Here is a 72,089-nt window from a genome sequence, read left to right on the forward strand (position 1 = left end):
CCAGACTGTGCACTTGACTTACTCATTAATATGTTACCTTATACTGCACAGGACTATGGTATATTTTCTACAAAGCATTTGTGTTATTAATTATCATGCATGCACTAGCGGTATTTACTACAGTATATATATTTACCAAGGGGCCTAGACTATGCACTCTCTAATGGTTAGCCAAGCCTCTGTGGCAACTGGCCACACCCCTAAACATGGGCCCCTACCAATGCATTTCCCTGGTTGGCCCTTCATGCTCCAGTCCGACACTGACTTGAACTGTTTGTAAAATTGAACTAGGAGTCCACAAAGGAACTTTATTATTTACTGGTTATTGGTGATACAATAAGTGTACTGGTGTATTAAAAAAAATATATATCTTTTGCACCAGTTTAGCATCCCAATGAGTTATGCACATGTGCCCCAGGGGTCCAGGGTAGCCCACACCACACACCTTTTACCCATTCTTTTTAATACCCTACAGAGTCCCGCTGCGCAGCAGTAGTGCTACAGAAATCACTGGGAAAATGGTCCCCCACCTTTTTCCCGATGTTTTGTGCATGCGCATTTGGAAAATCCTTGGAAAAATGGCTACTGCACCATTTTTCTGGAGATTTGTTAAGGTGCTAAAGACTCAGGGACAACGCTAGGGTCCCCTAGGGACCCTAGTGCTCAGAGCTCTACAGCGCTGCTGACTAGAGAGGAGGGGGCCCAGACGCAACCTGCACATGGGCCTTCTCCTCTCTAGATACGCTCCTGACAAAAATATAACATTTATACAGTAGTAGCTGGAATTTCTCATGTAGCAGGGTTCTCAACTCCAGTCTCAAGGGTTTTCAAAGGTAATTATCTGGATTTTCCGGAAATATCTCATTATGGTGTGACTGGATATATCTATGACTATTATTGAGCAAATTGCAAATATCCTATTTATGTTTTAGACTTATCAGATCAATATAAAAAAAAGATTTTCAGTCATTTACTGTTATTCACACATTATAGCATATAATGTAATAACCTTACTGTAAGCTTTCTATGGTTCATTGATCAAGGCAGGAATTTACTTTAAAAACATTCCATTCATTTCTTTTGAAAACAAGAAAGTTTAATTGCAGACTGTCTCATTAGCCATCTTTTTCGACAGCAAATCCATAGATTTGCATAGTTAGCATTCATATAATTTTCATGATATTTATAATGTAGACGTTTTCTATGTCCAGATGACTTTAAAGGGCAACGGTACTCAAAATTTATTTTTCTTAAATTGTGAAGTTAGATAACGACTCAAACTTGAAATAGGACTTGTGCTTAAAATCTGGACCATAGGAGAGACGAGCTCATTGTGCTATTGTCCAGGGTGCAGGCCATTGCCATCTGGCTAGCCAGGAGCCTGTAAAAGCACCCCTGCTTCAGTGCTGCTCCATGAACCTTGTAGTGTGTAGAGCTGACTGGCAGTATCCCTGCCCCCTCGTGTGACATCAGATGTTTGGGTTGGGGCCAGCACAGGATGGCAGTGTGCCCTGATATAGCACTGCTTGAAATCATCTGTTGAAAACTCTGAAACACACCAAGGGCAACATTTATTAGGCATCATGTCGTCCATCATTTAGAAAATCGATGGAGAATGTTGAATATTGACGGAACGGTTCTACAGAAAGTCCAACCAAAAAATGACCTTCTTAGCAGAACTTGCTGTCAGTCCACATCAGTTTCTAAATCCCTATCCCACCATGATCCCACCACGTGTACAAGGCTTGTTTCATAATGCAAATTTGCGAAGCAATTTTTTAAAATGTCATGGGGCTCCAGTCCTCAACCCTGGAGAGTGGGTGTGGGGTAAATAATTTTGTGTTAAACATGGATCTATTATTTGTCCTTACTGCAGCACTATATGTTTAAATAAATATGGTAAAAGAAAAGTATGATCATTTGTGTAACCTGGAAATAATAAATAAGCATGGTAAAATGTCCTGATTAGAATATGCTACCTACTAATGCAACTACAACTTACTGTAATTTCTACTATGTTTTACAACTGCATGTACAGACTCAGGGCCTAATTCAGCATGGATCGCTATTGCTAATAGAAGGGCTTTTCTTTGCAAACTCAGTTACAAAGAATCGTACAGGTAATTGATGCCCAGTCTTGCACATCCATTGCAATCCATATACAAAATCGGGAACATCAAAGGGGTAAATTCAATCTGCATCAAGCCAGAGCATCCAGAAATCTGCACATATTGTTGCATGCAAGTGCTCGCAGATGACGTCAGAGACCCGTCTGCCAAATAGCCATGCCACGCCTGTGTTCTTGTCACCACTCCCACAAAATGCCATGTTACCACCCCTAAATGCTGACTTCCTGTTAATCAATGTGCAAACGCATAGATTTAAAATTGCAAACACACTGATCACAATGCGGCTCTGATGCACGCGCATTGCATATGCATCATATGCGCAATCCACCGGTAATGGGCCAAATTGTGAAATCTCTAAATTGTGATCTATGCTGTATTTGACCCTCAGTCACACACAAACATGCAAGTGGACGATTATTGTAATGATGCATCGTTATCCCAAAATCGTTAAAAAAATTGTCTAGTGTGTATGGGGCTTAAGATGCATTTTTTGGTAAAAAGACACAAAAAAGATGCCTGGTTGCATGTAGTGATGAGCGGGTTCGGTTTCTCGGAAACCGAACCCCCCCGAACTTCACCCTTTTTACACGGGTCCGAGCCATACTCGGATTCTCCCGTGTGGCTCGGTTAACCCGAGCGCGCCCGAACGTCATCATCCCGCTGTCGGATACTCGCGAGATTCGGATTCTATATAAGCAGCCGCGCGTCGCCGCCATTTTCACTTGTGCATTGGAAATGTTAGGGAGAGGATGTGGCTGGCGTCCTCTCCGTTTATGTTGATGCATTGCAAATATTTTGTGCTTGCTTATTACTTAATTGTGGGGACTGGGGAGCAACTGTATTATATAACAGGAGTACAGTGCAGAGTTTTGCTGACAGTGACCACCAGTAATACGTTGTCTGCCTGAAAAACACTCCATATCTGTGCTCAGTGTGCTGCTTTATTGTGGGGTCTGGGGACCACCAATATAATATTATATAGGAGGAGTACAGTGCAGAGTTTTGCTGACCAGTGACCACCAGTATATAATATATAGCATTACGGTACAGTAGGCCACTGCTGTACCTACCTCTGTGTCGGCATTAAGTATACTATCCAACTAGATTCTATACCTGTGGTGCATTTCAGTTGTGCAGTTTGCTGACACAGTGACCACCAGTATATATAGCAGTACGGTACGGAAGGCCACTGCTGTACCTACCTCTGTGTCGTCATTAAGTATACTATCCATCTACATTCTATACCTGTGGTGCATTTTTGTTTTGCAGTTTGCTGACACAGTGACCACCAGTATACTACATATAGCAGTACGGTACGGAAGGCCACTGCTGTACCTACCTCTGTGTGGTCATTAAGTATACTATCCATCTACATTCTATACCTGTGGTGCATTTTAGTTTTGCAGTTTGCTGACACAGTGACCACCAGTATACTATATATAGCAGTACGGTACAGAAGGCCACTGCTGTACCTACGTCTGTGTCGTCATTAAGTATACTATCCATCTACATTCTATACCTGTGGTGCATTTTAGTTTTGCAGTTTGCTGACAGTGACCACCAGTATATATAGCAGTACGGTACGGAAGGCCACTACTCTACCTACCTCTGTGTCGTCAAGTATACTATCCATCCATACCTGTGGTGCATTTCAGTTGTGCGCAGTATATATAGTAGTAGGCCATTGCTATTGATACTGGCATATAATTCCACACATTAAAAAATGGAGAACAAAAATGTGTAGGTTAAAACAGGGAAAGATCAAGATCCACTTCCACCTCGTGCTGAAGCTGCTGCCACTAGTCATGGCCGAGATGATGAAATGCCATCAACGTCGTCTGCCAAGGCCGATGCCCAATGTAATAGTAGAGAGCATGTAAAATCCAAAAAACAAAAGATCAGTAAAATTACCTAAAAATCAAAATTGAAAGCATCTAATGAGAAGCGTACACTTGCCAATATGCCATTTACGACACGGAGTGGCTAGGAACGGCTGAGGCCCTGGCCTATGTTCATGGCTAGTGGTTCAGATTCACATGAGGATGGAAGCACTCATCCTCTCGCTAGAAAAATGAAAAGCTGGCAAAAGCACAGCAAAGAACTGTGCGTTCTTCTAAATCACAAATCCCCAAGGAGAGTCCAATTGTGTCGGTTGCGATGCCTGACCTTCCCAACACTGGACGGGAAGAGCTTGCGCCTTCCACCATTTGCACGCCCCCTGCAAGTGCTGGAAGGAGCACTCGCAGTCCAGTTCCTGATAGTCAAATTGAAGATGTCACTGTTGAAGTACACCAGAATGAGGATATGGGTGTTGCTGGCGCTGGGGAGGAAATTGACAAGGAGGATTCTGATGGTGAGGTGGTTTGTTTAAGTCAGGCACCCGGGGAGACACCTGTTGTCCGTGGGACAAATATGGCCATTGACATGCCTGGTCAAAATACAGAAAAAATCAGCTCTTCGGTGTGGAATTATTTCAACACAAATGCGGACAACAGGTGTCAAGCCGTGTGTTGCCTTTGTCAACTGTAATAAGTAGGGGTAAGGACGTTAACCACCTCGGAACATCCTCCCTTATACGTCACCTGCAGCGCATTCATCATAAGTCAGTGACAAGTTCAAAAACTTTGGGTGACAGCGGAAGCAGTCCACTGACCACTAAATCCCTTCCTCTTGTAACCAAGCTCCTGCAAACCACACCACCAACTCCCTCAGTGTCAATTTCCTCCTTACCCAGGAAAGCCAATAGTCCTGCAGACCATGTCACTGTCAAGTCTGACGAGTCCTCTCCTGCCTGGGATTCCTCCGATGCATCCTTGAGTGTAACGCCTACTGCTGCTGGCGCTGCTGTTGTAGCTGCTGGGAGTCAATCGTCATCCCAGAGGGGAAGTCGGAAGACCACTTGTACTACTTTCAGTAAGCAATTGACTGTCCAACAGTCCTTTGCGAGGAAGATGAAATATCACAGCAGTCATCCTGCTGCAAAGCAGATATCTCAGGCCTTGGCAGCCTGGGCGGTGAGAAACGTGGTTTCGGTATCCACCGTTAATTCTGAGGCAACTAAAGACTTGATTGAGGTACTGTGTCCCCGGTACCAAATACCATCTAGGTTCCATTTCTCTAGGCAGGCGATACCGAAAATGTACACAGACCTCAGAAAAAGAGTCACCAGTGTCCTAAAAAATGCAGTTGTACCCAATGTCCACTTAACCACGGACATGTGGACAAGTGGAGCAGGGCAGACTCAGGACTATATGACTGTGACAGCCCACTGGGTAGATGTATTGCCTCCCGCAGCAAGAACAGCAGCGGTGGCACCAGTAGCAGCATCTCACAAATGCCAACTCGTTCCTAGGCAGGCTACGCTTTGTATCACCGCTTTCCAGAAGAGGCACACAGCTGACAACCTCTTACGGAAACTGAGGAAGATCATCGCAGAATGGCTTACCCCAATTGGACTCTCCTGGGGATTTGTGACATCGGACAACGCCAGCAATATTGTGCGTGCATTACATCTGGGCAAATTCCAGCACGTCCCATGTTTTGCACATACATTGAATTTAATGGTGCAGAATTATTTAAAAAACAACAGGGGCGTGCAAGAGATGCTGTCGGTGGCCCGAAGAATTGTGGGCCACTTTCGGCATTCAGCCACCGCGTACAGAAGACTGGAGCACCACCAAACAGTCCTGAACCTGCCATGCCATCATCTGAAGCAAGAGGTGGTAACGAGGTGGAATTCAACCCTCTATATGCTTCAGAGGATGGAGGAGCAGCAAAAGGCCATTCAAGCCTATACATCTGCCCACGATATAGGAAAAGGAGGGGGAATGCACCTGACTCAAGCGCAGTGGAGAATGATTTCAACGTTGTCCAAGGTTCTGCAACCCCTTGAACTTGCCACACGTGAAGTCAGTTCAGACACTGCCAGCCTGAGTCAGGTCATTCCCCTCATCAGGCTTTTGCAGAAGAAGCTGGAGACATTGAAGGAGGAGCTAAAACAGAGCGATTCCGCTAGGCATGTGGGACTTGTGGATGGAGCCCTTAATTCGATTAACCAGGATTCACGGGTGGTAAATCTGTTGAAATCAGAGCACTACATTTTGGCCACCGTGCTCGATCCTAGATTTAAAACCTACGTTGGATCTCTCTTTCCGGCAGACACAAGTCTGCAGAGGTTCAAAGACCTGCTGGTGAGAAAATTGTCAAGTCAAGTGGAACGTCACCCGTCAACATCTCCTCCTACACATTCTCCCGCAACAGGAGGTGCGAGGAAAAGGCTAAGAATTCCGAGCCCACCCGCTGGCGGTGATGCAGGGCAGTCTGGAGCGAGTGCTGACATCTGGTCCGGACTGAAGGACCTGCCAACGATTACTGACATGTCGTCTACTGTCACTGCATATGATTCTTTCACCATTGAAAGAATGGTGATGGATTATATGAGTGACCGCATCCAAGTAGGCACGTCAGACAGTCCGTACGTATACTGGCAGGAAAAAGAGGCGATTTGGAGGCCCTTGCACAAACTGGCTTTATTCTACCTAAGTTGCCCTCCCTCCAGTGTGTACTCCGAAAGAGTGTTTAGTGCAGCCACTCACCTTGTCAGCAATCGGCGTACGAGGTTACTTCCAGAAAATGTGGAGAAGATGATGTTCATCAAAATGAATTATAATCAATTCCTCCGTGGAGACATTCACCAGCAATTGCCTCCAGAAAGTACACAGGGATCTGAGATGGTGGATTCCAGTGAGGACGAATTAATAATCTGTGAGGAGGGGGATGTACACAGTGAAAGGGGTGAGGAATCGGAGGATGATGATGAGGAGGACATCTTGCCTCTGTAGAGCCAGTTTGTGGAAGGAGAGATTGATTGCTTCTTTTTGGTGGGGGCCCAAACCAACCATTCATTTCAGTCACAGTCGTGTGGCAGACCCTGTCGCTGAAATGATGGGTTCGTTAAAGTGTGCATGTCCTGTTTATACAACATAAGGGTGGGTGGGAGGGCCCTAGGACAATTCCATCTTGCACCTCTTTTTTCTTTCATTTTTCTTTGCATCATGTGCTGTTTGGGGACAATTTTTTTAAAGTGCCATCCTGTCTGACACTGCAGTGCCACTCCTAGATGGGCCAGGTGTTTGTGTGGGACACTTGTGTCGCTTATCTTAGTCACACAGCGACCTTGGTGCGCCTCTTTTTTTCTTTGCATCATGTGCTGTTTGGGGACTATTTTTTTTGAAGTGCCATCCTGCCTGACACTGCAGTGCCACTCCTAGATGGGCCAGGTGTTTGTGTCGGCCACTTGTGTCGCTTAGCTTAGCCATCCAGCGACCTCGGTGCAAATTTTAGGACTAAAAATAATATTGTGAGGTGTGAGGTGTTCAGAATAGACTGGAAATGAGTGGAAATTATGGTTATTGAGGTTAATAATACTATGGGATCAAAATGACTCCCAAATTCTATGATTTAAGCTGTTTTTTAGGGTTTTTTGAAAAAAACACCTGAATCCAAAACACACCCGAATCCGACAAAAAAATTTCGGTGAGGTTTTGCTAAAACGCGTCCGAATCCAAAACACGGCCGCCGAACCGAATCCAAAACCAAAACCCAAAACCCAAAAAATGTCCGGTGCACATCACTAGTTGCATGGGACTAGTACCAAATGTCCCATGACACATGACATATTGAAGCTAGTTGTATGAGGACACATCTAATGTGATTCCATTAATATGCTGATTCTGTTACCTCAAATTACAGCCTGGAAAAAAACATTAGGGTCTCCTTTTAAAAATTAGCTTGTATTTAACCGTAACCCTCCCCCTCCACAGCTAACCCCCGGGTGTTGCCTAAGCCTAGCTCCCCCTCCCTGCACCCTACACCTAACGTCTCCCTCCCCCGCAGCCTAACCTTAACCCACCGCTGGTGGTGCCTAACCTTAACCCTCCCTCCCTGTATACTAACCCAAACCCCCCTGCACCCTAACTTTAAGTAACCCGGGGGTCGTTTAAACCAACCCCCCATCCCCAGCGTAATACTTACCAGCCCACTGTATAGACGATTGGGATTCCGATGGTAGGGATTCTGACATTGGTGTCCTGTCCCATTTTGGGATTCCGGCATTGGCATTCCATTATGTGTTGGGATTCTGGAACCCGTATCTCGTACACTGGAATCCAGACCATCGGGATTGTAAGTGCATCACCATGGCTGAATCTGTCAGACCTCTGTCTTCATTATATTGTTCCTACATTTTGTACATTACTAACATGATAGCTATTTAACTTAAGCAAATTCAATCTAATATTTTCTTTTATATTCTGCTGTTTTAGGAATATGTGACTTACAAATTTGTGTACACATAACCTTGATTTGAATTCAATATGAAAAATTAATTTTATTTCAATGCTGCCTCATTTCCCAGCAAATTTCTAGCCTTTACGCCCTTTAAAACGTATTCTTCTGATGGATAATTTTTAATTATGAAAAGTATTAAACATTAATATCGGTGGCGTCTTTTGTTTGCGCTGTCAGGAGAGGAGAACTCTGTCTGCCGGCACCTGTGCAATGGATCTGGCAGTATTGGTGTGGTGCCCCACTGTCATAATATAGTGTTTATATGCCATTGTTGTAAACAGATTGTATATTTATGTCACCCACTGCCCACTGGCAAAAGAAATTATTAAACCAAGAAACCTGGGTGGGACACCAAAATGCAGTTACAGTCTATGTGGCTGATGGACTATATGTTGTATAAAGGATAGGCGAATCGGACCCGCATGTGGGGGACATTGGCATGTGCTGTCTCCCTTGCGCAGGAATGCGGCAGTTGGGCCCCGTGGGAGGATACAGGGACTTGTGTAAGAGGGGTGATATATAGGGCGAGGACAAAAGAAACGGGCAGAAGAGGCCGGGAGAAGGTGCTGTGCGGAGGCGAGTTAGCGCTACAAGGCTCCAATGCTAAAAGGCAGCAATCGCTCCCCTTCTCTAGCCCCGGAGCTTACCTGACTTTGAGATGTCCAGCGGCAGCAGTAGCGTGTTCTCCACTTTGGCCGCCATGGGCGGCTAGTCTGTGCTGGCCAAGCGAAGGATGGAAGACCTCAGCGACAGTGGTGAGTGGCTGTATCGAGGCGGCTGGCGGTGACGCAGGCGTTTGGAGGAGGAGGAGAGGAGCGGCCTGCTGTGAGTGACACCCGGGAAGGCGGAGCCAGCTGTAGAATAAAGATATACAGAATCACTCATGAACTGTAGAGAGAAAGAGGTGGAAAGGTACCTTTAATATTATTCACACTACATCACTACGCAGGCACATCATCCAAATAGTAACAGCTGCCTAAATAGTAATAAGTGCACTTATTAAATAGACTGAGGAATAATAAAAGAAACATTGCAGTGATACTCCGTTTTAATACCCTACGCTCATACAGTAGCCTAAGGCAATTATCGACACAGTCGGAAAACATTGTTGAGGGAAGAGAGTGAGCTACATAAAGAGCCTTTGTTTCCCCCGTCAGGATATTAACCCCCTGTTAACCCCACTATTTGGACAAAGAGTGAGAGTCAGTGGATGCGTCCCCAGGACAGGATGATAGACTCCAGCCGTCACATTAGTAAGGATGCTCATGTTCATACAGCGGGGGAAGAGAAGTATAACTGACCCTGCAGTGAAGTAACTGTTGACACCTCCCTTAATACCATCCTAGACAATTGGAGTAATAGGGTGGTTGGTGCATCTCAAGTCTGGAAGAGGGACTAGTACCTGGTCACTCTCGATCTGTGATATGTCTACAGGGGAATCCAACCTGTATTTAAGTGACCATTGTCGATGAACATTATTATAGACAGATTTAGTGCAACGACAGGAGCAAGCCCAATTGCGATACAGGGTGAGAATAGACTTGGGGAAATACCGTGGTGTTCTAACCCTATTAAGTTGAAGTACGTGTCAGCAAGCAATCTCAGCTTGTTCAGATTGTCACTAACTGTATATGTATATGTTAATTGATAACTAGTAAGTCTAGCCGGAGAAAGCTAACGATTCCTTGTTTGCAGGGCGGAATCGACAGCCTGGAGCAGATTAATAAATATAGTATTTAAGTGTATGGTAAACAAGTTGTAATATTGAAATTGTATCGTATTGTAATGGTTTATGTACACTAGGGACTAACGAACTCGCAAGAGATCCCTTCTTGTATTAATCTATTAATAAATCAAAAGTACTTTCAAACGACTAAGACAAAGGACGGTTGTTTCTTCAAAGTTATCCGACCAGCATCTCGGCGAAGATCCACGTAAACCCGATACTTACCTGGGTATCACTGTTCTGGCATCACGAACAGGATACGCAGAAGAGTCAGGGATATACCCTCGTTGAATAAGGCAAGATGTCTCAAGGGGACGATCAGGCCCAGGCAGGTTTAGGAGAAATACCTGACCGTGGAGGACCCGCTATGCCCGCATCGGCACCTATCACGATGCCGTACTATTTTGGTGCCCCGTGGCTCCTCACTTATTCGGGAGATGATCCCTCCACGAGATCCAAGGAATTTAGGGACTTTAAAGATCAGATCGAGGCCATGTTCCGGTTGTATCCATTAAACGAATCTCAGAAGATTGAGATAATCATAGGGCAGTTGAAGGGTCTGGCGCGACGGGAAGTGAAGACCTGGCCCGCCAGACAAAGGAAAACTGCCAAGGAAATATTAGAGAAATTGGCTAGTATATACGATGCCAAGACCCTATCAGAACTAAAGACACGTTTCTATGCCAGAAAGCAGCAGCCCCGAGAGGGTTTATGTGAATTCGCTGTTGAATTACAAGAGGCGCTGCAAGCCGTTAAAACATGCAAACCCACTGAAATTATACAGGAAGATGACACCCTCATAAATCAATTTATAGACGGAATTTATAGCGACCATACGAAAGGCCAGCTTAAGATGTTGCGACGTCAAGAACCGACTTGCAGCTTCCAGGAGTTCAAGGAGCTGGCAATAAAGATTTTTGGGGATACGCCTACGCCAGGGCTATCCGCCGTAGCCTTGGAGGCAGTTGCACAAGGGAACCAGTCAACAGCTTCAGCCGATACTCAGAACGTAATGAGAAAGCAAATAGCCGAACTAACCCAAAGGATGACCGAACTGTGTCGGGAACTTAAAACTTTGAAGGAAACATCTAAGTCGCCCGGACAAGGTTGGCCAGGGGAAAGAAGGCCTTGTTATGTCAATAGAAGAGATACGTCGTCCTGGACCTCTCGCCGTCTATCAATGGATCGGTTCGATGACCAAGGCAGGCTGATATGCAGACGCTGTCAGGAGAGTGGACATATAGAACGCAATTGTCAGCAACGGGAGCCTTTAAACCCCAATATCCCGAGGCCAGGGACCACCCCTCGAGAGAACTCGCCCCAATAGGTCCCGCACCTCAAGAATGGTGGCCTCAGTATGTGGGTCCCTGCCCAACGATAGAAATTAAGATCAATGGGGTAGCCATGCCAGCACTTTTGGACACAGGGTCTCAGGTTACCACTATTCAATGGACTGAATTTGCACGCCACTGGAGAGAAGAAGACATGACTACACCACCGCCAGCATGGTTGAACTTATTAACCAGCAATGGTCAAGGTATAGAGTGCTGTGGATATTGGGAAGTGGAAGTGGAAATTGGTCGAGCTCACCTACCAAGACAGGGCTGTCTCTTTACCACGGTGGATGATAGAAACTTCCCACCGGTCATCATTGGAATGAATATTCTAAGGAGTTGCTATGAAGAATTAGTTACGATATTGAAAAAGGAGTCAGTCACCCGTACCTGCTCAGCGAAGCAAATGTTACAACAGGCCATTCAATTCCTCCAGTGCCAACAACGGTTCGCAAACCCTAACAGAGAAATTGACACTGTCAGGGTAGCTGAGAAGCAAACTATAATGTTACCTCCAAACTCGGAAAACATCGTTTGGGGCAAGACCAGAATAGGACCCTGAGGACGAAACTACGAAGCTATGATTGAAAGGAGTCAAGGAGGCTAAACAGAATACTTTACGGTGGCTAGAAGCTTGGTGACAGTAAATCGAGGCCGGGTACCTATACGGATATTGAATCCTCATAATCATCCCATTAGATTATATAGGTACCAACCTATTGCACAGATCTTTGAAGTTACCTTCCAAGATATAGTTGGCATGGACGGCCTGGGAGCCATTGTAGCACAACAAAACCAAGCGACGAACAACCATTCTGGACAAGAGGAAGATGGCTCCTGGTGGAGTGGAATAACCATTGGTGATCAAAACACCCCGGAAGAGGAAAGAGCGGGAGCCCTAGTATGGAAGAATGAGAAAACCTTCAGTAAAAGTCTATCAGACTTCGGATACGTGGAGGGAATTCAACATCATATTCCAACGGGGGCGGCCGCTCCTGTCCGGGAACGTCATCGTCCTATTCCTCCCGCGTTATATCAGCCAGTGAAGAAGATGATAGAGGAAATGAAGTCGACGGGAGTAATTAGAGAAAGCCACAGTCCTTGGGCCGCACCTCTCATTTTAGTCAAGAAAAAGGACGGAAGTTTGCGTTTCTGTGTAGACTACAGGAAGTTGAATTCAATCACACACAGAGATGCCTATCCCCTACCACGCATAGAGGAATCCTTGGCTGCTTTGAGGTCCGCTGCTTATTTTTCCACCCTGGACCTAACTAGCGGGTATTGGCAAGTCTCTGTAGCCCCTGAAGACAGAGAAAAGACTGCCTTTACCACCCCAATGGGATTATTCGAATTCGACAGGATGCCATTTGGACTATGTAACGCTCCAGCCACCTTCCAGCGTGTAATGGAACACTGTTTGGGATATCGAAATTTCGACATGCTCCTGCTTTATCTAGATGATATCATAGTCTTCTCTAAAAGTTACCAAGATCATTTACGACATCTGGAAGAAGTTTTCGGTCGACTTGCCAATTATGGGTTTAAACTGAAGCCATCTAAATGCTATTTACTCAGGTCCAAGGTACAGTACTTAGGCCATATTGTCAGCGCCAAGGGGGTGGAGCCTGACCCTGAAAAAGTAAAAGCGGTGAGAGACTGGCCTATCCCTACAACGATCCGAGATGTAAGACGCTTTTTGGGATTCGTAGGATATTATAGAAGGTTTCTAGCCAATTTTGCGAAAATTGCTGCTCCACTACATGAATTGTTGAGAAACAGCTTAGGCAAGGAAACAAGGAAGAATACCATCATCAAGTGGACGAGTCGTCAGGACGAGGCATTCAAGAGACTGAAGACGTTACTTACAGAAGCTCCACTTCTAGCTTATCCCAACTATGAGCTTCCTTTTAATGTGTACACCGATGCTAGCACTCAAGGATTGGGCGCGGTCCTAGCACAAGACCAAGAAGGAAAAGAATGAGTAATTGCTTACACAAGAAGGGGTCTAAGGAAAACAGAAAGGAACGATGAAAATTACAGTGCCTTCAAGTTGGAATTACTAGCACTGATTTGGGCCGTAACAGAAAAATTCAAAGATTATCTGGCTGCAACTCCTTGCGTTATCTATATGGATAATAATCCCTAGCACACGTACAGATGGCTCGGTTAGGGGCATTAGAGCAGAGATGGATGGCCCGGCTGGAAAACTTCCAATATCGTATTAAATTCAGGAGCGGACGGTCTAATGTTAATGCTGATGTCCTATCTCGACTGCCTGAAAGCCTGGAAGAAGAGGTAGAAGATCAATGGGAAGTAGTAGAAATCCCTATGTTCGGACCTGGACCAATTAAACAACGGACTGCTGTGATTAACAAAGCAGAAGTCATCCTTTCCGCAGTAACTGATGATATTTTAAGTCAGCACGATATAGACTGGAAAATGATTCAATACGAAAGTCCCGTGCTCCGGCGGCTCAAACAAATAATCTCTACGGGAGAGGGCAGGACCAAACGACAAGGGCTGGATCCCGAATTTATCCAGTTATTACGGCATAGGGACCGAGTTAGTTATACCCAGGGAATTATGGTCCGAAGTACTATAGACCGAGAACCCACTATGCTGTGAATCAGATTATAGTACCACAACAACGGAAAGATCTAATATTACAAGCCTATCACGACCGTTATGGACATTTTGGAGTAAAAAAAACGGAAACGGCCATAAGAAAGAAATTCTTTTGGGTCGGTTTGCGGTTGGATGTAGAGAAATGGATAGAAGAGTGTCATAGCTGTGTTGTAAAAAGAAACATTCAGCCGGGACAGAAAGCACCGTTGCATCCCATCACTAGGGAGGACTATTACAACAGAAATACACTTGCTGAACCGTTACAAGTCGGAGATAGAGTCTGGAAAAAGAACACTCAGCGTAGGAACAAATTGGATAGTAGATGGGAACTTATACCCTATGTAGTGATCAATCTTCCCACTCCGGACACCGTTGTTTATGAAATCAAGAAGGAAGGAGAGACTGAAGGAAGAACGATAATGGTACATCAAAATCAGCTCAAACTCTGCGTATTCAAACCAATGACAGAAGTTCTACAAGAGGAGACCACTCCCACCATAAAAGGTTGGGAAAATGCAAGCCATTATCCTTTACGGGATCCAGTTGAATTATTACTGTTCATAGGCCCTCATTCCGAGTTGTTCGCTCATTCTTTTTCATCGCATCGCAGCAATTTTCCTCAAACTGCGCATGCGCAATGTTCGCACTGCGACTGCGCCAAGTAAATTTGCTAAGAAGCTTGGTATTTTACTCACGGCATTACAAGGTTTTTTCTTCGTTCTGGTGATCGTTGTGTGATTGACAGGAAGTGGGTGTTTCTAGGCGGAAACTGGCCTTTTTATGGGAGTGTGTGAAAAAACGTTGCCGTTTCTGGGAAAAACGCGGGAGTGGCTGGAGAAACGGGGGAGTGTCTGGGCGAACGCTGGGTGTGTTTGTGACGTCAAACCAGGAACGAAACTGACTGAACTGATCGCAGTGGCAGAGTAAGTGTCGAGCTACTCAGAAACTGCTTAGAAATTTCTATTCGCAATTTTGAGAATCTTTCGTTCGCAATTTTGCTAAGCTAAGATTCACTCCCAGTAGGCGGCGGCTTAGCGTGTGCAATGCTGCTAAAAGCAGCTAGCGAGCGAACAACTCGGAATGAGGGCCATAGGTGGGTCAGTTCCACCCAGCATTGGAGATGTGGATACTCTACAGCCAACAAGTACCCCTGTAACTGAGGGCATCGTAGAACCCAACTTGGTTCAAGAATTTGAGGGTGAAGTCGATGCGGAAATAAGCTCGAGAAGGCCAGTTAGAAGCACTAAGGGAGTCAAACCCCTCCGTTTTAGACAACTGTAAGCCTCATCTTGACAGAAAATGAGACATGTGAGTTATCGATTAAATGATCCTGGTAAAATGCATATGAGATATGATATCAGACTGATTTATCCCATCAGTATATGCAGTAATTGATGGGACTGTATAAAGAAAAGTTGTAAGCTATTTTGTGACTGGTCTGTGAATATGTAAGATGCATGAGGACATGCATCGTTCAAGTGGGGTTGAATGTGGTGCCCCACTGTCATAATATAGTGTTTATATGCCATTGTTGTAAACAGATTGTATATTTATGTCACCCACTGCCCACTGGCAAAAGAAATTGTTAAACCAAGAAACCTGGGTGGGACACCAAAATGCAGTTACAGTCTATGTGGCTGATGGACTATATGTTGTATAAAGGATAGGCGAATCGGACCCGCATGTGGGGGACATTGGCATGTGCTGTCTCCCTTGCGCAGGAATGCGGCAGTTGGGCCCCGTGGGAGGATACGGGGACTTGTGTAAGAGGGGTGATATATAGGGCGAGGACAAAAGAAACGGGCAGAAGAGGCCGGGAGAAGGTGCTGTGCGGAGGCGAGTTAGCGCTACAAGGCTCCAATGCTAAAAGGCAGCAATCGGTCCCCTTCTCTAGCCCCGGAGCTTACCTGACTTTGAGACGTCCAGCGGCAGCGGTAGCGTGTTCTCCACTTCGGCCGCCATGGGCGGCTAGTCTGTGCTGGCCAAGCGAAGGACGGAAGACCTCAGCGACAGTGGTGAGTGGCTGTATCGAGGCGGCTGGCGGTGACGCAGGCGTTTGGAGGAGGAGGAGAGGAGCGGCCTGCTGTGAGTGACACCCGGGAAGGCGGAGCCAGCTGTAGAATAAAGATATACAGAATCACTCATGAACTGTAGAGAGAAAGAGGTGGAAAGGTACCTTTAATATTATTCACACTACATCACTACGCAGGCACATCATCCAAATAGTAACAGCTGCCTAAATAGTAATAAGTGCACTTATTAAATAGACTGAGGAATAATAAAAGAAACGTTGCAGTGATACTCCGTTTTAATACCCTACGCTCATACAGTAGCCTAAGGCAATTATCGACACAGTCGGAAAACATTGTTGAGGGAAGAGAGTGAGCTACATAAAGAGTCTTTGTTTCCCCCGTCAGGATATTAACCCCCTGTTAACCCCACTATTTGGACAAAGAGTGAGAGTCAGTGGATGCGTCCCCAGGACAGGATGATAGACTCCAGCCGTCACATTAGTAAGGATGCTCATGTTCATACCAGGGACGTGCAGTCAGGGGAGGCAGGGGAGGCAGTGCCTCCCCTGCCATTAATAATTAAAATAATATAAAGAAGATACTTATGACACAGCTACTGTGTCATAAGTATCTGCTTTAACGTTTATATTATTTTAACTATTTTTGTTGTTTATAAAACTGTTTAAAAAGTATTTTGGAGGCATCGCTTTCGGTGCCTCCCGCTGTCACTGAGAAAGTGCCGGATGCGGGGGGCGGGGCCATGGCATTGGGCAGTAATAGCCCATTGAAAACTGCACATGAAGCGGCACCTCTAGAAGTGCCTCTTAGACAGGGGTGTGCTTTCAGCTCATATGAAAGCACACCCCTGTGACTAGAGCAGATGTGATTGGGCAGTGCTGGACTGCCCGTTCTGCTCATCAGATGCTCGGCGGCAGGGCGGATTGGCCTGGGAAGATGCCGGACACCGCAAACGTCAGCTTACACTTGCGTTGGTCAAGCGTGACCTCCCCCCTGCCATCCCGTGCTGGAGTACATCAGAGGCGGCGGTTGCAGCGGCATTAGCCGTATCAAGAAGAGTAGGGCTGCAGCCGCGGGCCTGACCCTCCCGGGCCGCCCACCGCCGACTGTCACGGCCACTCTCTTTCCCCGGAGACTTCCGCTGCAGTGCTGCCTTGTAGGGTGGTGTGCGCTCAGCTCCTCTGCTGCTGAGCGCACCCACGTTATATTTACGCGAACTGCAGCACACTAGCACAGAAGCCTGCACCGCCAGCTTTGCCTGCGCCCCCCATGCAGTGTCTCTTCTAGGACTCGGCCAGCCCCAGCTGTCTCCCAGACGGATGAGGATGGAGAAGCTGACAAGAGGATTCGTTGGACGGTGGCCAGGAGCGGGGACAGGTGAGGAGACCATAAACGTGTAAAAAGGTGGACTCGCCTGCTGTAATGTGTAAAATAGGGGGGACTCGCCTGCTGTAATGTGTAAAATAGGGGGGACTCGCCTGCTGTAATGTGTAAAATGGGGGGGACTCACCTGCTGTAATGTGTAAAATAGGGGGGACTCGCCTGCTGTAATGTGTAAAATAGGGGGGACTCGCCTGCTGTAATGTGTAAAATGGGGGACTCGCCTGCTGTAATGTGTAAAATGGGGGACTCGCCTGCTGTAATGTGTAAAATAGGGGGGACTCGCCTGCTGTAATGTGTAAAATAGGGGGGACTCGCCTGCTGTAATGTGTAAAATAGGGGGGACTCGCCTGCTGTAATGTGTAAAATAGGGGGGACTCGCCTGCTGTAATGTGTAAAATGGGGGACTCGCCTGCTGTAATGTGTAAAATGGGGGACTCGCCTGCTGTAATGTGTAAAATAGGGGGGACTCGCCTGCTGTAATGTGTAAAATGGGGGACTCGCCTGCTGTAATGTGTAAAATGGGGGACTCGCCTGCTGTAATGTGTAAAATAGGGGGGACTCGCCTGCTGTAATGTGTAAAAAGGTGGACTCGCCTGCTGTAATGTGTAAAATGGGGGACTCGCCTGCTGTAATGTGTAAAATAGGGGGGACTCGCCTGCTGTAATGTGTAAAATAGGGGGGACTCGCCTGCTGTAATGTGTAAAAAGGTGGACTCGCCTGCTGTAATGTGTAAAATAGGGGGGACTCGCCTGCTGTAATGTGTAAAAAGGTGGACTCGCCTGCTGTAATGTGTAAAATAGGGGGGACTCGCCTGCTGTAATGTGTAAAAAGGTGGACTCGCCTGCTGTAATGTGTAAAAAGGTGGACTCGCCTGCTGTAATGTGTAAAATAGGGGGGACTCGCCTGCTGTAATGTGTAAAAAGGTGGACTCGCCTGCTGTAATGTGTAAAAAGGTGGACTCGCCTGCTGTAATGTGTAAAATAGGGGGACTCGCCTGCTGTAATGTGTAAAAAGGTGGGCTCGCCTGCTGTAATGTGTAAAATAGGGGGATTCGCCTGCTGTAATGTGTAAAAAGGTGGGCTCGCCTGCTGTAATGTGTAAAAAGGTGGACTCGCCTGCTGTAATGTGTAAAATAGGGGGATTCGCCTGCTGTAATGTGTAAAAAGGTGGGCTCGCCTGCTGTAATGTGTAAAAAGGTGGGCTCGCCTGCTGTAATGTGTAAAATAGGGGGATTCGCCTGCTGTAATGTGTAAAAAGGTGGGCTCGCCTGCTGTAATGTGTAAAAAGGTGGGCTCGCCTGCTGTAATGTGTAAAAAGGTGGGCTCGCCTGCTGTAATGTGTAAAAAGGTGGACTCGCCTGCTGTAATGTGTAAAAAGGTGGACTCGCCTGCTGTAATGTGTAAAATGGGGGACTCGCCTGCTGTAATGTGTAAAATAGGGGGGACTCGCCTGCTGTAATGTGTAAAATAGGGGGATTCGCCTGCTGTAATGTGTAAAAAGGTATGCTCGCCTGCTGTAATGTGTAAAAAGGTGGACTCGCCTGCTGTAATGTGTAAAATGGGGGACTCGCCTTCTGTAATGCTGTTTCTAGCACATAGCGCTAAAATGTCTAGTTACGGCACCGCTCAGGAAAATGTCTGTGGGCTGCAGCCAGTGCAGCCTTTACTACAGACATTGACCGGCCCCAGTGATGAGGCAGGCATGTAGGCATTTTGGGCCAGATGTACTAAGTCATGAACAGTGATAAAGTGGAGAGTGGTAAAGTACCAGCCAATCAGCCCCTAACTGCCATGTTACAGTATGTGTTTCAAAAATGAGAGTTAGGTGCTGATTTGTTGGTAGTTTGTATCTGTCCATTTTATCACTTTTCAAGACTTTGTACATCTGGCCCTGAAGACGTAAAGCTAGTGCGGAGATGTGGAGCCACCCTCCCCTTCCTTCCCAACCCGATCGCAGGCTGTGTTCATCCCCAAATCTGAGAGTCCCAGGACCACGCAGGGAAGAGACGGGTGTGAGCAACCGGAGGAGCGGAACCCATCGCGTCAACTCTGGCTGTCCGAGTTTCCGTCAGTCCTGTGTGAGCATGCTGTCAGTATGGATGGAGCAACAATGGCTGGGACCCAGGAACTGCAAAGAGAAGGTGAAATCATTGTTCAACTTATAACTTATGCTCGCCGAGTCCCTTCTACTGCCATCCTGCCCATTTCTTCCCACCACTACTCTCATCCTGCCCCCCTTCTATAACTCCCTGCCTGACCCCTACTCTGCACTACTGTTACTTCAATCCTGTCCCCAACTTTCCACTACTTCTTCCATCCTACCCTCTGCTCCTTACCACTACTATTCTGTCTGGCCCCTGCTCCCCACTACTTATTCCATCCTACCCTCTGCTCCTTACCACTACTATTCTGTCTGGCCCCTGCTCCCCACTACTTCTTCCATCCTACCCTCTGCTCCTTACCACTACTGTTCTGTCTGGCCCCTGCTCCCCACTACTTTTTCCATCCTACCCTCTGCTCCTTACCACTACTATTCTGTCTGGCCCCTGCTCCCCACTACTTCTTCCATCCTACCCTCTGCTCCTTACCACTACTATTCTGTCTGGCCCCTGCTCCCCACTGCTTCTTCCATCCTACCCTCTGCTCCTTACCACTACTATTCTGTCTGGCCCCTGCTCCCCACTACTTCTTCCATCCTACCCTCTGCTCCTTACCACTACTATTCTGTCTGGCCCCTGCTCCCCACTACTTTTTCCATCCTACCCTCTGCTCCTTACCACTACTATTCTGTCTGGCCCCTGCTCCCCACTACTACTTCCAGCCTGCCCCCTGCTCTCCACCACACCTACTTCCATGCTGCCCAACACTACTACTCCCAGTCTGCCCCCACTGCTGCCCCCTGCTCCCCACAACTATTAGTCCTAGTCTGCACCCACTGATCCTCACTACTACTACTACTCTAAGCCTGCCCCCGCTCTCCACCATGACCACTGGCGTGCGCAGCACATTTTATTAGGGGGTGCACCGTCAGAGGGGTGTGTCCAGTGTCGGACTGGGGCATGTAGTGCTTACCGGGGGAATGTAGTGGTAGAGGCCCATGTTTAGGGGTGTGGCAAGGCTGCAGAGGGGGTGTGGCCTGCCACCTTATTGATTTGACTAACTATTAGAGAGTGCAACATCTGAGTCCCTTTATAAATATATACAGTAAATTCAGCTGCTGCTGCATGCATGATAATGTACCAGATTAATAACAGATTAATAACAGCAATGCACCGTAGAAAATACAATATAGGCCCTCATTCCGAGTTGATCGCTCGCTAGCTGCTTTTAGCAGCATTGCACACCCTGGGCCGCCGCCCTCTGGGAGTGTATCTTAGCTTAGCAGAAGTGCGAACGAAAGGTTAGCAGAACTGCTCGAAAAAAATTTCATGCAGTTTCTGAGCAGCTCAAAACCTACTCCTACCTTGCGATCACTTCAGTCAGTTTAGTTCCTGCTTTGACATCACAAACACGCCCTGCGTTCGGCCAGCCACTCTCCCGTTTCCCCCGGCACGCCTGCGTTTTTACCTGTCACGCCTGCGTTTTTTAGCACACTCCCTGAAAACGGCTAGTTACCACCCAGAAACAACCACTGCCTGTCAATCACACACCGAACAACAGAGCGACAGAAAAGCGTTGCTCGACCTTGTGTAAAACTGCATAGTTTTGTGTGAAAGTACTTTGCGCGTGCGTACTGTGGCCCGTACGCATGTGCAGAAATGCCTCTTTTTCACCTAATCGCCGCGCTGCGACCGAAAGCAGCTAGCGATCAACTCGGAATGAGGGCATTAGTCCAGCATAAGGTAACATATGTATAATTCAAGTGCACAGTCTAGAACCTGATCCTTAGAGCAGGAGGTGGGCCCCCAGGCAATGGGGCCCACCGGTGGTTTCCCCTGTACCCCTGTGGGCCAGTCCAAGCCTGGGTGTGTCTAGCACCGCCTTTTGGGCGTGTCTAGCACCATCTATTGATGGTCAACGCATATAAAATATCCACCTTTGTACCAATCCTAATAAAGCAGATACATTGTCAGATGTTGTGGTGTGCACCAAACACCCCTGATGGCACTCATGCAATTACAGTGCTCCTCCTCAGCCTGGTCTGGCTCCCCCTCTCTTTCCCCTGCAAGCTGCAGCAGCTTACTTACAAGTCAGCCACTCACTGACACTGACAGTCACAGACTAGTTACTGCTGCTACTGGAAAAACGAGTCGTGTCAAAGCTGCTGCCGGCCGTCTGCCAGTATTGAATTTGTCTTCCTAAGAGAAACGCTGGCTGCATGCTGATCCTCATCAGTGGCTAGCGTTGGCATGGCATAGAAGGAGAGAGGTGGGTGTGTGACGGATGGACGTGCGAGCAGCATGACGTAATCACATCACATCACACTGTTTTTGTACATGGAGGTGGAGCTGGGAATTTGAAAGCCGGTGGCAGTGGCACCCTTGATTAACCCAGGCGTCCGGTCAGTAATGCAGTCCTGCAGGGTGCAGCGCAGAGGGGACAGTAATCAGCCTGCTCGGCAATCGCTGCATCAGGCATCTGAGATCGGGGTGCCAGACATTAGGGGGTGCCTGTGCGCACCAGGCACCCCCCCTGCGCACACCTATGACCATGACTACTCTTATCCTATACCCTGCTCTGCACTTCTACTGCTCCCATCCTGCCCCTGCTTCCCACTATTACACCCACTCTGCCCCAAGCAGTGGCGGAATGTATGGAGCTTGTGCTCCATGCCTTACAGTACAGTACCCATCCTAACTAACGCCCCTGCTTCTGGAACATACTCGTAATACACCCTACTCCTGTCCTCCTGAACATACAGTACCTCCCCTTCCCTGGCCTCAGGGACACACGTTCCCCACCATGCCCACTGGCCCCCTAGACACAGTACCCACCCACAATGGGGGGGGGCGGCGGCCATTAGCAGCGGCAGTAGCGGACATTGGCTCAGCAGCAGTAGGCATCTTTGGCGGGACTCGACGGACATTATGGCTGCAGTGCCTCACCAGCCATCGACCTCACCGCACGCCACTGGTTCATACAGCGGGGGAAGAGAAGTATAACTGACCCTGCAGTGAAGTAACTGTTGACACCTCCCTTAATACCATCCTAGACAATTGGAGTAATAGGGTGGTTAGCGCATCTCAAGTCTGGAAGAGGGACTAGTACCTGGTCGCTCTCAATCTGTGATAGGTCTACAGGGGAATCCAACTTGTATTTAAGTTACCATTGTCGATGAACATTATTACAGACAGATTTAGTGCAACGACAGGAGCAAGCCCAATTGCGATACAGGGTGAGAATAGACTTGGGGAAATACCGTGGTGTTCTAACCCTATTAAGTTGAAGTACGTGTCAGCAAGCAATCTCAGCTTGTTCAGATTGTCACTAACTGTATATGTATATGTTAATTGATAACTAGTAAGTCTAGCCGGAGAAAGCTAACGATTCCTTGTTTGCAGGGCGGAATCGACAGCCTGGAGCAGATTAATAAATATAGTATTTAAGAGTATGGTAAACAAGTTGTAATATTGAAATTGTATCGTATTGTAATGGTTTATGTACACTAGGGACTAACGAACTCGCAAGAGATCCCTTCTTGTATTAATTTATTAATAAATCAAAAGTACTTTCAAACGACTAAGACAAAGGACGGTTGTTTCTTCAAAGTTGTCCGACCAGCATCTCGGCGAAGATCCACGAAAACCCGATACTTACCTGGGTATCACACTGGCGCATGTGCAGATGCTGGGGTGCAACTGCCAATGTGCAAACCCCCGGCTTCTATGGGCTGCATCAGCTGCAGCCCATAGAAGCTGAACTGCATAGAAGCCGGATCGGGCTGCGCAAAATGTAGGGAGTGGTTTTAGCTTTCTGCTTATCGCAGCCCGATCTGGCAGACCCAGAGGTAGGAAGCAGCCCCCAATGGAATGCCTTGTGTGTCTGACAGTTAGGACTTCCAATCGGAAATCACTGCCAGTCACAGTGAAGCCAGCGCAGTCACGGACTGCATCTGTGTCACTCATACTGAGAGGTGTGGCGGATTTTACCTGGGGGAGGGCTGCAGTACATAGGTAAATTCCGCCACTGATTAATATGAAGATATAGCCAGCCTCATCCATGCTGCGGCTAGTCACACTCATGTTTAGTTTGCTGTGGGTAGCGTGCATATACACAGGCATGTCCGTATTTTTGCACCTGCGGCCCATAGACATTGCATTGTTTAGTCGCAAGTGCATAAAGTCACACCTAGTCGCTACCTCAATGTGTGCCTATATGTGTACATACTGTAGCACACAGCAAAAAAATAAGAACATGGGAAATGTAAATGTTAAATAACTTACTTTGCAGTGAAGCCTCATCTGTACAATAGCAGGCAATGAATCCACCAGTTTCACATATTCAAGATGTCTCCTCGTTCTCAAGTCTCTTAAATTACATATTCTACTCTCACTGGTCAAAGCTCAAGATCGTTTGTGGTACTTGTCATTTTTTGGCTTAATTCACTTTCTCTTTACTTATTAGTATACTCCTAAATGCTTATGTGAGCTACAAAGCGATTTCTTTATTCAGGTGCCCTTGGCACATTAAGAAATATACAGAACACAAGCATATTATTGTGCTTCAAGCTACTGATTTGCCTTTGTGAAGGTTTATTCTCTGATCTCCTCTAAATGGATCTCATTGTTTGAGAATAATACTTTTAGGCAACCATTGAGCCAAGTGGAGGTTACATTTTGTGGTCAAATTACTATAACTAAATGGAGATTTAAATTGATACAGTGCCCAGTTATAGAATCTGTAAAATAATGGCTTGTGGGCTATAATTTTAACCAATTTTCTGCCAGAGCTTGCTGCGAGATACTATTGCAACAAGAGAAAAATACACACAAGGTTTCACTTTTCAGTTTCTGGGAAATTTTCTTATTGTGCTTTTTTTACATGAAAAGAAAACCCTATACTTTTCAGTGTTAATGGATAAATATTTTATTATTATTATTATTATTATTATCCTTTATGTATTTGGTGTCATAAGGGCTCCACAGTGCCTAACAAAGTACTGTACATAAACATATGAGCAAAATTAGAAAAAAATTACATTGGGACATTGTTTATAAACAGGGCAGCAGAAACCAAGGGTTCTGTGCTGTTGTACAGAGCATGGAGTAGATCAATGGTTCTCAAACTCGGTCCTCAGGACCCCACACAGTGCATGTTTTGCAGGTCACCCAGCAAGTGCACAGGTGTATTAATTACTCACTAACACATTTTAAAAGGTCCACAGGTGGAGTTAATTATGTCACTTGCGATTCTGTGAGAAAACCTGCAAAACATGCACCGTGTGGTGTCATGAGGACCGAGTTTGAGAACCTGTGGAGTAGATGATAGTATAAGTAAGAGAAGGAAAAGTACATGAGGGGAGAGGGCCCTGCTTGTGTGAGCTTACATTCCAAAGGGGAGGGGCTGGCAGACAGACAGGGCTGACACAGATGGAGATGACAGTGAGTATGGAGCAGTGGGGTTTAGGCTTAGAGCTGGACGGCTTTGGTGAAGAAGTGGGTCTTGAGGGCAAGTTTTGTAGAGAGGGAGCGAGATCCAGAGGTAGGGAGCAGCACTGGCAAAATCTTGAAGGAAGGAGTGGGTGGAATTAATCAGCTGGCATTACAAAATAATGAACTGAAATACTCTGTGTAATAAAGGTGTCTATGGACGGACATAAAGTGAACAGAGATAAAGTACCAGCCAATCAGCTCCTAACTGCCATGTTACAGTCTGGGTTAGAAAAATGACAGTTAGGAGCTGGTTGGCTGGTATTTTATCTCTGTCCACTTTATCTCCGTCCAGTGCTTAGTAAACAGACACCAAAGTTTTTACGGGAAGCCGCACACTGATATTTAGACAGTAGGAGGAGCAGCACAAAAAGGCAAAGTGATGCTCCTGCTAATTACTGCTGAAAAAGTGTGCTATCTTATTCCTTCTGACTCAATAAAGCTCATACTGTACGTCCAACTTATTAAAAATATTTTTGAAAACTGTACATATTCAAACTAGTGATGTGCACCGGACATTTTTCGGGTATTGTGTTTTGCTTTTGGATTCGGTTCCGTGGCCATGTTTTGGATTCGGACGCGTTTTGGCAAAAAATTCCCTGAAATTTTTTTGTCGGATTCGGGTGTGTTTTGGATTTGGGTGTTTTTTTACAAAAAACCCTCAAAAACAGCTTAGATCATAGAATTTGGGGGTCATTTTGATCCCATAGTATTATTAACCTCAATAACCATAATTTCCACTCATTTCCTGTCTATTCTGAACACCTCACAATATTATTTTTAGTCCTAAAATTTGCATCGAGGTCGCTGGATGACTAAGCTAAGCGACCCAAGTGGCCGATACAAACACCTGGCCCATCTAGGAGTGGCACTGCAGTGTCAGACAGGATGGCACTTAAAAAAATTGTCCCCAAACAGCACATGATGCAAAGAAAAAAAGAGGTGCACCAAGGTCGCTGGATGGCTAAGCTAAGCGACCCAAGTGGCCGACACAAACACCTGGCCCATCTAGAAGTGGCACTGCAATGTCAGACAGGATGGCACTTAAAAAAATTGTCCCCAAACAGCACATGATGCAAAGAAAAAAAAGAGGTGCACCAAGGTCGCTGGATGGCTAAGATAAGCAACCCAAGTGGCCAACACAAACACCTGGCCCATCTAGAAGTGGCACTGCAATGTCAGACAGGATGGCACTTAAAAAAATTGTCCCCAAACAGCACATGATGCAAAGAAAAAAAGAGGTGCACCAAGGTCGCTGGATGGCTAAGCTAAGCGACCCAAGTGGCCGACACAAACCCCTGGCCCATCTAGGAGTGGCACTGCAGTGTCAGACAGGATGGCACTTCAAAAAATAGTCCCCAAACAGCACATGATGCAAAGAAAAAATAAGATTTTAAACCTACCGGTAAATCTTTTTCTCGTAGTCCATAGAGGATGCTGGGGACTCCGTAAGGACCATAGGGGATAGACGGGCTCCGCAGGAGACATGGGCACTTTAAGAAAGACTTTAGGTATGGGTGTGCACTGGCTCCTCCCTCTATGCCCCTCCTCCAGACCTCAGTTAGATAAACTGTGCCCAGAGGAGACGGACAGTACGAGGAAAGAATTTTTGTTAATCCAAGGGCAAGATTCATACCAGCCACACCAATCACACTGTATAACTTGTGATATACTAACCAGTTAACAGTATGAAACCAACATAGCATCAGTCCAAGACCAATGAAAACTATAACATAACCCTTATGTTAGCAAAACTATATACAAGTCTTGCAGAAGTAGTCCGCACTTGGGACAGGTGCCAAGCATCCTCTACGGACTACAAGAAAAAGATTTACCGGTAGGTTTAAAATCTTATTTTCTCTTACGTCCCAGAGGATGCTGGGGACTCCGTAAGGACCATGGGGATTATACCAAAGCTCCCAAACGGGCGGGAGAGTGCGGATGACTCTGCAGCACCGAATGAGCAAACAGGAGGTCCTCCTCAGCCAGGGTATCAAACTTATAGAACTTTGCAAAGGTGTTTGAACCCGACCAAGTAGCAGCTCGGCATAGTTGCAGTGCCGAGACCCCTCGGGCAGCCGCCCAACATGAGCCCACCTTCCTAGTGGAATGGGTCTTAACAAATTTTGGTAACGGCAATCCAGCCGTAGAATGTGCCTGCTGAATCGTGTTACAGATCCAGCGAGCAATAGTCTGCTTTGAATCAGGGGCGCCAACCTTGTTGGCCGCATATAGGACAAACAGTGCTTCTGTTTTTCTGGCTCTAGCCATTCTGGCCACGTAAATTTTTAAAGCCCTGACTACATCAAGGGACCCGGAATCCTCCAAGTCTCGCGTAGCCACAGGCACCACAATAGGTTGGTTCATATGAAAAGATGACACCACCTTAGGCAAGAATTGAGGACGGATCCGCAATTCCGCTCTATCCATATGGAAAAACCAGATAGGGGCTTTAATGAGACAAAGCCGCCAATTCCGACACTCGACTAGCCGAAGCCAAGGCTAATAACATGACCACCTTCCAAGTGAGATATTTTAACTCCACCGTTTGAAGTGGTTCAAACCAGTGCGACTTAAGGAAACTCAACACCACGTTAAGGTCCCAAGGCGCCACCGGAGGTATAAAAGGAGCCTGAATATGCAGCACTCCCTTCACAAAAGTCTGTACTTCTGGGAGAGAAGCCAATTCTTTTTGAAAGAAAATGGATAAGGCCGAAATCTGAACCTTAATGGAGTCTAATTTTAGGCCCAAATTCACTCCAGTCTGTAGGAAGTGAAGGAAACGGCCCAGATGGAATTCTTCCGTAAGAGCATTCCTGGCCTCACACCAAGAAACATATTTTCGCCATATACGGTGATAATGTTTAGCTGTCACGTCCTTCCTAGCCTTTATCAGCGTAGGAATGACCTCATCCGGAATGCCTTTTTCCGCTAGGATCCTGCGTTCAACCGCCATGCCGTCAAATGCAGCCGCGGTAAGTCTTGGAACAGACAGGGCCCCTGTTGCAACAGGTCCTGTCATAGAGGAAGAGGCCACGGATCTTCTGTGAGCATTTCCAGCAGATCCGGATACAAGGTCCTTCGTTGCCAATCTGGAACAATGAGAATTGTTCTCACTCCTTTTTTTCTTATTATTCTCAACACCTTGGGTATGAGAGGAAGAGGAGGAAACATATAGACCGACTGGAACACCCACGGTGTCACTAGGGCGTCTCTAGCTACCGCCTGAGGGTCTTTTGATCTGGCACAATACCTCTGTAGCTTTTTGTTGAGGTGGGATGCCATCATGTCTATCTGGGGCAGTCCCCACTGACTTGCAATCTGTGCGAAGACTTCCTGATGAAGTCCCCACTCTCCTGGATGCAGGTCGTGTCTGCTGAGGAAGTCTGCTTCCCAGTTGTCCACTCCCAGAATGAACACTGCTGACAGTGCGCTTACATGATTTTCCACCCAGCGAAGGATCCTGGTGGCTTCCGCCATTGTCACTCTGCTCTTTGTGCCGCCTTGGCGGTTTACATGAGCCACTGCGGTGATGTTGTCTGACTGGATCAGAACTGGTTGGTCGCGAAGTAAGGTCTCCGCTTGACGTAGGGTGTTGTATATGGCCCTCAGTTCCAGGATGAAGACTTGACCAAAGACCTTGGAAGTTTCATCCCTGTGTGACTGCTCCCCATCCTCGGATGCTCGCGTCCGTGGTCACCAGGATCCAGTCCTGAATGCCGAACCTGCGGCCTTCTAGAAGGTGAACACTCTGCAGCCACCACAGGAGAGATACCCTGGCTCTGGGGGACAGGGTGATCAACTGATGAATTTGTAGATGTGACCCGGACCACTTGTCCAGTAGGTCCCATTGGAAAGTCCTCGCATGGAACCTGCCGAAGGGAATGGCTTCGTATGATGCCACCATCTTTCCCAGGACTCGAGTGCAGTGATGCACTGACACCTGTTTTGGCTTCAATAGGTTACTGACCAGAGTCATGAGTTCCTGAGCTTTTTCTATCGGAAGATAAACTCTTTTCTGGTCTGTATCCAGAATCATGTCCAAGAAGGTCAGACGAGTCGTAGGAACCAACTGCGACTTCGGGATATTGAGAATCCAGCCGTGTTGCTGTAACACCTTCAGTGAAAGTAAGACGCTGTTCAGCAATTGCTCTCTTGATCTCACTTTTATGAGGAGATCGTCCAAGTACGGGATAATTGTGACACCTTGCTTGCGCAGGAGCACCATCATTTCCGCCATCACCTTGGTGAAAATCCTCGGGGCCGTGGAAAGCCCAAACGGCAACATCTGAAATTGGTAATGACAATCCAGTACCGCAAATCTCAGGTACGCCTGATGAGGTGGATAAATGGGAACATGAAGGTATGCATCCTTTATGTCCAGATATACCATAAACTCCCCTCCTTCCAGGCTGGCGATGACCGCTCTTAGCGATTCCATCTTGAACTTGAACCTTTTCAAGTATAGGTTCAGGGATTTTAAATTTAAAATGGGTCTGACCGAACCGTCCGGTTTCCAGACTACAAACAGGGTTGAGTAATATCCCCTTCCTTGTTGAAGCAGGGGAACCTTGACCACCACCTGTTGAAGATACAATTTGTGAATTGCATTTAACACTATCTCCCTTTCCGGGGGAGAAGCTGGTAGGGCCGATTTGAAAAACCGGCGAGGAGGCACCTCTTCGAATTCCAGCTTGTAACCCTGGGAAACAATTTCTATTGCCCAGGGATCCACCTGTGAGTGAACCCAGATGTGGCTGAAAACTCGAAGACGTACCCCCACTGGGGCGGACTCCTGTAGCGGAGCCCCAGCGTCATGCTGTGGATTTTGTAGAGGCCGGGGATGACTTCTGTTCCTGGGAACTAGCTGTGTTGTGCAGCTTTTTTCCTCTGCCCTTACCTCTGGCAAGAAAGGACACACCTCGTACTTTCTTGTTTCTTTGTGATCGAAATGACTGCATTTGATAATGTTGCGCTTTCTTAGGCTGTAAGGGAATATAAGGTAAAAAATTTGATTTACCAGCTGTAGCTGTGGAGACCAGGTCCGAGAGACCTTCCCCAAACAATTCCTCGCCCTTGTAAGGTAAAACCTCCATATGCCTCTTTGAGTCGGCATCACCTGTCCATAGGACTCGTCTAGCAGAAATCGACATAGCGTTGATTCTAGAACCCAGTAGACTAATGTCTCTTTGAGCATCTCTCATATATAAGACAGCATCTTTTATATGCCCTATCCTTATCTAGGGTCTCAATTTCCGCTGATAAGATATCTGTCCATGCTGCTACAGCGCTACAAACCCAGGCCGACGCAATCGCCGGTCTGAGTAAGGTACCAGAATGTGTGTAAATGGACTTCAAGGTAACCTCCTGCTTGCGGTCAGCAGGATCCCTGAGGGTAGCCGTATCTTGGGATGGCAGCGCTACCCTTTTGGATAAGCGTGTCAATGCTTTGTCCACCCTAAGGGAGCATTCCCACCATATCCTGTCCGTTGGCGGGAAAGGATACGCCATAAGAATCCTTTTGGGAATCTGCAGTTTTTTGTCTGGAGATTCCCACGCTCTTTCACATAATTCGTTCAACTCATGTGAGGGGGGAAAGATTACCTCAGGTTTCTTTCGCTTATACATGTGTACCCTCGTGTCAGGGACAGGGGGTTCCTCTGTGATATGCAAAACATCTTTTATTGCAATAATCATATATCGAATACATTTAGCCAATTTTGACTGTAACTTTGCATCATCGTAGTCGACACTGGAGTCAGAATCCGTGTCGGTATCTGTGTCTACTATTTGGGATAGTGGGCGCTTTTGAGACCCCGAAGGTCCCTGCGAGATAGGGACAGACATGGGTCTAATCTTTTGTGCAATAAATTTACATTAGCACTTAAAACATTCCACATATCCATCCAGTCAGGTGTCGGTGTTGTCGACGGAGACACCACATTCATTTTCTCCTCCTCCTCCCCCTGAAAGCCTTCTACCTCAGACATGTCGACACACGCGTACTGACACACCACACACTCAGGGAATCCTCTTCTCTGAAGACAGTTCCCCCACAAGGCCCTTTGGAGAGACAGATAGAGAGTATGCCAGCACACACCCAGTGCTATGTGACCCAGGAAAAAACACTATATAAATATATGTTTACCCAGTAGCGCTGTTTGTACATATATATATATATATATATGCGCCAAATTATGTGCCCCCCCCCTTCTTGAAAACCCTCTTTCACCGTGGAATAAGCAGGGGAGAGTCCGGGGAGCTTCCTCTCAGCGATGTGCTGTGGAGAAAATGGCGCTGGTGAGTGCTGAGGGAGAAGCCACACCCCCTCGGCGGCGGGCTTCTGTCCCGCTCAAATATACTAAAAACTGGCGGGGGCTCTTTATATATACAGTGCCCAGCTGTATATATATTTTTTTTTGCCAGAGAGAGGTTTTATGCTGCCCAGGGCGCCCCCCCTGTGCCCTGCACCCTTACAGTGACTGCCGTGTGTGAGGTGTATGGGAGCAATGGCGCATAGCTTCACCGCTGTGCATTACCTCAGTGAAGATCATGAAGTCTTCTGCCGCCTCTGAAGTGTTCTTTTCTTCTCATACTCACCCGGCTTCTACCTTCCGGCTCTGTGAGGAGGACGGCGGCACGGCTCTGGGACGGACGGGGAGGGTGAGACCTGCGTACCGATCCCTCTGGACCTAATGGTTTCCAGTAGCCTAAGAAGCAGAGCCTTGAAACTCACAGAGGTAGGTCTGCTTCTCTCTCCTCAGTCCATCGATGCAGGGAGCCTGTTGCCAGCAGGCTCCCTGAAAATAAAAAACCTAACAAATATACTTTCTGACAGGAAACTCAGGAGAGCTCCCTGTAATGCACCCAGTCTCCTCTGGGCACAGTAGTAAACTGAGGTCTGGAGAAGGGGCATAGAGGGAGGAGCCAGTGCACACCCATACCTAAAGTCTTTCTTAAAGTGCCCATGTCTCCTGCGGAGCCCGTCTATCCCCATGGTCCTTACGGAGTCCCCAGCAACCTCTAGGACGTAAGAGAAAAAGAGGTGCACCAAGGTCGCTGTGTGACTAGCTAAGCGACCCAAGTGGCCGACACAAACACCTGGCCCATCTAGGAGTGGCACTGCAGTGTCAGACAGGATGGCACTTAAAAAAATTGTCCCCAAACAGCACATGATGCAAAGAAAAAAAGAGGTGCAATGAGGTAGCTGTGTGACTAAGCTAAGCGACCCAAGTGGCCGACACAAACACCTGGCCCATCTAGGAGTGGCACTGCAGTTTTCTAGCGAGAGGATGAGTGCTTCCATCCTCATATGAATCTGAACCACTAGCCATGAACATAGGCCAGGGCCTCAGCCGTTCCTTGCCACTCCGTGTCGTAAATGGCATATTGGCAAGTTTACGCTTCTCCTCAGACGCTTTTAATTTAGATTTTTGGGTCATTTTACTGAACTTTTCCGTACTGCTATATATTATATACTGGTGGTCAGCAAAATTATGCACTGTCTTCCTATTATATATATACTGCAATAAACTTAAATGCCCCACAGGTATGGATGGATAGTATACTTGACGACACAGAGGTAGGTAGAGCAGTGGCCTACTGTACCGTACTTCTATATATTATATACTGGTGGTCAGCAAAATTATGCACTGTCCTCCTAGTACTGCGCACAACAACTAAAATGCACCACAGGTATGGATGGATAGTATACTTGACGACCCAGAGGTAGGTAGAGCAGTGGCCTACTGTACCGTACTGCTATATATTATATACTGGTGGTCAGCAAAATTATGCACTGTCCAACTACTACTGTGCACAACAACTAAAATGCACCACATGTATGGATGGATAGTATACTTGATGACACAGAGGTAGGTAGAGCAGTGGACTACTGTACCGTACTGCTATATATTATATACTGGTGGTCAGCAAAATTATGCACTGTCCTCCTACTACTGCGCACAACAACTAAAATGCACCACAGGTATGGATGGATAGTATACTTGACGACACAGAGGTAGGTAGAGCAGTGGCCTACTGTACCATACTGCTATATATTATATACTGGTGGTCAGCAAAATTATGCACTGTCCTCCTACTACTGCGCTCAACAACTAAAATGCGCCACAGGTATGGATGGATAGTATACTTGACGACACAGAGGTAGGTAGAGCAGTGGCCTACTGTACCGTACTGCTATATATTATATACTGGTGGGCAGAAAAATTATGCACTGTCCTCTTACTACTACGCACAACATCTAAAATGCACCACAGGTATGGATGGATAGTATACTTGATGACACAGAGGTAGGTAGAGCAGTGGACTACTGTACCATACTGCTTTATATTATATACTGGTGGTCAGCAAAATTATGCACTGTCCTCCTACTACTGCGCACAACAACTAAAATGCACCACAGGTATGGATGGATAGTATACTTGATGACACAGAGGTAGGTAGAGCAGTGGCCTACTGTACCGTACTGCTATATATTATATACTGGTGGTCAGCAAAAAAATGATACACTGTCCTCATACTACTGCGCACAACAACTAAAATGCACCACAGGTATGGATGGATAGTATACTTGATGACACAGAGGTAGGTAGAGCAGTGGACTACTGTACCGTACTGCTATATATTATATACTGTTTTTCAGCAAAATTATGCACTGTCCTCCTACTACTGTGCACAACTAAAATGCACCACAGGTATGGATGGATAGTATACTTGACGACACAGAGGTAGGTAGAGCAGTGGCCTACTGTACTGTACTGCTATATATTATTTACATGTGGTCAGCAAAATTATGCACTGTCCTCCTACTACTGCGCACAACAACTAAAATGCACCACAGGTATGGATGGATAGTATACTTGACGACACAGAGGTAGGTAGAGCAGTGGCCTACTGTACCATACTGCTATATATTATATACTGGTGGTCAGCAAAATTATGCACTATCCTCCTACTACTGCGCACAACAACTAAAATGCACCACAGGTATGGATGGATAGTATACTTGATGACACAGAGGTAGGTAGAGCAGTGGACTACTGTACCGTACTGCTATATATTATATACGGGTGATCAGCAAAATTATGCACTGTCCTCCTACTACTGCGCACAACAACTAAAATGCACCACAGGTAGGGATGGATAGTATACTTGACGACACAGAGGTAGGTAGAGCAGTGGACTACTGTACCGTACTGCTATATATTATATACGGGTGGTCAGCAAAATTATGCACTGTCCTCCTACTACTGCGCACAACAACTAAATTGCACCACAGGTATGGATGGATAGTATACTTGACGACACAGAGGTAGGTAGAGCAGTGGCCTACTGTACAGTACTGCTATATATTATATACTGGTGGTCAGCAAAATTATGCACTGTCCTCCTACTACTGCGCACAACAACTAAAATGCACCACAGGTATGGATGGATAGTATACTTGACGACACAGAGGTAGGTAGAGCAGTGGCCTACTGTACCGTACTGCTATATATTATATACGGGTGGTCAGCAAAATGATGCACTGTCCTCCTACTACTGCGCACAACAACTAAATTACACCACAGGTATGGATGGATAGTATACTTGACGACACAGAGGTAGGTAGAGCAGTGGCCTACTGTACCGTACTGATATAATACTGGTGGTCACTGGTCAGCAAAATTCTGCACTGTCCTACTACAGTATATACTACAATGCAGCACAGATATGGACCGTTTTTCAGGCAGAGAACGTATAATACTGGTGGTCACTGGTCAGCAAAACTCTGCACTGTCCTCCTACTATATAATACTGGTGGTCCCCAGTCCCCACAATAAAGCACACTGAGCACAGATATTTGCAGCACACTGAGCACAGATATGGAGCGTTTTTCAGGCAGAGAACGTAGATTTTTTCAGCACACTGAGCACAGATATTTTCAAGCACACTGAGCACAGATATTTGCAGCACACTGAGCACAGAATTTTGCAGCACACTGAACACAACTGAGAGAACGCTGCACACGTCCTCTCCCTATCATCTCCAATGCATGAGTGAAAATGGCGGTGATGCGCGGCTCCTTATATAGAATACGAATATCGCGAGAATCCAACAGCGGGATGATGACGTTCTGGCGCGCTCGGGTTAACCGAGCAAGGCGGGAAGATTCGAGTCCGCCTCGGAAACGTGTAAAATGGGTGAAGTTCGGGGGGAGTTCGGATTCCGAGTAACCGAACCAGCTCATCTCTAATTCAAATGTAATTGTATGTTTCTCCTACTACTACAAGCGTCATTGAAAACATTCAACAGATTAACTCATCCCTAATATTGGCACTAGTATCACAAGTAAGTACACTACTGTATTTGCAGAAACAATGGTCCTATTCAGTTCCCAGTCATGGCCAATATGTGTGGACTTTGTGTTTTCTCCATGTGTTTATATGGGAATCCTCTGGGTACCTTGCTTTGCTACCACACTCCAAAAACATTTACTGTAGGTAGGTTGATTGGCGGCTGACAAAAAAAATGTAACCCAAGTGTGTGTGTCCATGTGAAAGGCAATACACTGTAGGGGGAGATTATTTATTATTATCAGTTTCTTATAGCGCAGCATATTCTGTTGTGCTTTACAATTGAAGCAACAGTAATAAAACAAAATTGGGTTAGACTGGCTGGCAGGGGATTTGCTTCCAGTCCAGAACAATGTTTAGATGCACCACAGGTAAATGCAGGTGCAAGTGCAGAGAACCGGGTGAGTCTAAACATTGTCCGGGCATAAATGGACCGGAAGTGAATCCCAGGTGAACCAGCCCAATGCAGGTCAGAAAGTGAATGAGACAAAATGAGAGGCTATGTGCGGGATGTACAGAAGGTATGTTTTTATATAGGTTAGCGTTTAAGGTTATGTGGCTGGTTCTGGAATCTTATTAGCTTTTCTCAAGAGGTAAGTTTTCAGGGAGCGCTTGAAGGTTTGGAGACTAGAGGAAAGTCTTTTTTGTGCGTGGGAATGCATTCCACAGAGTGGGCACAACACAAAAAAAGTCCTGTGATCATTAGTGGGAGCAGGTAATGTGTGTGGATGAGACATGTAGATCGTAGAGGTTGCTATTGTGCGCAAATCAGCCAGTGTTTTTTTTACTGCGCTTGTGTCTTATATTCACAGGTTGTATGTCTGAAAGAGGTATGATAAACATCTAATTGGACACAAATGGTCATATTTCTAGCACTTCTGTTACTTACCAACATTTTCTCTATAAAGTAATAGATACAACTAGTTACCAACCCGAATAATGGCCATCATGCAAAACACTTGAATTCCCCCCATCGAGGCAAGGAACAGCATTAGCCTTGTATTATATAAAGCAGGATATGTGTTATATATCTTTCTGAAAGTGATGCTTTTAAAATTCATCTACAGGACCTGATGGAATGCAGGGCATGGCTCAGTAATAGAATAAAGTAAGTTATCTGAACAGAAGGTAATTTGTAAATCCATATCCTTAGTGATGCTATGTATACAAATAGAAAATCACTGAGATTGCTCTTACTTGAAAGCTCATATTTTCTGGGGAATGATGCACTTTACATCTTCCTTATCGCTCCTATCAAATGTGGAGACAAGCTGGTTCTTGAGTATGGTAATCATCTGCTAAAGACGTAAATACCTAAAGCATTTTCAGACAGTAAAATACTGTGTGTTATTTATGCCCTGTATTTAGTGTAAATGCTTTCATTTGATGGCATCACAGAACATTCATAAAAGCTATGTAAGTGCCATTAAAGCTAGAAGTCACTATTTGTATGCCAGTTTGATGTACAACTCATGGATAATTTGCTCTGTGGTTACTGATGTTTGTTTATTGTGTTGTAAGGGTTATGGAATTATAGATATAATACAGGATACATGTATAGTATATGAGCAAACCAAATATTCTTAATTACATTTAAGAAAGCCTCTAACAAAAAGGTGCTAATGTGTTTAGAGTTGGCAATCATTTATCTCCTATGTAACAGCCCAGATCTGTGACTCTGTGCCTGTGTGTATAATGCTGGGTGCGGCTTAGAGATCTCAGTGGGTTAGCAGCAGGCCTATCACACCCAGTCCACAGCTGATTGGGTGAGAAACGCACTCCCACACAGGTTACATCCAATGGGAGGCTCTGCCCTTTGACTGCTGTGTGTTCCCAGATCAGGATTAACAATGAGGCTGATGAAGCTGCAGCTTCAGGTCCACACCCCAAAATAGGATCACTGTATCTGCAGCAACATACCCTCCAACAATTTACACATAAAAATCGGTACAAATTCGAAAGGGGCGTGGTCACGGGTAAAGAGGCGTGACCACGCCCCTTTTCCTATACTTTCAATGGAAGCTTGGAGAGCCAACAACCGGTACAGACCATAACAAAAAAGGTGCAGTACCTGCCAAAAAGGTACAGCTGAAGGGTATGCCACTGCATCTGCAGCAAGTCTCTGCGCTGTAGATATGGAGAAAAATAATTTTACTGCAGCATCCTATGTCCTGCTGCCAGTCCGCCTGCCCCCTCCGCAATCAACAATCCCCACTCCCTAGCCGCGGTGCAGGTGGAACAAAAGCTGCTGCAGCCATTGGCGTAGATGTGTATGAAAGTGGCACAGCGGAAGGCTTTCATAGCACTCCCTGCGCCGCATACTCTCTGAGCCCCGGAGCCTCCTCTGTCACTGACACTGCACAGCACTCTCACCTTTTACACTGATTCAGTAAGTCAGTCAGTTCTGCCAGTCAGTCACTATTGTTAGCGCCACATTACAGGGAAGTAGACACACTAAATAAACTACATCTCCCAGCAGCCCTTAGCGCTGAAGCATTCCGGCGCTAAGGGCTGCTGGGAGCTGTACTTTATTGAGTGCATCTTCTTCCCTGTAATGTGGCACGTTGGGACACCGGCGCTAACAATAGTGACTGGCTGCTGTGCGAGTCTCCGGGAGAGCCACTGCCAAAGGGAGGACAGCAGCTGCTTCCAGGAGGAGAAGCATTACCCGCCCCTCCCCCACTCGCAGTACGGCCGGGCCCCATCCTCGGCACACCCCCCCTCCACCACCCGCGGTGGCTCCGGACCCCTCCCCCACCCACAGCACCCCCGCACCCACCCCTCCCCCACCCGTGGCATCACCGCACCAGCCACTCCCCCACCCACGGCACTCCCAGACCCCCTCCCCTATCTGCGTCTCCCCTGCACCCGCCACTCCCCCAACCACAGCACCTACTAGGTGATTCATCAGGCCCTGCGTGCGCTGTTCACGCCAGTTGCAAGGGGGTACGACCCCTTAACCATTGCACGCCCTTTGTCCATGCAATATTTAACCACTCACACTATTATGATTGGAGGTAATACTCCATATAATAAAAATATTTCATGCAACAAGGGCATGCATGGGTTAAGCCCCTTACAACGGTGTGAAGAGCGCCATAAGGCATGATGAATCTCATAGTATTGTATACTAATTGAAAGGTATTAAACAATCTCTGCCTTTGCAAAATTGGAACTCCAGTAACAAATTCTGCTTACTTAAAGTGAATTCGGGATGCAGACACTTTTTGAGATGAACCAACATTCAGTCACAGCTATTACTAAAGCTTCTTTAAGGAATTAAATTAACAAACCAGACTGCTCAAGACTTATGTACGTACAGTAGACTTGTCTCTATTGCTACTAAATTTGTTGGTATAGTTTGTAATGTACCTCAAAGTAGCATCATGGGTTCAATTCCAAACAAGGTCCCATAGTGTGGAGTTTGCATGTTCTCCCATGTCTGCATGGATTTTTCATGGGTACTCCAGTTTCCTCCCATGGCTCAAAAAAAACCATACTAGTAGATAAATTTGCAATAATATGTGATCCGCCACTATCTATGACATACTGTAGGTTAACCAATACATTACATCGCAGGAGTCCCATTGTGAAAGCTGCTGCTTGTGATAGCCTTCGCTAGCAGGGAACTTTGAGGAAGTCACGGTAAAGTGTGTGTTATAGCAAAATGTAACTATAAATTCCTATGGGGCAATAACAGATGAGAATTATGTAACATGTCTAAAAACAGGTGTTATGTATTACGTGAGCACACCGCGATACAACCCAGTTCAGCAGTTGTACAAGTCAAATGTGTAGTATTCTGCATTGCTTGAACTTGCGCTCACTCAGATCCAGAGCATGCACAGTGCAAAAACACGCAACATATGTGCCATTAAACAGGCATACGGTGCATTCAGCTCAGCATCACCCCCTTAGTTGCCTGAGAAGGTTACATACCTCCCAACTGTACCGATTTTAGCAGGATAGTCCTACTGTCACAAATGCCAGCCAATGGGGGGGGGGGGGGGGGCAGTTGGGAAACCTTTTCTCACTTGCTGCTCTGCTTAGTTGAGCAACGGTGAATAGACACTGTGCACATGTGTAAGGCAGCTATTCACCAGGAGAGAGTGACTGGGGGCTTGGCCAGCAGCTCAAAGAGAGCTGGGCATGCCCCCTCAGTGACAAAAATGGGGGCTTGTGATTGCTGCACTATCGATGAGGCCACGCCCCCTCACCGTGAAACCACGTTCCCATCCGACACCATGCCCCTTTTCCAGAGCACGAGGATCTGTCTCTCCTGGACCCAAAAGTTGGGAGGTACAGTATGAGATTACTTTAATTGAACATTTTTATTGCCAGTAAAGGCATTTAAAAATTTTAAGACAACTAAAAATAACTGTACGTACATTTTCGCTCATTATGCTTTTGTACTATCTGCTTACTGAGCAGGCTCCCAAACGTCCGACAGGAAAGAAGCAATCACTACTTGTAGTTTTTTTTCTCATTATCACACAATTCCTTCTCACATGGACCAGCAGCATGAATTAAAGGCTGGCAGGAAACACTAAAATAGAGTTGATTTAAAAACATTAATGCTCATTAATTAATCCTTAGATCTGAACTGCAAAATTGCATTGTAAGAATACATTATTCTAATTAATATATGCACACTAGTATTATAATTGTATTCAATCTACACAGAGATTATCGAAATACAGTGTCAGTATGGGATGTTTTCATATGTTCTATAAATAGTGCTTACATTGTTCTGTAAAATGAATGCATCTAGCAAGACAATGGGGATCATTTAAAGCACAAGAGATAAATGAAGACAAAAATATGTCCTCCAGCAAACAAAGCTAGAACCTACATTATACACAGTCATATTATAAGGCTGATTCTGAGTTGGGAATAAAGCAAACGAGTTTATGTAACTAGGGGTATCCGAATGGTAGATCGACATTACTAAGGTCAACAGTCAATAGGTCAACCACTGTTGGTCGACATGAATTAGGTCGACATGGACAAAATGCTGACGTCAAAAAGTCGACATGGCAACGATCAACACAGGAATCTTTTCCTTTCTTTCGTCATGAGTTTTTTTACATTTTTTTTGTATTTTAATCTTTTTCCTACAGTACTTTACCATGCACGTGGATACGATTGGGAATAGTAGCCTGTGCCGAGCGCCGTGGTAGAGGAGCAAGGCACCGAGCAAGGCTTGCCATGCAAGGGGACACAGTGCACTAATTGGGGTTCCCAGTCACCTTACGGAGAAAACGACACCAACAAATTTAAAAAAAAACTCACGTCGATCTTGTCCTGCGTCGACTTTCAACATGTAGAGCAATGTTGACCTTTTTCCTATGTAGACCTTGTGCATGTCGAACTTTTGGTGTTGACCTAGACACTTTCAAACTTTTTCAGGTCGACCCATTAATCCATACACCTAACTGTGTACCTGGACAAACCATGTTGCATTGTAAGTGGTGCTTTTGCATGTTTTGCATGTATACTGGCTGCTATTGCATGCAGCCCATAATTGTGGGAAGCTTTATATTTACACTGCCAATTTGGGCACATGCTACTTACATCTGAAACTCTTTGCAAAACTCATAGGCAAACGTGTGCATGTGGGGGGGGGGGGTTTTCCAGTTGCCTGGCTAATGGCCAGTAGGTGGAATGGAGCAGCTGCATATAGCCAGGGGCAGCAGACTTTTCTGCCAAGTCTGCTGTTTGTGTTTGTGCATGTGGATCTGAGTGCTCAATCACTGCACCAGAGAGAGAATCTAGTAGGTGACTTGCCGTGATTATTGGACCTGCTTATGTCTCTATTAGACTGCACTGGAGCAAACATAGCTTGTTATATGCTAATTATGCATCCTTTATGGGTTGGCGACAATCACTTTATTACTTAGGTAGGATTATGCCAATACATTTGGAAGGTGTAAAAGTACCTCACAGAAAATATGGCTTGAGGCTCAACACTATCATCTGTTTAAATATTAGGTGTTTTTTTGGGGGGGATTGTCCCAAATTAATCTGGAAATATTTCCCATGAATATGGCCTCTTTACGCCATAATTCTATTTGAAATATCTTAAGTGAAGTCAAAAACCTTTATTTTTCATTTTGATACTGCAGACGGGTACATCCTGCTCATATCCAGGAAGAATCTCCTCATTATTTCCAGCTTTTCTCGTAAGAAGATTCAGTAGTTTCCACCACACTGTTGATGCCATCTTGGCTTGATAATTGATGTCATTTGCTCTGTGAGATAATACTTTTTTTTCCAGTTTGCAAATTATCTTTTTTTTAACCTTATTTACACTTTTCATGGTCAATCATAATTTTTAGAAGGCCTCTTTCTATTGGTTAAACTAGTTACATTTCACTCACATGTAGCAGAAACTTGGCGTCATTATTGTGTAGGGGGAGTACAGAGGCTGGAGAGGATTCCAGGGATGTCACCAGCTCACTGATGTAATAATTTCATTTTGGCCATAGGCAAATAGGCAATAGGCAAATATCTTTCAAAAGATCTTTCAACACATGCAAATACATTCTCAGTATTCAGTTTGGAGATATTCTTTAATCAGGACATGAAGGTTGCACTTGTTATTACGCCTATTGAAATGGTTTTTGCAAACAGCTAAACAGTATTTGTATGCTTAGAAGAGTCTTTGCTAATAAGTCCCTCCACCCTCTTCTGTCCTTGGTGATTCCCAGTAACCAATTATGACTTCCCTCTGCATAACCCAGTGATGTATACATGATCTACTTGATCCTGAGTTTGGATTTGTTCGTGACCCCTCTTCATCTGATCCATGTATTTTTTCTGAGCCCTCCCCATGAGTAACTGCAAGTTAATTCTTCATTATTTTTAGCTAACCCCTGTGGTGAGACTTCAAGTGCACTAGATCCAAGCCAGCTGACATCTCTTAGTGAATGCTACCATTAGCTATCGCATTAGTAACCAGAGCAGGGGACTGCAACCTGTGTAAAGGGGAACAGCAAAGTCCAAACCTCCTTGTCGGGGTCCTTGTCAAAAACCACTGGTATGTTTTACTCCTTGGTTTGGAGGTAATGAAGTCCGAGTTGGCCGGAGGTGCGGGTTCCTGACCAAACTCAGACCTTTTTTTAAAAGCGACTATCATGTGCATGGCAAAACCATGCCTTGTAAATGATTGCCGCTTTAAAAAAAATATGTCCGAGTTCAGCCTGGAAACCGCATCTCTGGCCAACTGGGACTTCATTAAATCTGGCCCCTTGTCTCTAGTTGGGCTAATATTGACATTTTAAAACGAGCCTGTTACATAAAAACATTTTTACATGCTTTTCTGAACCAAGTAAACTTTATATCTTTTAATTTTTTCTATTTATGATGATCAAGCATGTGCTTCTCACCATTTCTACAAACAACTTCCTGTTTTTATGATGACCACATCCTGTTAAAAAAAGTATAAAAATAGCTGCACCAACAGCACATTTCATCCTTGACAAAGCAACTGCAATCAGTGCGAAATGCGTTGGTTTGAAGCAGGGGACACTTAGCCAAAAGAGCAATCATCAGAGTACACCAGCGAAAGCTGGTTGATGGTAAGATAGGGACAGCACCTCATTACCGCTATACAACCACCGCTCTGAGGACCGAAATCAATTCCCCTTTTAAACATATTTTATGTTTTTTAAAAAAATGCCTAATCATTTTTTCTTTACAGCTTACTTGGTTCTAAAAAACAACATTAGCGGTCATTTGTTGATGGCCTTGTTTGTTCTTGTTAGAATAATTAATTTGCGTACTGAGAAGAGTGTGTAAAGTAAACTATATTCTATGTAACTTAGAGGAATCGTTATAAAGGATTAAAATCATATGCATTTAAGAAAATCTACTGACTTATTTTCACCTATATAAAAACCATTTTGATTCCTGCAAAAGTTGGCTCTCCATGAGGTAAGATAAAATACTCTCCGTGTTCAGGCCATGGTAAAGGACGTTATAAACAATAATACTGATAATCACAAAAAATATGTATAAAAATCAATTATTGATCCATGAAGCCTGCAGTCCCAGGGGACCAGCGCCACTGCACTAGGTAAATGTTACACTGGACTCCGGCGCGCTGCGACAGTGCCACTATATTGTATTTTTCTCACTTTTTTTATATGAATAATGATAAAAAATTTTGAAAAAAAGACTCTGGTGGGACACTTGATGCAGCTAACAAGTTGCAAAGTCTATGGCATACCAAATGGGGCAATTTGGCGCATTTTGAGGATAGGTGTATGAGGTCACATCTGTACATTTATTTAATCAAATATAGAATATAAGTAATCTTCACATATAACAAAATAATATTCACAACAGTAAATAACAATTAAACTCAATAGGTGATATACAATTGATCTATTTTAGCACACCTATTGTGCCCATAAAGGTCAGGTTTCACCACGTAAAGTGACTAAACCCAACTAAACTAAGTCAGTTTTTGCTCATTTCAGACGAAATGATGTTAGTGAATTCCGTCATCAGAAACAATTGAATAGCTGCCAGCGGGTGAGCACAAGTACTGAAGAGGGAGGAGGGGTGACGACAATTGAATACCACCCAATATCTTAGAAACTCCTCAATAGCAATATTTAAATAATTCTGCTTTAGATTTATGTAATATATCTTCTCAATTATTTATGTGGAAATCATGTTATTATCAGATAGAATCTCAGCAGATATTTGTTGGAACAGTGATGGTTTAAATCTTGCTTATGTAATAACTTCAATAGCTGATGAGCACCAATGTATGGTGTATTTCGTTTATGCAAACACTGAATAGGCAGTCCATTAAACTTTTCAGCAACAACTATTGAATTAAAGTGCACTTATAAACTAAAGGTATCTCTCTCTGATGAAATCAATTTGGGCAATGAAATGCGTCAATGTCTAATCTATAAAGATTGGATTTACATTCAACATTGAGTAGCTGATCCGCTCCCATTGAAAATTTGCAGGAGAAACATACAGCATGGTGATTGATCGCACAAGCACATCAAAGATGGACACATAACACCAGAGTGATGCAGAATTTCTAATGACGCCGGCTTATGGGGAGAATAACCTCCGATCAGTCCTAAGGGGTTACACATTGATTTACTCATTTGTCTTCCTACAACTTGTTTCTGTGTAAGATTCTTTTTTATTGTCACTTTAATTCAATATTTATTGCTGAAATGTTAACAATCTGCCTATTCATTGTTTACTAATAATAATAATAATAATAATAATAATTTTATTTATATTGTAGTGCTCTTTCTCCATCAAGACTCAAGGCGCTTTACTTATGTGATTTACACCATGTAATGCTCTTCAGCTGTTGAAAAATTGGGCTACTGTAATGCAATGAAACTAATATGCCAATAGCATTTAGTGGGTGTTCAATCATTATGCCTTTACAATAGTTACAATATGTTTGGTGTTACTTTGATGTAGAAATCATATTTAGAGAAACTTGAAAATTTCATAATCTGACCAAAATTTGATCAAATTTAACATTTACAAGGTTCAAAAACAAGTTAGTGGTAAATCTCCAATATACAGTAATTGTGCTTTATACTTCTAAATTTGAGGCTCTCACTGGCAAATTGTGTTTGAAGATCATCACTCAACATTTCAGATCAAGGTTTCCGGTCATGGTTCTAGTTAAAATGTATATTTTTAAATGTTAATGACAATGTTAATGTAGACTGTAAACTTTTGAGCTTCATCCTCCTAACTCGCTGTATACTATTACTCGGACTTGCTTTATTACTGTTGTGCTCCCAATTGTAAAGCACAGTGGAATATGATGGCACTATAGTACTTTATACAAGTAAATTTTAATAAATAATGTACCCATTACTATTGTATGGAACCCGTTACTGCCCAAAATGTTAAATTGGGTAAAGAAATATTAACTTTTGCCCAGGTTGGAGTTTGAATTTGTTTTTCCTCTGGATCAAAATATGTAAACTTTAAAAAAGATAAAATTTAACAAAGCTTTTATATATATTTTTTTTTATCTCCCTCAGTATATTACCATTTGAAATGCCTGACTGTCCCCAGATAATAGTCTGACTTTAATGGTGAAGAACATACAGTCATTTTCGTGTTTTTCTTGTAATAATTCAATGTAACCATAACTCTTAATTAATAATGAGTACTTTTTTATTTTTGTTTAGCTTTAGTTTTGAAGCTGAGTATATAAAAATGTTTGCCATAGATTCACTTAAGAATCATAATGTTATTTTCTGTAGGATTACCTGGTACAGTTGGGTGTGCTAATACTTCAGTGATGTCTCTACATTATAATTAATTGATAGGTTACATTGTCATGAATGTTGACTCACAAATGGTTGCCTCCACTGGAAGTCATTTGCCGTGAGTACTCTATCTATTTAGGCATTTATATGGTAAATACATACAAAAGATTTTAAAATATATATATACATATATACAGTAGAAACTCTGAAGCTGCAGGCACCCATGTGAGTTCGTGATCACACACCCACCAAGAAACAATGGGGGTAATTCAGAGTTGATCGCAGCAGCAAATTTTGTAGCAGTTGGGCAAAACCATGTGTGCTGCGAGGGTGGGGGGGGGCAGATGTAACATGTGCAGAGAGAGTTAGATTTGGGTGGGGTGTGTTCAAACTGAAATCTAAATTGCGGTGTAAAAATAAAGCAGTCAGTATTTACCCTGCACAGAAGTAAAAAATAACCCACCCAAATCTAATGGTTTTGCCCAACTGCTAACAAATTTGCTGCTGCGATCAACTTTAAATTACCCCCAATGAGCTTTCCAATTAAGGATAATCGTTTATTGACTAGAGCAGGGGCGGATCCAGAAGAAAATGAAAGTGGGGGCACCATGATAGGGCAATGGTAATAGTTATATTTACATGCACCTAAGGCACGCGTGCTCCCAGATAAGAGAAGTGGTATCACAGGGGGTGTGGCCTCACAGAATACGCCATCAGGTCTTGATTGGCTGTAGGAGTGCATCCTGGTTTATTGCCAATGTTTCACCCTGAAGAAAAAGGCTGATTGGGCCTTGAAATGTTGGTCACCTGTTCCATTAGTTATGGGAGCCTGGAAGGCACCCCAGCACAATATAATTATTATAGTTTTTAGTTGGTGGTGGCAGGCGCAGCATACCTTGTTTTGGGCACTGCAGTGAGACTCAGAGTGCAGGACACGAACTGCCCATCTTGATTAGCAGAAGCAGCCAGCTGGATCTCCAACAAGCAGCATAAGACATCTGCAGGACAGCCCTGTCACAATCACAAGGGCCACCTTCTCAAAGCTGAGCTGAGTTTGACTGAACCTAGCATGGTGGTAAAGGGAGTGGAGGAGGAAGTGCTGGGAAACTGTGCAGTACAGTGAGGGCTAATGAAGTCTTCTGCGCCGTCATAAGTAACAGTCTTACTCGATGCTGGCATTTGAACCCCGCGCCTGGGCTGGACTCTGGCAGGCTGGCAGTGGAGGAGGTAGGTTGCAGTGTGAGCAGGGGGAGGCTGGAGCTGCAGCTCCAGCATCCCCATTGGTTACCACACGGACTTGCTGTTAGAGCAGTGGCGGGTCCTAGTGCCTGCCGGCTCTTTTATCAAATCTGACTGACGGAAATAGCAGTAGTGTTGCTGCTGTTCTCCTTTTGAAAAGTCAGAAACGACAGGGGGGGGGGGGGCACGGGCCCGAGTGCCCCCCCCCCCCCCCCCTCTGGATCCGCCTATGGACTAGAGCATACGGTAATGTGTGGTTAGTGCTGCGCTAATAGTAAGTCAGTATACTATGGCTGAATAAATGTGACGAGATACACTACAAAATATTGTAAATAATACTATACTTTCATAATACATTAATCACATAAACACAATAGTTTACAAGCAATTGATTTCAAGGAAATACTGTATAAAATCAATATTAAAAAATAAGAATAAAGAATACATATATTCAAATAACTTTCAGTCTATATAAAATATTTTTTTTTATTTTTACACTGCGATTTAGATTTCAGTTTGGACGCAACCCCCTGTTTTGTTCATACGTTTGTAAATCCAGTCATAAGAACACAGAGACATGTGAGTTCACTGCTGTGCTGTTTATTCCATCCTCAACTCCGGGCACACTGCACATTGGACCACCCACTTCCCAGCATCCCCCTGGTCCCAGGGACCATCACTGAAGATTCAGGCTTACACATGTTTTTAAGGGAGTGTCTACAAATATTAAGCATTCTAATACACTAACATCACATCCTCTTTTCTTTAAAGATAAGCCCTGTACGCCTTAATGCAACAATTAACAACGTCATATTAAGAACATCATCTAACACGTTTCAATGAGTCTCTAAGGTCTGCATATTTCCCTTTTGGGTCTTTCATACACAGTCTGCATTTCATCGACCATATTGGACCTTTCTAGAATCGTGGTTTGTTCACCATTATCAGGATCATCATACATGTCAGATGAAGGGTATTCTTCAGTCATACTGTCTTCATTATGGTTAGGTTGAGATCTTAAATCCACCCTTTTTCTTCTTACTTCCGTTCCACGCTCTGTACGTATAGTATAAGATCTTGGTGCTACTTGTGCTTACACAATACCATTCTGCACCCAAATACCTTTCTCATGATCTCTGAGAAGGACTTGGTCACCCGATTTTAGATCAGATAAGCTTTTTGCTAGCCTATCATTGAACAGTTTCTGTTTCGCCTGTTGACGTTCCTTACTCAGTCTGACCAACACTGAGTTATGTGTATTAAGCAGTTCATCATGTATCGGGAGATTTGCTCTAATCCTCCTTCCCATCAGCATTTGTGCAGGAGAAAGTCCATTCTGTAAAGGTGTACTGCGGTAGATTAAAAGACTTTTGTAGAAATCTTCTTTACCTTCTTGAGCTTTTTTCATGAGACTCTTTACAGTTTTTACTGAACTTTCCACCAACCCATTTGAGCATGGATAGTGGGGACTTGACGTAGTATGGACAAATTCCCACTCATCAGCAAATTGTCTAAATTCAGCACTGGAAAACTGAGGACCATTGTCAGTGAACACTTCCATAGGAACACCATGCCTTGCAAAGATTGACTTCATGCAATTGATTACGGCTTTATTAGTAGTTGTATGTAGTGTCTTCACCTCAGGGTAGAGTAATAATCAGTCACGACAATGTACGTTTTCCCATTACAATCAAACAAATCCGCGCCAACTTTCTGGTACGGTCTCTCTGGCACTGCGTGAGGACTCAGTGGCTCGACTTGTTGTTTCGGTCTATACGTAAGACATAATTTACATGTAGCTGTAGTCTGTGCTAAGTCTTGGTTCATTCTTGGCCAATACATAACTTCACGTGCTCTCTGCTTACATTTTTCGTCTCCTAAGTGGCCTTCATGTATCTTGCACAGCATAGTTTTTCTTAGTTGTGCAGGTATGACAAACCTATTGCCTTTGTAAATAATACCATCGACAACTGTAAGGTCACTGCGGTACATCCAATAATCATGGATAGACAGCGGGCACGCATGTTTTTCTGCTGGCCAACCTTTCAGAATGATATCTTTCAACACTTTCATTGTGTCATCTGTCTCAGTTTCTTTCCTAAACTGTTCTTGTCTTGCAAGATACACTGGTAGAGCAGCTACGATCAAATTAACATAGGCTTCTATCTCTTCATCCATCAGACTTTTGGAACCTTCACTTTTGTCCACAGCACGAGAAAGTGTATCAGCAATGTACATGTATTTGCCGGGACAGTACAGCAAGTGTACATCATATTTCTGTAGTCTGATAAGCATTCTTTGAATTCTCATGGGACAGACATGCAATGATTTAGTCATGATAGCTTCCAATGGTTTGTGGTCAGTTTCCACTGTAAATGTTTGACCATACACAAACTGATGAAATCGCTCACATGCATATGTGATCGCTAGAAGTTCTTTTTCTATCCGAGCATACCTTGTTTCAGCACTTGCCAGTGCTCTTGATGCATAGATTACTGGTTGCCATGTATCCTAATGTTCTTGTAACAGCACTGAGCCTAGGCCAAATTGCGAAGCATCTGCTGAAATTCTTATTCTTTTCGCAGGATCAAAGAATTTTAGCACTGGTTGCTTTGTAATGATCTGTTTCAAGTTTTGCCAACTTTCTTCTTGTTCATGTGACCACATCCACTCGTTATCTTTGTCCAACAACCATCTAAGATAGGCTGTTCGTTCAGAGAGTTAAGAAATAAACTTTCCTTAGTAAGTAATCATTCCTAGGATTCTTCTGACGTCATCTTTGTTGTTAGGATGTTCCATGTTCACTATGGCTGATATTTTTCTTGGGTCTGGTTTTACACCTTGATCCGAGACCACGTCGCCCATAAAGGTAAGTGTATTCACGCCAAATTCACATTTGTCCTTGTTTAGCTTTAGATTCACTTTCTTGACAAGTTCCATTACTTGTCTCAATCTAGAATCATGTTCTTCCTTTGTAGATCCCCAGACAATAATGTCATCCATCATTGTTTCAACACCTGGAATATGTTCTAAAATCATGTGTATCTTTTTGCGATATACTTCTGGAGCAGACAAAATTCCATATGGTAGTCTAAGAAATCTGTATCGACCTTCTGGTGTATTAAATGTACAAAGCTTTGAGCTGGCCTCATCTAGCTTCATTTGCCAGAATCCTGAAGATGCGTCTAATTTACTGAACCATATTGCTCCTGCAAATTGCGACATGATTTCATCTCTGGTTGGTAGTTTGAAATGTTCTTGTTTAATAGCTTTGTTTAAATCTCTGGGGTCTAGACTTATATATGTGTATACAATGTACCTTATACATGAAAGTGCCTCCACCCAGACTAATGTTTGCTATAAGGCTTGCCTGGTTAAGCCTCGATAAATCCCTGTTGGTAAATACACCCCCTTAAGTGAACCCCACAGCACTAATGGTTTACCTGTTCTTTGTTTTCAGGATTCGTCGATCAAACTTCATCTCACCGACACTAGTGGTAAGTATAATGTGGAGTTTAATATTTCATAAATACTTATTACTATTTTGCTTCAATAACTTTATGCATGGGAATAAAATAATACCATACTAATATATTTTCCCAAATAACTCTACATGAACTGGTCGCATGCAATACAAAAAAAATATACCTTTTAAAGCAACACCCATAGGTGTTAGAGTGACCCGGGTACTCTTGACATAGCAATACAATATAAGGGCCCTTAAAAACTTATTACAACCATAAATTGCATCTGAATTTGTTATAGATACAAGTTAAGAGTAAACTTCTCCTCTCCTCTCAATGTCTGTGCCTAGAAGTGCTCCTTTCAATACATAAGGCTACTGTGGCAATAACTGTTAAAAATGTGGTAATATGTTGCCATCTATGTTTATCCTTTTGTAGCTAGGTAGAAAGTATCTTTCCGTTTGTTGTAACAAATAGCAGCAGTAGAGTAATCCTTCCAATACAGTTGAAGCAATAAAAGTGTGGATTGTAGCTGGATAAGTCTATTCTGAACTTCCTAGAAAAGTGGAAATATTTATCCCCGGCAACCGTGTTCCTTGAGCACAATTAAATTCCTCTGTATTCCTGGTCTGTAGTGTTCCCACTCTCTCTCTCTCTCTCTCTCTCTCTCTCTCTCTCTCACGATGCAGAGTGAATACAATCTGTCTCTTATTTACTGTAGTATCTTACTTAAAGACACTAACTGGCATATACTTTGGTTATCAGTTAATTCAGAATGCTCCGGCCCGTTAACCACCAGTCTCTTCACACTTATATATTATATGGAAAGAGCTTTTAAACCATAAATTCTTTCCTGTTCCACTGCTCAACCCCTCTTGTATTGCTGACACTTGGATTGCAATAGGTATTAGTGCAGACTGTTATAGTCTGTCACCTCCTGTGACAACTAATGTCGTATTGCTGATAGTCCTTAGAGAGTTTAGCAACCCAAGACACTAACAGATTCAGTTCCTCCAGCACTGAAGTACCAAATTCCAAATTCTCCAATCCTGCCAACACTCTTTGAACTATATGATATATTAAATTGGTTACAGGGGACTAGGTTTTCACAACTAGGGATAATATACCATTTCTCTGCTCATCTCCCTAAAATGATGTAGCATATATGGCGTTAATTCACACTAGTTGTTATATCTATTAATACAGTCTATAACTGTCTGTTCATTGCCTTGGTATAATGGTTACTGGTGATATTATAGTCACTTTGTAGGACCAGACTAGTGTGGGAGTGAAGTGTATGTTGATTATGGTTCACTCACGCTTTAGTAGTCCTGTCACTGAGCTGACCGCTCCCCCAACTCCTCCTCTTGTATATTGATGAGGTGTGGGCGGGCTGTGATCCCCCTATGTGTCACGCCGGCATCTGCACTGCTATGCGTAACAACGCTGGGCAGCGTCTCTGGTTGCTATGGACCCGCTCCGCTGCCGCTGCCAGCTCTCCTCCGCCCATCACTGCCCGGTTCTTTCAGCCCTCCGACCTCCGGTATCCCGCAGGCGTCCCCGGCGATACTGACACAGCGGTGAGTACTAACAGTAGTACTCGCTCCGCCACTCTTCACCGCTCCTGCGCCAGCCCTGCTCTGGCTACATCACCTATGCTCCGCCGGCCGCAGCGACAATAGGCATTAGTCAGCGGGGCAGGAGATCCAGGTGTGCGCACTCACGGGGGGAACAGCAGTCTGCCTCGCAGCGCAGGTGAGCTATCTTTATACTCACTGACAGGGTGACTCACGCTGTGCATCCGTCTTTCATTGGACCCCCATCCGTAGTCGCCTCCAACCAGAGTGCACTTACTCCAGACGCTCGCGGTCAGCCCTCTACCCGGCTCATGGACCAACTCTTCCCGCCCTGCAGGTTGTTGCTCCCGCAGCACGCGATCAAAGCTAGAGACCCTTTTTGCCGCCTTTACTGCCCTGCAGGCTATTGCTAGTCACAATGTCTCGAGCTCACCTTGAGGTGCATATACTAATCTATATTAAAGTATGCATGTCAGCTGACCACATTCACAATATATGTCCCAACTGTACCAATTATTGATTAACTATTTACATACATAGACAAATAAATATATCTATTTCATAAATTTATATATTTACATCTCTTATACTCATGGTGCAATGTATTATAACACAATAGATTTATATAAACCTCAGACCTATTGGCTTGTAAATGAACAACACTTTCTTTCTAATAATTATCAATAAATATATTAATTTATTACTAAACAATTAATAAGAAATAACATTCGTGTTACACTCTCCCCCTGGTGATCTGTATATCTCCACTTCACAATTTATCAGATCACCAAATATCCTCCACCTTTCCATACCCGAAGTAAGGCCAGGTAAGTACTATACTCGGGTGAATCATTTGAGGTAAATATGAAGGTTTACCTAATTCAGGATAAGTTAATATCAATGGAGGTTTCCGTTCCCTGGATGGCCTATATCTATGCACTATATCCTCACCAGCATCAGAAATCCTACTCTCACTACTAAGGTCCCGACTTATATTAACATCAGTATCACATATATTCCCTTCTGATGTAAATCCTTTCTCAGATTCTAACCCACCGTCCTCATTATTAATATTGACGGATATATTACCATCATTTACTGGGGAACTCTTATTAATCACATGAGGTGTGGTACAATCATAGAGCCAAGGAACAGAGCTATCAGTATCCCTATTATAGTAGAAATACCCTGGGCCATGTTCTCTTTCCTCATCATCTTCATCATGACCTACTGATATTTCTGAGAATTGGTATTGGCCTTGAGAAGATCGTAATCTACTACCATTTCTCCAATTAGATCTTACGAGTAGCTCATCTTCAGTAACATCTGGGAGACGAAGATCTTGTGTTATAGGCAAAAGATGCTGTCGGTGGTATGTAAGAATGGGTCCCTCCCCCGATTCTGATTTTAATTTATAAACTGGTATATTGGGTAGTTGGTCTACTACCACATATGGATTAGGCCTCCATCGATAAGCTAGTTTTTGTCGTCTGGGAAGTCCTAATTGCTGTATTAGTACTCGATCCCCTATTCTCAATACATTCTCTTTTACTTGCAGATCATATCTAATCTTGTTCTTAGCCCCTGCTTTTTTTGAAGCTTCCTGCGCTAATTTATGGGCATCTCTAAGCTCTCTTCGTAATTTAATTATATACTGGGAATGAGTTTGCCCATTTGCATCCTGGGAGGGAAGACCTAGTGAAACATCTATGGGCAATCTAGCTTCCCGCCCAAACATCAATTCATATGGGGAGTACCCAGTGGATTCATTCTTAGTGCAGTTGTAGGAATGAACCAAATGACATATTTTCCTATTCCATTGTGTTCTGCCCTTTGGATCCAGTGTACCCATCATATTGAGCAAGGTACGATTAAAACGCTCCGGCTGTGGGTTACCCTGCGGATGATAAGGGGAAGTTCTAGATTTTTTTATCCCACAGCACAGACAAAGTTCCTGAATAATTTTTCCCTCAAAATCACGCCCCTGGTCAGAGTGCAATCTAGCTGGTAGACCATAGTGGACAAAGAACCGTTCCCATAGGGTCTTGGCTACAGTAACCGCCTTCTGGTCAGGGGTAACATAAGCCTGAGCATAACGGGTAAAGTGATCCGTTATTACAAGAATGTTACATTCTTTCCCCGGTGATGTTTCTAATGATAAATAATCAATACATACTAGATCCATAGGACCATGGCTTTTAAGAGTCACAAGGGGAGAAGACTTATAGGGAAGAGTCTTCCTCAATACACAACTACCACAGGTTTTACAGTAATTTTCAATATCCTGCTCCATGAATGGCCTGTAAAAACGGTCAGTGATCAATCCTGCTGTCTTGTCCACCCCCAGATGACCATGCTGATCATGTAACGAATTTAAAATAGTGGCCCTATAACATTGTGGAGCAATCAATTGAAATTTTATTTTTCCATTTGATTTTACCAATTTACGGTACAGTATACCATTCTTCACAACAAGTTGCTTTACATGTCTCATCAGCAACTTGGATGCAGGTGTCATAGAGCCTATATCACATTCAACACCACCTGACTTAATACAGCGTATGACAACAGAGATATCTGAATCACTCCGTTGATCCATGCAGATTTTTTCTTTACCAATGCATGAAAGGCCTCCTAATTCTAATTGACTTAACCAACAGTAAGCCAGGGGTAATGCCTTGTCAGAGGCTCCAAGGGCACTAATGCTTTCCCTGATCTCGGCCCTTTGGCATTGTATGTTAAAGCACAATCCCTTAATGGTTGTTGCTGGAACTTCAATCCACTCTGACCTATCTGGTTCACTCTCAATTCTGGTCAACCTAGACAAAGAATCTGCATCTATGTTATTGATGCCTGGGCGATATTTAATTTTGAAATCATAGATAGAAAGTGCAGATAACCATCTGTGCCCTGTGGCATCTAATTTGGCGGTGGTAAGCACATATGTCAGGGGGTTATTGTCAGTGAATACCTCAAAGCTTGCTCCATATAGATACTCATGAAATCTATCGGCCACAGCCCATTTAAGAGCAAGGAATTCCAGTTTGTGTACTGGATATCTCCTCTCACTATTGGACAATCCCCGACTGATATAAGAAATAGGTTGTAATTTTCCTTCATGAGGTTGGTACAATACTGCCCCTAGACCATCAAAGGAAGCATCCACATGTAGTACATAAGGCATTGTGGGATCAGCATATGCCAATACAGGGGTATTGGTAAGACTCCATTTTAACTTGAGGAAGGCCTCTTCACATTGGTTTGTCCATCTATCCCCAAATTCCTCAGATGGTTTAAAATAACCCTCCTTTTTAGACGATTTGACCAGTACGGTTTTACCAACAGGTGGATACCCCCTGGTTAATTCATTAAGCGGTCGACATATCACAGAATAATAGGGCACAAATCGGCGGTAATACCCACAAAACCCCAAGAAAGATCTTAATTCCTTCAGCTTTGTGGGTCTGGGCCACCTGTTCACAGCTTCCACCTTAGTGGGATCCGTGGAAATACCATGTCGACTCACAACATGTCCCAAAAAAGTAACAGAGGGCTGGCAGAGTTTACACTTATCTATAGAAAGCTTTAGTCCTTTTTTTAGTAATCGGTCCAGTACTTTAAGCAGACGCTGATTATGTTCCTGCAAAGAGGACCCAAATACGATGATATCATCAAGGTAGACCAATACCTCACGATAATTCATATCACCCACCGTTTGTTCCATGATCCTCTGGAAGGTAGCCGGGGCACCCTTAATACCCTGAGGAATCTTCAAAAACTCGAAGAAGCCTAAAGGGCAGATAAATGCAGTCTTCTCCCCATCATGGGGACTAATAGGGATTTGATAATACCCACTCCTGAGATCCAGCACTGTGAACCACCTACTCCCCGCAAGACAGTCCAATGCCTCCTCTATCCGAGGAACAGTGTATTGATCTGGTATCGTGTGTTGGTTAAGCTTCCGATAATCAATACACATTCTGATATTGCCATTCTTTTTCCGAGCCACTACTATAGGGGAGGCATATGGACTCTCGGAATGCTGAATAACTTCAGTTTCCATCAAAGTTCGAAGATGCTGTCTAACATCCTCCAAATCCGCAGGAGCAAGTCGGCGTGATCTCTCCCTGAAGGGAGTCTCATCAGTAAGTTTAATACAGTGTTCCACACCTTCCGCTTTACCCAAGTCCCATTCCCCAAGAGAGAAGACATGCTGTCTTTTCACCAATTCCTTACATAAAGTATCTCGCTCTGCCAACCCAAGGTCACTACCCCGGAAACATGAAATCAAATCGTCCAGCGATAGACCCTGAGCCAAAGAGGACTCCCTGTGCCCAGACTCTCTCTCCTGGGAATTATTAAGGTGAGTCAACATAGTTGCAGCCATAGTTTCCCTATTCATTTTTAAACACCAATCACTGAGAACTTTGAATAAGTGAGCATTAGTTCCTACAATCACCGGCATCGCAGTCTTATCCCCTGGTGACTCTGGGCATACCAGAGCAATGAAAGGTAAGGGTTCTGACACACCCATGAATTCCTCTGGGAATTCTATATTAACTAGTACATAACCCAGATATGGGTATTTCTGGTCACTTAACCCCCAGATTACCAATCCTTCCAAAGGCATAATAGGAACATCAGAGAGATAGTGTCTATACCAGTGCTCAAATATAATGGACACCTGGGACCCACTGTCTAATAATACAGGACAGGGATGTCCATTCAACTTAACGACCACACGAGGAGCAGGTCCGATCATTCCATCAGGGATAGAACTACTCCACTGGGTACTCCCCATTGAATCTACATCTAATTTCTGGGAGACGGCGAGGGGCCCGCCAGCCTCCCACTGTCGTTTCCCTGAATGGAAGAATTATCTAACTGACCATTAGTTCCCGCTCCAGAGGTACCCCAGCCAAAGGGACAGTTCACTACTCTATGCCCTAGCTGTCCGCATCGGAAACACCCCCTCGATGTAAAATCTCCACTTCTCCTAAAACTTCCCCTACCATTGGTAAGCCCTCTAGTAGAATTACGGGAAGCTACATTGGAAGGTGCCACCCTTTGGTTTAAAGCCAGAATAAGCTGGTCCATTTTTTTATTTTGTTCCTCTACCAAAGTAAGTAACTTGTCATCCCTTGACACTTGAGCCTCAGGGGAGGGTACTACTACTTTTACGGCTTTGGCATGAGTTTTTTCCCTATTGGCAATTAAAGCTTCTTCCTGTGTAATTTCCTTAATTAAATCATTAAGGGTGGGGTTTCCTAGCAATAACGAAGTACACCGCAACCGCTGAGCTACAGGGTCAGTCGTTAACGCTCCTCGAATTACTTGGTTCAACCTACTACTATTAACCTCAGCAGGGGATAGTCCTCCTTTATCTACTATTTTATAAATTATTTTATACAATCTATACACATATTGTGACAACTTCTCCCCTGTCTCTTGATATGTATGATTGAATCTAGCAACCAAATCACCTGCGTCTTCTAATGTCCCATAGGTGTATTCTAAGGACTGGTAGTAGTCAGCCACAGTGGCCTCAGGATTACTTTTCCTAGTGGCCTGAATGATTCCCATAGCGGGTCCCCGTAAACTTTCTACAATCCTTTGTTTCTTGATATGATCGGGGCAATGCCACTCTTCAGACTGCTGTATAGCTGCCTCCCTCCAGGCCTCAAATGGTTCCTCGCCAGTAGGCACGGGAAGTATTCCTGAGAAAATCCTCTATCGTCTATAGCTACCCTCATAATGCCACCTTTCTAATTGATGTACTACTTTATCAGCTATAACTTCCAACTGATTCCCTAACTTTTCTTCAATACCCTGTGATTGACTACTTTCTCCCCTGGCTGCAGAAAGATCTCCTCTATCCGGAGAGGACATGTCACCCACAATTAAGGGTTCAGCAGCTCTTTCACTGCCATCCTTTTCAGGCCATATAATTTTCCACCTTCGTTCTGGGTTAGATCTCACAGCCACCACCTTAGGCAACAACTCAGACTCTAAGTCTTGACTAGTAGTTATTAATACAGCACACAACTCTCCACTTTCCCTAAACTGCTTATCAGCAATCTTTGGTTGTTTTACCCCAAACAAAAATAACATCTCTGTCATAATTGTTCCTTCGGTGATGTCTGTGAGATCCCCACATAATACAAAACTCCTTTCTGGATTCACTCCCTTTCTTGTACACCAATGAAATGCTTCACTACTTGTATATTGATTCATTTTTGTTACTGTGCTTCACTTACTCCTGAGTATATTATGAAATGATCTCACGCGGTGCCTCCAAATGTAACCCTCCTGCAACTATATGTGTATACAATGTACCTTATACATGAAAGTGCCTCCACCCAGACTAATGTTTGCTATAAGGCTTGCCTGGGTAAGCCTCGATAAATCCCTGTTGGTAAATACACCCCCTTAAGTGAACCCCACAGCACTAATGGTTTACCTGTTCTTTGTTTTCAGGATTCGTGGATCAAACTTCATCTCACCGACACAAGTGGTAAGTATAATGTGGAGTTTAATATTTCATAAATACTTATTACTATTTTGCTTCAATAACTTTATGCATGGGAATAAAATAATACCATACTAATATATTTTCCCAAATAACTCTACATGAACTGGTCGCATGCAATACAAAAAAAATATACCCTGTAAAGCAACACTCATAGGTGTTAGAGTGACCCGGGTACTCTTGACATAGCAATACAATATAAGGGCCCTTAAAAACTTATAACAACCATAAATTGCATCTGAATTTGTTATAGATACAAGTTAAGAGTAAACTTCTCCTCTCCTCTCAATGTCTGTGCCTAGAAATGCTCCTTTCAATACATAAGGCTACTGTGGCAATAACTGTTAAAAATGTGGTAATATGTTGCCATCTATGTTTATCCTTTTGTAGTTAGGTAGAAAGTATCTTTCCATTTGTTGTAACAAATAGCAGCAGCAGAGTAATCCTTCCAATACAGTTGAAGCAATAAAAGTGTGGAATGTAGCTGGATAAGTCTATTCTGAACTTCCTAGAAAAGTGGAAATATTTATCCCCGGCAACCGTGTTCCTTGAGCACAATTAAATTCCTCTGTATTCCTGGTCTGTAGTGTTCCCACTCTCTCTCTCTCTCTCTCTCTCTCTCGATGCAGAGTGAATATAATCTGTCTCTTAGTTACTGTAGTATCTTACTTAAAGACACTAACTGGCATATACTTTGGTTATCAGTTAATTCAGAATGCTCCGGCCCGTTAACCACCAGTCTCTTCACACTTATATATTATATGGAAAGAGCTTTTAAACCATAAATTCTTTCCTGTTCCACTGCTCAACCCCTCTTGTATTGCTGACACTTGGATTGCAATAGGTATTAGTGCAGACTGTTATAGTCTGTCACCTCCTGTGACAACTAATGTCGTATTGCTGATAGTCCTTAGAGAGTTTAGCAACCCAAGACACTAACAGATTCAGTTCCTCCAGCACTGAAGTACCAAATTCCAAATTCTCCAATCCTGCCAACACTCTTTGAACTATATGATATATTAAATTGGTAACAGGGGACTAGGTTTTCACAACTAGGGATAATATACCATTTCTCTGCTCATCTCCCTAAAATGATGTAGCATATATGGCGTTAATTCACACTAGTTGTTATATCTATTAATACAGTCTATAACTGTCTGTTCATTGCCTTGGTATAATGGTTACTGGTGATATTATAGTCACTTTGTAGGACTAGACTAGTGTGGGAGTGAAGTGTATGTTGATTATGGTTCACTCACGCTTTAGTAGTCCTGTCACTGAGCTGACCGCTCCCCCAACTCCTCCTCTTGTATATTGATGAGGTGTGGGCGGGCTGTGATCCCCCTATGTGTCACGCCGGCATCTGCACTGCTATGCGTAACAACGCTGGGTAGCGTCTCTGGTTGCTATGGACCCGCACCGCTGCCGCTGCCAGCTCTCCTCCGCCCGATCACCGCCCGGTTCTTTCAGCCCTCCGACCTCCGGTATCCCGCAGGCGTCCCCGGCGATACTGACACAGCGGTGAGTACTAACAGTAGTACTCGCTCCGCCACTCTTCACCGCTCCTGCGCCAGCCCTGCTCTGGCTACATCACCTATGCTCCGCCGGCCGCAGCGACAATAGGCATTAGTCAGCGGGGCAGGAGATCCAGATGTGCGCACTCACGGGGGGAACAGCAGTCTGCCTCGCAGCGCAGGTGAGCTATCTTTATACTCACTGACAGGGTGACTCACGCTGTGCATCCGTCTTTCATTGGACCCCCATCCGTAGTCGCCTCCAACCAGAGTGCACTTACTCCAGACGCTCGCGGTCAGCCCTCTACCCGGCTCGTGGACCAACTCTTCCCGCCCTGCAGGTTGTTGCTCCCGCAGCACGCGATCAAAGCTAGAGACCCTTTTTGCCGCCTTTACTGCCCTGCAGGCTATTGCTAGTCACAATGTCTCGAGCTCACCTTGAGGTGCATTACTATATTAAAGTATGCATGTCAGCTGACCACATTCACAATATATGTCCCAACTGTACCAATTATTGATTAACTATTTACATACATAGACAAATAAATATATCTATTTCATAAATTTATATATTTACATCTCTTATACTCATGGTGCAATGTATTATAACACAATAGATTTATATAAACCTCAGACCTATTGGCTTGTAAATGAACAACACTTTCTTTCTAATAATTATCAATAAATATATTAATGTATTACTAAACAATCAATAAGAAATAACATTCGTGTTACATGGTAGTCTAAGAAATACGTATCGACCTTCTGGTGTATTAAATGTACAAAGCTTTGAGCTGGCCTCATCTAGCTTCATTTGCCAGAATCCTGAAGATGCGTCTAATTTACTGAACCATATTGCTCCTGCAAATTGCGACATGATTTCATCTCTGGTTGGTAGTTTGAAATGTTCTCGTTTAATAGCTTTGTTTAAATCTCTGGGGTCTAGACATATTCTGAGTTGTCCATTTTTCTTTTCAACAATTACTAAGGAGCTTACCCATTCAGTAGGCTCATCAACTGGGGTGTATCACTGAAGAAACTTGCGTGTCTATATTTATTTTATGCTCTCCAGGCAAACAACCTAGACCTTCAAACAAGTCTCTGTATTCTGTAAACATCGATTTGCAGTCATTTTCTACTTGTGATGTCACCATAAAAACTTTCTTTAGCAAGCTTAGTTTCTCACAGGAACTTAATCCTAGTATCGGTTGCACATTTTTATCCAAAATCAGTAGAGATGCTTTAAACTGTTGTCCCTTATATTTTAGTGTCACTAAGCATGTACCTTTCACAGGAATTTCCTCCCCAGTGTACCCTGTAACTTTTACTTTGGCTGGATGAATTTTAGGGTTTACTCTAAAAGTCTTATAGTCTTGAAATGATATTAAATTCACCTGCGTGCCAGTATCAAGCTTAAAGGGAATGACAATCTCGTTCACAGTTAAAGGGACAATCCATTCTTTCTTATCTGCACTGCAAAGTTCAATGCAATCCACAAATAATTAATTTGTTTGTTTAACAGCATGCACTTTGGTTGTTTTACTTTTAATTTTACAGCATTTGGCAAAGTGATTAAGTCTACCACATTTCATGCAGGTTTTACCAGAAGCAGGGCACATTTTAGGATTGTGAGCATTTCCACATCTACTACACATTTCCTTATTAGACTGTGGCTTAGACTGCTTCATTCTTGAGAATGGAGGTTTGCTTTGCTCTGTTTTCTGCACTACATATACAGCAGCATCAGCTTCCTTGTGTAACGTTTTGGCTTGAAATCTAGTTATTTCTGCAGATCTGCACATAGTCACTGCCTTTTCTAGTGTTAGGTCTTGCTCTCTCAGCAATCTCTCTCGGAGTCCATTATCAGGTATTCCACAGACAATACGATCTCTAATCAGTGAATCCTTTAAATCACCAAACTCACAGGTTTTACTGAGTGATTGCAGCTCTGTAACATACTGATCAAATCCATCTCCAGACTTCTGATCACATGTGAAAAACGTATCTTTCATATGTCACATTTTTCCTTGGCACAAAGTAATCTTCAAACTTTTGCATTATAGAAGACAGCACCATATTCTGCCCCTCATCAAACTGAAAACTATTCTAAATGTCCAGCACATCCTCTCCTATCACATGGAGGAAAATGGATGCCTTCGTTTTGTCAGCCTCTGAATCAGCTCCACATGCAGCAATATTTATATTAAACCTTTGCTTAAATCTTTTCCAGTTTTCAGACGTTACCAGACATCAGCATGCCGGTTGGAGGAGCTAGTTTATCCATGGTTACTCACTGTTTGAAGAGAGGAGCACACGGCAGGCTTTGCAGACACTGAGTATCACAGCCTTACAGACTTCTGCAGGACTCTTTCACACTCTGAGAGCACTAGCAGTCCAAGTTAAACTTCTTCTGACACCATGTTTTGTTCATACGTTTGTAAATCCAGTCATAAGGACACAGAGACATGTGAGTTCACTGCTGTGCTGTTTATTCCAGCCCCAACTCCAGGCACACTGCACATTGGACCACCCACTTCCCAGCATCCCCCTGGTCCCAGGGACCATCACTGAAGATTCAGGTTTACACATGTTAGTAAGGGAGTGTCTACAAATATTAATCATTCTAATACACTAGCATCACACCCTCCAAATCTAACTCTCTGCAGATGTTACGTCTGCCCTCCCCCCCCATTCAGTGCAACATGCATAGTTGCATGCTGTTTTGCTTTACTTTCAAACATGAAACAGACCCATATTGTAGTTCAGTCTCTTTTTTTTTTTTTTTTTTTTTTGCTGCTGCCTGTTGACAAAAATTCCTAAGACTCTAGTATGGTGTATGTTCTACACAGAGTGAACATCTATAGGTGTTGCTGCAATCGCAGTTGTATTCTGAGACACACCCCAAAAATGTTTGCAACACACCTGCATTTTTGCTGCTACTCTCTGTAACCGCCCCCAAATGCTCCCTGACTAAATAAATCTGTGAATAAATCCCCATGGAATGCGACCTGTGCACAATTGATGTCATTCTTTGTGAGCAGTAAGAGATCAGTAGTTTCTGAAGAAATGTCTCTATTATAGGGAGGTGTATGCTGCATAAATTTACACACATCAATAGCTGTCATCTCAGGGCTGAATCAGCACCTCCCAGCTCTGGACAGTTCAGTTAAGCTCTGCCTCCTAAGATTTCAATAGCTGGGGTTCAGATCACTAGGCAGCTCTTACTGACATCAGTTGTTACAGGTATAACACCTCTTGTTCTCTGTAGTTGGGTCCTCCTCTCTCAATCACACAATGGTCACTCTGTATTTCTCCCCTGTCACTCGTAGTCCAGATACAGTGCTGCTCCGCACTCTCCCTCTTAAGTTAGACTCTCTCTTATTGCTTTAAAGGGGGTATTAATCTGCTCTGCTCCCCGTACTCAACTGCCTCCACTCACTTCTTATCCAATATGGCTGCTTCCTGTGTAACAGCTCTCCACTGTCAGCCATTGAACCCATACACTCTATAGAGGGGTGGTCTTTAGGTTGCCGGTGGCCGGCCTCCCGGCGACCACCATACCAGCGCCGGACTCCTGACCGCCAGCATACCGACATATTTTCTCCCTCTTGGGGTCCACGACCCCCCTGGAGGTAGAATAGATAGTGTGGCGCACGTAGCGCACCACCGTGCCCACAGTGTGGTGAGCACAGCGAGCCCGCAATGGGCTCATTTACGCTCGCCCAGCTGTTGGTATGCCGGTGGTCGGGATTCCGGCGCCGGTATGCTGGTCGCCGGGAGCCCGACCGCCGGCATACCATACTACACCCTCTATAGAGCACAGGCTTCATCTTGCTCAAAAAGGTACATTATTCTGACTCATTTGTGAGAACAGCCAGGCTCTTCTTTTATATCCTGCCCACCAAGGACACGAGACATCAATCAGCCCTTGTGCCGCAGTGCTTCCAGCACCAGTGCATGGGTCTTATAGTCTTTCCAATACAAAGAATCCTGTCCCACTGTCTACTGTACTTAACACATAAGTCCGTTGTCATGAATGACATTGCTAACTGCATAGCACCCCTGTCACTGTGCCCGCACTGCAACTATCATACATGGGGGGAAGCTGTATCGCGCACATAACGTGTGCTGCTGAGGCTTCCCCCCATATCGCCAGTTCATACATTTGCCCCTATGTACTAAGCCTTGGAGAGAGATAAAGTGTACAGAGATAAAGTACCAACCAACCAGCACCTAACTGTGATTTTGCAAACCCAGCCTGTGGGCGGGATGTACTAAGCTCTACCGCTGCGCTAATTGCCTACTCACCGCTCTGTTGACATCTCCATAGTAACATTTCTCCTCCCAGCGCTGCCATTCTGTCCCATTGGTTTCTCTACCAGCAATCACCGGTATGAACTAACAGAAGTATCGCTGCTCCTCAGTTGCAGCCACTCAGCGTTGTGTATGCTGCGCTCGGCTCTCCATAGATACCTCCTGCGCATGCGCATGTCTTAGTATCCCATCACGTGCACGCTGAGCTCTGAGTGTCCGCAGCGGTGCGCATGCGCAGTAGGGTATCTATGGAGAGCCGAGCACAGCATACACAACGCTGAGTGGCCGCAACGGAGGAGCAGCGATACTTCTGTTACAGTAGTTCATACCGACGATTGCCGGTAGAGAAAACAACGGGACAGAATGGCAGCGCTGGGAGGGGAGGAGAAATACTACTATGGAGATGTTAACAGAGTGGTGAGAAGGCAATTAGCGCAGCGGTAGAGCTTAGTACATCCCGCCTGGCGACATGAGTTAGGGAGCTAGGGAGCTGATTGGCTGGTACTTTATTTCTCTTCACTTTATCTCTCTCCAAGGCTTAGTACATAGAACCCTTTAACTCTCTCCAAGGCTTGATGCATCTCCCCATATACCACAAAGGATGTCATGCAGTTATCAAAGATAATACTAATTCAGACAATCTGTATTTTAATGTGAAGTACATTAAAAGCTGTAACATATGCAAATTACCTAAATATGTTTAATAAACATTAATAAAGCCTAACTGGGAACGTATGGTTTATGAGTGTTGCATCAAATATGCGGTAATAGTTTAGATAATGTAATATTTAATATTTATTTTTCAATAATGTGATAGAGATCATTAAAACAGGCATTATGTACTCACCAATTTACTGATAATTTATTGCATTAATTAGTTTTAGATATTAAGAACAGCTAATTAGCATTGTGCATACTTGTATACTGTAGCTTAATTCTGGTTGATGTACAGAATATACCTTGTGTTTACTGCATTACGTATGAGTAATGGAATATTCTAAACTGTATTTTATAATAATGTTTTCATATAATTCTAATAGTCAAATGGTATAGCATGTTACGTGTACAGGTATTATTTATTAAATTAGCATTGTGATTTGCATTATTATTATTATAATGGAAGTTTATAAGTAGCTGCAGTAATGTAGTTTATAGTAAACTATGCAGATTTGTACTGCTCAGACACACAAACAAAGGAGTACAAGCTCCTGACAATATTTATAGGCTATTACATACAGTATATATATATATATATATATATATATACATGCAAGAGTGCATCAAGAGAGGAGGAGCAGACTCTATCTGGGCCCTCTCCTCTCTAACCAGCAACGCTGTGTAGACTCTAGGCACTAGGGTCACTAGGGAACCCTAGTGCTGTCCCAGAGTCTAGTGTGCATGCACAGGTCTCCGGGAAAATGGTGCGGTGGCCATTTTCCCAGTGATTTTCTTACTGCACATGTGTGAAATGACGGGCCACAGAATTTGGTGGGCATGGTCTGGACAACGCAGGCATGTCCGAACCATTTTCGACCACTACGAGACAAAAGATGGTGCCGGACTGTCTGCCACTGTAGCTAGGATGCGCAGGCTGGGGTCATCCTCTAATTGATGCATTCGCAATTAAATTGTGAATGCATCGCAGGGCGGCGCAACACAAGCGCTGGGTGGCCTTACCCTGTGCTGAGCGAACCCCAGCTTGTGAGTAGATGGATGCAGATTTTGCTGAATAACCCCCTATGTGCGTTTACTTGCAGATTTGTGGAATTGCAGATTTACCTGAACATTTGCATAACTGTGTTGAAGCATACTCTTATTTAAAAAAAAAAAAAATTAATTTTCACCCAAATAAGTAAAATATTCCAAAAAATGCATGTAAAGGGAAAGAGAGAGAAAGAGAGAGAGAGAGAGAGAGAGAGAGAGAGAGAGAAAGAGAGAAAGAGAGAGTGAATATTACGGTTTATGGTATATGGGTTTACAATTTACTATCCCAGCAGCATCTCAGGGAATTGTTAAACTTTATATCAAAATACAGCGCGATGCCAAGAACCACTTGAAAAGAACAGAAATCATCATGTACAATGGCAAACTGAGTGCTAAGAAAATGTTCTTCAACAATTCCATCAACAATAAATGTCCTTTTTACTAATACTTTGATTGTTCTAGAGATAGACAAGATTCACTCACAGCAAGATACTTGTTCAGCTATGTATCTAAAGATTAGCAGCCCATTTATAAAGTTCCTTTTACAAGAATGTCCTTGTAAGCTTGAACAAAAAATCTCTCTCTACAATCAAATTGGGAAAACATGCATTTGTCTTTTTCAGCTGAATAAAATTCAGGAAGCAAAACAAATAAATTGGCACATAAGCTTCAGTCCCAGCTAAAGGTGCCCATACACTAGACGACCTGTTGATGATTTCTCATTAACGATTTCCCTTCAACTACCCTGGCAGTCCTGGGCAAATGATATAGTACAATACACATGATATATCTTAACATCTGGGAGAGGCTACATTCAGGAGCATGCTGTCGTTGACAATAGCTTCAGATCTTCCCTGCAGCAGAAGATCAGAAGCTCCGACCAACGACCAGCGGGACCGCGCATCGTGATCGTTATCGTTCACAGACACTGAACGATCTGCACTATTATGAACAATTTGAAGTTCTGATCTTCCTGCGTGTACCTTTCCCAGTGTCGTGAGCAGCGGCTCTGCCGCACCTTACGGATGAAGCCGCGTTCTCCTTATTCTCTAGTCATTGTGTTTTTCTGCTGAGTTTTCCGCAACTGTTGTCCTTGCTGTACTATGACGGGTTTGTATTCGGCACTTGGGCAGCGTTACTTTGGTTTGCTGTTTTTCTTGGCGGCCGCGCCGCACATAAACTAGTTATTTATTTTCTGTAGTCTTCTCCTTCATTGTCGTGTCTGTGTCTTAGTTAGTTTTTCCCCTTGTTCTCTCTGTCTCATTTAACGCCTTGTCACCCATTAAGACCAGGGGGCATCGAAGTCTGGGCGGACCTAATTCGCCCATTCAAACGTGGCTGCCGTGCGCCCAAGAAACCATAGTCTTGCAGGTGTTAATCAAACACTGGGAAGGACAACGGAGTCAGGGATTTTTGTTAGGGGTAGCTGCGTATCTCAATTCTACAGCAGCTTCATGTATCTGTACTCGGAACCCGTCTATGGCCACCCAATCTCTTGGGTTCCAAGTACATTGAACATAACACTCAGGGTGTATAAAGTAATTTATTATGGGATTGGAGGATACGAATAACTTCTATTCTGTTTCTGTCAGGTACTGTAGTCTGGGATATGAGTCAATTAAATCGAACAAACTCATGCCTTATTATATAGCCTTGATCAAGCCAGTAGGTGTGTGTAGACTAAACACAGTACTAACCTAAGCATTAGTAGTGGTTGTTAGCAAGAACCAAAGTAGCCTGAGAGACCATTCTTGATTAAATTTGTAATTACCTAAATGCTTGTAAATGTTTATTTTTAGATATAATAGCCTGACCAATAATATCATATTGAATTGCATAGAAATTTACAAAGATAGTTATAATTTACAGCATACGGGCCGGATGTAATGAAGTCCGAGTTGACAGGTGGTGCGGGTTCCCGGCTGAACTCGGATGTTTATTTAAAGCGATAATCATGTACAAGGCAAAACTATACCTTGAACATGATTGCCAATTAAAAAAAAAATGTCAGAGTTTGTCCGGGAACCCGCACCTCCAGTCAACTCAGACTTCATTACATCCGGCCCTATGAATGAATAAAATAGGTTAATTATCCATTCAACATTGTAACTTGGAAGCCATGTTCTAACATCTAAGTAAGATCAGTAATGTATCTCAAATGCCTTATCATTTGTACATGTGTTGATTGATTGCTACATCCATTCTTCATTAAAGATACTTGGGATACCTATAGCTCAACAGAAAAGAAGGAGTGGAGTCTGAACTAGACACTTCCCACTTACTTGAGTCAACCCAAAGTGGTTTAAAAAGAGTATTGGGGGGAATTCAAAATATTGTTTAGACCAGAGGTTCTCAAACTGTGTGCCTAGGCACCCTTGGCTGCCATGGGATACTTGCAGGGGTGCCCTGGGTTGGTGGTCCAGGACCAGTTCAAATTATTTACGGTCAATGTAACAGACAAAACCAGTGCTGTTGGCTCCCAGTCATAAAATTTGTGGACAATTGAGTCTTGTCCCTCCCCGCCTAACTGAACATATCAACACAATTTACTTAATTTAATATTTTTTTCTCTGATTTTCACAATAAGAAACTTTGACCTAAAGGTGCCGTGAAAAAAAATCTAATACCCTAGGGCGCCGTGACTCAAAAAAAGTTGGGAATCACTGGTTTATACCAATTTATGGCCATTATTGTAGAATATAACTGTTTAAGGGTTGTTGGTGCTCCCTTGAGTCAGGTATAAAGCATAATACAATGGGAGAAAATAAGACTCTTTGTTGGTGGCAGTCTTTGAAATAGTTAATTGTGTAATATGAAGGTATTTTCAAAACGTAACCTTTATTATAGTATTACAATAAAATAAGGGGGAATATTAAAGATAAAGATTCCATCTTTTCACCCATGTTTGTACAAAATACTTTAAAAATGTAAATATTAATAATTAAATATTGAATTAATATTTAAAAGGGTCCACAAAGATCAGCAAGATTGTCGTGTTCATTAATACTATTTGCCAAGAATCAGCATAATAAGCTATATACACAAAATAAATCAATAAGGCAGGACTACCAGCCAAAAAAATGTTTCTATTCATAGTAATTTACTGTGATGCAGCCTCATACAAAAGTATTTTTTACAAACACGGATGAGGATGAAACTTGAATCTTTAATATTCCCCCTTATTTTTATTGTAATACTATAATAAAAAATATGTTTTAAAATACCTTCATATTATAGAATTAACTATTTAAAAGAGTCCTATTTTCTCCAATTGTATTATTAATATCTATATTTCCTAAATTCAAAGCTGGAAGCTCACAATAATCTGATTGCAGAATGGCTAGCTCTATCCACCTCTTAGAGTGTTGGGAGGCAAGAATGCATAAAATTTCGGTAGACATATCTTAAAAATTATATATATTTCCCTTTTCACAGGTACTATATATGCAGGCGGATAATTATTCCAATCAACTCTAATTTATAATATTTAAATATAGCCGCCTGCATATATAATTTCAGGCGCAATATAAACAAAAACCAAAACAAGAACAAGGAAAAAAAAACCTCTTACTAAAAACTGGTCACTTGAAAGGTTTATAGACCTGTAAGCTGCTCCCACATGATACTCTGAAATTGTATCAATCTAAAAGCTATAATCCTTTTGAGCATATATGTATATATCTCTCTGAAAGCGCTTCTGTCTTTTAACCATTTATTATACAATAAAATACAATTGACTTTGCATTAATCAATTATCATACATAAAATATCATAGGGCTATTTTGAAACACTATAAAAACTGTGCTATAACTAGGATTTTAACCCTAGTTTCCACTATTCTGATGAAGTGAATTGCACCATTGTTCTATAGTCTGAATAGAATCTAGGAACATCTAAAGATCTTTGGAATATACAGTACAAATATACTCATTCATATAAACAATCCAGTGGAGAGACTTTCCATCTGATTTATTTGTTCAAGTTGGACTTTTAACACCTTAAATCACAGCAGTGGAAACAAAAAGGATTTAAAAGTATCTTTTCTCCTTTAAGTAACAGCTGGTTATAAAATTGAAAGCATTGATTGGCAAATGAGATGATACTATATACAGTCCTAGAATATAGCATATTATAGTGTTTCAAAATAGCCCTATGATATTTTATGTATGATAATTGATTAATGCAAAGTCAATTGTATTTTATTGTATAATAAATGGTTAAAAGACAGAAGCGCTTTCAGAGAGATATATACATATATGCTCAAAAGGATTATATCTTAAAAATAGATACAAATAATTATATAATATTCATTAAAAGAGAGTGCATAGACAAAAATACAAGTCATTACTTAATCGATGATACCCTCCAAGATCAACAGCAATCCAATCAGTTAGTGTAGCATATCTGTAGATCTGAAATAAGAACAGTTTCACTCCAATACATGAGTCTTTAATAATACTTGAGTTTATAGTTCCTATAAGTTTAATATCAGCGTTATGTTGAACATTGGGTCAAGATTGCAACTTTACCCACTTGTGTAAGCCTGCTGATTAGTATTGCCAGATGACGCCCAGTGTGATGAAGCAGTCTTTTGTAAGATTTAGGTTTTAACAGACAGTCTGGCCTTTGCTATGCTTAATGTCCCCTGGTGGCAGCCACAGTATAACACACGGGAAAAGCAGCCGGTTATTTTCTTTCCGTGGCCCAGTTCCGCCACTGCAGTATAAATGTTCCACTTGATAATAACACGGAGGGAAAGCACGGCCATTCAAGCAATCCAGCAGGTGGCAAATACACTCCGTAAAAGGCAATCTCCAAATTAGGGTCCAGGGGTATCATCCATAGGCCGTAAACGCGTTTAATCTGCAATTTCATCTGTAGAATTTTTCAAAATATTTTAAATATATATATATACACAGTATATATATATATATATATATACATACCTATTTCAATTAATAAAATTGTAACTCAGCTCTTTGCAAAGACATATTTAATGTTGTGTTTTATTTTTCAGAAAGGGCAGACCTACAGCCTTTCTGTAAAGATGATACATAATGAAATATGTTTTCATAATGAGCCCCCTAAAGGGTAGACCTATCTTAAATTATGTAGCATTACTGGGTTAATTTTAATGCCTTCCTACACTCAGCAAAGAACATACAGTACCAGATCTGCCCAACTCCTCACAATCAGAATATGAAAGCAAAGATCATTTTGCTCTTAAATAGATGGTCCACAAATTCATTGACTTACCCTTGAAAATAGGTAAATATAAGATCAAATTTTAATAGCACTTATAAATATCTACATTTTGCACTTGTCTGAATGTCTTTTGCTGTCATAAAAAGTCCTAGTAATTAAAGATGTATTATTTAACTGCCAATTTCATATTTTCAAAAAAACTCTCAGCTAGGGCCAAGAATCCAGTGGCAACAGGGTCAAAAGGTCAAGAGCTAACTGGTAGACAGTAAGTTCCACAGGTATAAAAGTTTGACAGGGTCAAAAGCTTGACAAGACAATGGTCATCACAAGTTTTTTGCTTCATGCTACACTGGTCTTATTTAATTACTTTCAGTAAGTGAATTTAAAGTGGAGTCAATTAGGAATCTTTAATATGTATTAGCACTATCGCATGTCACAGATAAATGTAAGGTACAATTAATAATGACTTATTACAGGATTATATAAAAGATCTAGTAACACACTTTGATGTTATTATATGAACAATACACAGTGGATAAAAATATGCAGTATACCGTGTCTCTTGTACATAATAAAGATGGATAACTTGGTGACAGAGGATCCAGTCGTAACGTCAACAGTGACTATGTTGACATTCTCGGTTAGGTTTAGGCACTGCCGGGAGGGTTAGGCTGCAGTAAGAGGTTAGTGTTTGGCTGTTGGGCAGTATTAGTTAGGGTTAGACAACAGGGGGAGGGTTAAGGATTAG

General features: G+C 43.6%; 1 long non-coding RNA gene across 1 annotated transcript; it reads right to left on the reverse strand.

Moving 5' to 3' along the window:
- Positions 1 to 1,112: 1,112 nt before the first annotated feature.
- Positions 1,113 to 24,080, reverse strand: LOC134965567 (uncharacterized). Its single transcript, XR_010188439.1, has 4 exons — positions 23,958 to 24,080; positions 16,070 to 16,276; positions 9,125 to 9,331; positions 1,113 to 1,548 (listed from the first exon to the last, which is right to left on the reverse strand). It is a non-coding gene; the product is annotated as an uncharacterized LOC134965567 (long non-coding RNA).
- Between the last annotated feature and the right edge of the window lie 48,009 nt (positions 24,081 to 72,089).

Source organism: Pseudophryne corroboree, chromosome 10 (genome assembly GCF_028390025.1).
Source record: "Pseudophryne corroboree isolate aPseCor3 chromosome 10, aPseCor3.hap2, whole genome shotgun sequence".
Taxonomy (NCBI): Eukaryota; Metazoa; Chordata; class Amphibia; order Anura; family Myobatrachidae; genus Pseudophryne; species Pseudophryne corroboree.